This window comes from Macaca fascicularis, chromosome 9 (assembly GCF_037993035.2).
Source record: "Macaca fascicularis isolate 582-1 chromosome 9, T2T-MFA8v1.1".
NCBI classification, from domain to species: Eukaryota; Metazoa; Chordata; class Mammalia; order Primates; family Cercopithecidae; genus Macaca; species Macaca fascicularis.
Window position 1 is genome coordinate 4665863 of NC_088383.1, and position 71853 is coordinate 4737715.

The following is a 71853-nucleotide window of genomic DNA, read 5'->3' on the forward strand; positions in this document are numbered from 1 at the left end:
ATATGCCTAGACAATTCTCAGAAATACCCGAGAAACAGCATGTGTTCTCGTACCTCTCAGACCTGTTGAAGGTGAGAGGGAGATGGTTAATGAAAGGCTGTGAGAGCGCGATGCACAGTCCAGAGAACTTTTGAGATCATCATCCCCACCTCTGAGCTCCCAGCACTTTTTTTTTCCAACCATTTTATGCTTAACTAAGGAATCTGTGCTTAATTATTAGCATTAAGGAGAATAGTGGAGGCTAATACTGGCCAGCATTTTATTCTTCAAGGTGCAGAAAAACATACATTTCCTTCCTTCCTTCCTTCCTTCCTTCCTTCCTTCCTTCCTTCCTTCCTTCCTTCCTTCCTTCCTCTCTCTCTCTTTCTCTCTCTTTCTTGCTTTCTTTAGCCTGTGCAGGAGTCAGACTCTGACTTCCCTCCCTCCCTTCCTCCTTCCTTCCTTCCCTCCTTCCTCCCGCCTTCCCTCCCTCCCTCCCCCACTTCTTCCTTCCTTCCTTCCTTCCTTCCTTCCTTCCTTCCTTCCTTCCTTCCTTCCTTCCTTCCTTCCATCCTTCCTCTCTCTCTCTTTCTTGCTTTCTTTAGCCTGTGCAGGAGTCAGACTCTGTATTGCATTTAGAATGAAGAGAAGTTGAATTTTTAATCCCTGAGCCAAACCCATCGGGTAACTTTCAAGTTCCCCAGAATCTTCTGATTTTCACTTGGGTTCAAAACCACAGTTCCATATGCAGTTGAAGTGGCATTTTCTTCCATTGGCAACTTCTGCATTTGGTATCAAACCTTTGGTTATGCACAGAGCTGAGGGAGAGCAACCCGATTCCTCACGCATGTTCCACCCTTGGAGCACTCACCCCTACCTCTAAGAGAGCCCTTTAAAATGAGCTTGAGTCCTCCATCCAGAAACCATCCCACACTTCTCACACAGAAGATGGCAGGGCCTCGTGCATCAGAACCCCAGCCAACCAGGACTACAAATAAATACCCAGAAGCTGGCCTCAGTGATGCACTTGGTATAGGAAATGAAAGACGGAACCAATGGTTGCAACCAAATGAGAGCAGAAGTGAAAGTCTGCAAATAAAAATTATAGGTCCTTCATCACAGCTTTCCCTCCACACAGGCAGTAAGACAACCATGCGGTTCTCTAAGAGATGGTTTTTTTTTTTTTTTTCAAGAGTTATTGAGTCATCTTGGTTTCTATCTCTTGATGTAGAATTGACTCTAAAAGCAAAAAACACCTCATTCCTCTGCTTTGCATGTAATGGACTCACCAGGAAGATATTCCTGTACAAAATATCCCACTTCCGGGGCTCTTCACCTGACATCACCTTAGTTTGAAGTTACTTAGCTTGATATTCTGGCACATTTTAGAAAGCAAAAAGCACCTTAAACCTTAACATTTTGTGCCATTTCTAGGCCAAACACTTTGGGGCTTTTAAAAAAAAAGTACACCAAGATAAAGTCATCATTGACTCTGTTGAAAGAAATGGTAGGAAAAAAAAATTTTGACAAGTGCATTAAAAATTCAAGGCTAAATGGGTTGAACAAAAGATTGGAAGCCGAGGTAATCTGTGAGAGATCCCTGCCCAGCTGGCTAAGCTTTTTATCCTTCGGTTCTTACCCCTGACTTGCTGAGCCAGCGTGGTTAGAAAATGCAGGACACACACACAAACAACGTTGAAATTCCTTGGATGTCGACCTTTTGATTCACACCCATTCTCTAAAGCATTAGGAGGTCAAAGGTGTATGCTTTTGTGCAGTTTGGAAAAGAAGGAGCTGACCATTTCCAGCCTTCAGTGCTCTCTTTCACGCTAATAATTGAGCTGGAATTCCTGAAGAATGACTCTGGGCCCTGAGGTTAGTCCTGCAAAGTAGGGGTGGGGTTTGTACCTGCAGTTTGCATAGGATCCTCCCACCGACCTGCCTGTTAGAAAGGACAGTGGCTTCACGATCTGTTTGTTGTTCATTTGTTTTTCTCCCTGTAGAGAACAAGGTGAGTGGAGGTATTTTCAATGAGAAGAAAGGCCTGAGCTCCCGTTCTCCTGTTACAAACACACCACGTCAAATATTTCTTGAGTCAGTATGTTTTAATAAGCGCTCTTTATTTATTGGGCCTACAATACTACAGTTGAAATTGTTTGCAGACCTCGTTGATTTTGACTGGAGGTCACTGGAAAGCCGGTGGTTCCTGCCTCAGCAGAAGCTTGTGTGGCAATAGGAGTGGAGGCCGGAGAGTCCTTAGGTCCGTCTCAAATTCTCTGGGGTAAAAAAGGGCTAACAGTTCCTTCATTGAATTAACTGTGGAGATAGAACATTTGTGAATATTATGTACACACATACAAAATTGGCCCTAAACAAATTATTCCAGAAATACATTATTCTAGCAAATGGTCATTCGTAGGGCGCACACAGCACGGCTGTCCTTCGGGTCTGTGCAATTCGGAAGGTCCAGCTGAATCGTGACAGCAGGTTCATGAGTGGCCCCGAGCTTGTTCCTCATTATTTCCAGCAAACCCCGTCTCTGTCTACTTACCTCCTTCCTTAACAACCTTTTCCCAACCAATTCTTTCTGCACCCCTAGAAAAACTGAATTCTGCAAATGAGAAAGGAAAGGAAATGGGTATCTGCTCAGTGCTGATTTCAGAGAATGTCCACAAAGGTTTTCTCTTTTTCACAGATACTGCACTGAAGACTCGGATGGTTTGAGCCGCTGGAGCCCCGCAAATTCAGGCACCTCCTCCACCCCAGGCCACTCTACTCCCCAGTGCTGCCTCCCACACCCATCCGGTTGTGCGGGACACTCCCCGCGTTTCTTCGGCAAGTCTCATCGGGCTCCCTCCTTGTTCGATAAAGGTGAAGGGTGTGGGGTTTTCTGTGCTTGCTCAGGAAGTTGAGTCCTGGTGAAACGTGTCAGGCTGCCATTTCCCAGGCTGGAAGATTTTCCCAGGACGAGGATGAATAGGCCATGAAAGTGCACACTCTTACCCGACAGCCCGACCCAGGTGCCAGGCTTCTGACTCAGGACCATCTGTGGGTGCCAGTGCAGGGAGGTGAGTCACTGCAGCCTTGCTCAATCCCCCTGCAGAGGTCAGCTCCTGGGCCCCAAAAGTTGCTCCAGGATGAAAGCAACTCCACTGCTTTCAGTGAGACTAAAATCCTGGTCATCTGCGATCTGCAGAGTCACAGACATGTAACCCAAATAAAGATCTGGATGATGGTCTGGCTCCTAGTTTGGTGATACTAGCATGTTTGAGCACTGGGGAACTCTATCTTAACATGCGGCCAATAGTTACTGCCCTCACAGGATTTGGGAAGGAAAAAGCAAGACAGTATTTGATATGTAGAGATGGTCAATGAAGTAGCATGACCAAGAACCAGAAACACTAGAAATGAACCATCTGGGCAGCCTGTGGAACAGTGAGGTTAGCTTTCACTGCTGTTGTTTGTTTATCTGATGTTATTCAGAGTTGATTTCTTTTGTTTTAAACCATTAACCACTCAGGATCCTCTTAACATCTTCCCATCCCCTCTTCAAAACCTCTATTAGGAGCCCAGGAGCGTGGGCTCCGTGCACCTTGGCATGCTTCGTAAAAACATGTTAACCCGAGAAGGGGCTCCTTGGATTTGCCCACTGGGGACAAAAAGGCACAGATGTCACTGACATCTTCAAGGTTTTTGTTTCACGAGACAAGAATGTTTGCTAAACCCACCCCACGACCACTTGCTTCTCTTTTGCTGGCTTTTTGAAATTCACTCGGGTGGCTAGTGGGTGGGTCTCTGGGGACCTTGCCATTGTACCGTCACGGTGGCATTTCTTTTCGCTAACGTGAATATGGCGAGCCCAACAATATGATGGCCCAGCAAAAAATAGAGCCTGTAATCTTATCCCGAAAGAGAAATCTCACGGCTTGGTGCCTCTGGAGGGTGAGGCAGAAAGCACTACCTCAAGCCATTGTCTGGGCAGCTTGTGGGCCCAGTTCTTCACCTTCGGGAGCTGAAACTGATGACCGTTTTCAATGGTGCGGTAGGCACCGGCAGAAAGAAGCTTCCAGCACTGTTCCTGGCCACCGAAAGCTAAAAATCTGCCTCTGATTATAGATTATAAAGAGAAATCAGAGATTATAAAGATAAATCAAAATTGCTGTTTGGACAAAGAGGTGTAGCAGCAGATACCCAAACCCTAATGTAGAAAAACAACTAAGCAAATGACTATTTTTTCTGTTCATGCCCCAGTACCTGAAGGAGAATTGCTGCTTCTCTTCGCGGTGCCTGCCACTGCACCCAATAGTTAGCACGTGAACGTCTTGCTTGAAGTCAGCTTCTCGGTGTAAAAAGAAATTTAAACATAGAAAATTCAAGTAACACCCATTCATTTATTGAAGATCTCAAATGTTCTATGATCAAGTCAAAAATCTAGTAGCCGAACAGAGGATTCCCTAGTTAGTTTGAAAGCCACGCAGAAGGATGGTTTGTACACAGCCACTATTTTTCTAGAAGCCAGGCTAGCTTATGTTTGGGATATACATAAAATACAAGGTAAAGGCTCTTTGATTTGGGAAGGGATGATGGTAGGGGAAATAAAGGTATAAACATGAAGTAACAATGAAAGTCAAAAATTCAGGTAGATAAGGTAAGAGCTGACATTGTTGCAATCGGTTCTTCATTCCCCATACATGAGTTGCCTGAGGTTTCTGAGGTCACAGAAACTGTGATGAACATGATTCAGTAGGAAGCAAGCAGAACTGGGAGCCAGAATCCTGAGTTCTCCTCTCAGCTCTGATGCTGACACTGTGATCTTATTACATAAGATTAAATAACAATCGTATTTTAGATGAGTAGCCAGAGAAAAAGTCACCATGCTGAAATTGGCCAAGGGACTGAACAGAACCTGTTGTGTAGGATCTCTTTATGATTCTAAGTTCTACAGGAGTTAGACACAATATCTGAACAGTCTCAGGTCTCTGTCTTTAAGATACTAGAACTCAAGATTGAACTGGAAACTGAAGCAGAATACTATGTTCGCTGAGTGCTGAGTCTGCCAAGAGGTAAACTTTTCTCCGGCCTCTGCAGACAGAGGTACCCTGAGCTCCTGGGATCTGGGGCAGCAGCCTCGGGGCTGTCCTGGATTTGAACGGCAAGTACAGAATTGCATCCACCCTCTCAGTAGACCTGAGCAGTAGACATCCCCATGCCCACTTTAGAAACAGGAAGGTTAAAGCTCCCATGTGTTAATCAGTTCTCATGGTTAGAAACTTCTGGAGCTGGCATTTGAGAGAAGGTCTGTTGGACTCTGAAGCACATCTGTCTTCTCATTTAAGCCCTGTGCTAGGCACTTCCCCATACAGGGTGTAAGACTGGGCTTGTCGGTAACGTCCCTGTGCTTGTAGAAAGAGGACAGAAGAGGCTGCTGGCGTGGGCCACCACACAGGTAGTGGGTTAAGAAAGAACAGTCGGAATGCAAGAGAGAAATTTCTCCAAATTCGTAACCGGCTGATTGTGCAGCTGCAAACTTTCTGATCTGTGCACACCAAAGATCATTTCCGTATTTGCCTTGTAGCTGCCACTGTTGTTGTCATTGGCTAGGGAAAGGCGACAGTGTCTTTGAAAAACTGTTCTGTTGCCCTGAAGCCACTTGATATCCAAAGTTTTCTTCATCCCTCAACCACAGCAAGCATGGACCCTCACAGTGACAGCGTGTGGGCAATTCACTGTGCACTCCTGAGTGACACAAATAAGGATTGATTTGGTCATTTCAAAACAAGGAGGTCACTGCAAAATTCAACTAATGCTTAGTAATGCCATTTTCTTCGCTGAGAGCTCCTCCTCTGCCAGCAGTACCTGTCCCTCTCTAAGAAAAGGGTTTTCAGAAGTAGGCAGATCGTAAGAGCTATGACTGATGATGAAGCAAAGATGAAAATCGTCTTCATGCCTTGCATGTGCAGCAGAGGAAACCACAAGTTATTCCCTGCGAGCCGGAAGCGGGCGGATGTTTTCATGGCCAAAGGCAGCAGTCCTCGTTTCTGCCTGTCATATTTTTCGGGTAACTTGCTGGAAGAGACGGAGCAGGTGGCAGGGACGGCAAAGCACAGGCACCTTCTAGAAACAGTGAAGGGCTCAAGACATCCTGAGAATGCCAACAGCGTGCATGTGTCTGCTTCCCACCCACCCAAAGTCTTTCTGTTTTTGAGTCCTGTACACCTGCAACAAGGGTAGGAGGGTAGTTTTTTAAATCATTTTCCGTGTTTTACAAAGAAGAATTTACCATTATAATCTGGATCTCATGGGGCTGTGACATACATCACCCACCTTTGTGCCAGGACCGGGGCTAAGCTCCTTGCAGATACAGTTTCTAATTCTGGCAACTATCCAGCACATTTGCTATCCTCAACCCCAGTTTTAGAAATGAGAAAACTGAAGCAGAGGGAGATGATGAAGCAGCCGCGTCTTATTTGAACACAATTCTCGCCATTAAAGGTGCTTTTCCATGCATTTGCTCTTGAGAGCTCCACACCAACTTGGGAATTTAGGAAGATGAGAATTTCTCCTTCAGATAACTAGTGTGTTGGCCCACATCAGAGAGCTAGGAGGGAGCTGGGGTCTGGGACCCAGGCCTCCGAGCTTCGGTGCATTTAATTTGTTGCTGAGATCTGAATGAATATTTCCTTGTGACTGATTACAAAAGCTTGATGAAATGGAAAAGAGTTACTAAAAGGAATGGTGGACATGGGACTTCAAACAAAACAACGTGCCTCTAAGTTAGCCATTGGGGTAAAAGTGGAGTGAGGTCAGGGGCTCGTCAGGGCTGTATTGGACACGGCCCTGCCCTCCTCACTCACTACCCACAGCCCCTCCCAGGGAACCGCACTGGCGGAGGAGGAGCAGACCCAGCCTGCGCTGGGATGGGATGCAGATCACCCGAAAGGGATTCAACGTCCCTTTTTCCGTCTCCGACCCTGACTGCATCACACATTACCTCTAACTGGAAAAATACAACATGCACTTTGCAATGTTCTGCGTTAAGACGGATACATGATGAACAGTGACAGCTTAACTGTCTGCTTGACCTTGAAGAAAAAAAAGACGACCATTCTGTTTTAATGTAGTCAAATAAACATCAAGTGGCTTGCAAGTAAAAAGCAGGGAAAGGCAGCACTTTGTGAAAAAGGAGGTTTGGGATTTGTAGACGTTTTAATGAGTCATCTGGGAAAACCCAACGGGTGTCTTGTGTGTAAAAGACTCACATCCGGAATTTCAAAGGTTTTGCATTTAGCGTAGAAGTGATGTATTGAAACACCCAATTGTTTAAAATTTAATGACAAACAAGAAACCTACTTTAATAAGATTTCACTTTCATTTCCCTGAGCAGCTGTGTTCAGGGGCCTGTGAATCTTCTAGGAGCATTAAATGCATTTGTCGGTTTGAGGGGTATCCTTTCAATTAATATGAAGTCAAAATAAAGGACGCTCAAAGGTCCTTTCTCTCCCAGGTGGGGGTTCTTGCTGGTGTTGTACTATTGAGAACGCAATTGACAGGTGTGTGGACGTCCCTGGTCATTTTCTTCTGATGTCTAACCACGTCGTCTTTCCCACAGCCTTTCCATCTAGAAAGGGGAGAAGGAAGACAATGAAATGGAAAATGTGTGATTGGTCTTATGTAAACCCTTCTAGGCAAAACAGGAACCAGAGGAGGTCTAATATTTTGGATCAAATGAGTTGCTGGGTTTTACTTAGAGATCCAGCTTAGAATTTATGTCTCCATGCTGTTGGAGAAGAGAGCAAAGTAGTGACAACATCAGGCTCATTGTTCATTCATTCATTCATTCTTTGAGCATTTCTAGGGGCTGAGGAGTCAAGAGGCATTAAATTTTATCCAGTAATCCTCTCTTATCTGTGGATTTGCCTTCAGCAGTTCCAGTTGCCTGTGGTCAACTGATGTCCCAAAATAGGTGAGGTCTCAAAATAGGTGAGTACAAGAAGAAATTGAGAGAGAGAGAGAGAGAGAAAGATAGAGACCGCATCACAGGTATTATGTATAGGAAGAAAACATAGTATATATATAGGATTTCGTGCTGTCCATGCTTTCAGGCATCCACCGGGGGTCTTGAAACATGTTCCCCTGGGATAAGGGGGACAACCGTATGCACAATTCCTTGTCCAAAGGACTCATCCTCCAGGTAGGAAGGGAGAAGGGTGAAGATGCTCAGAGCAGAGGTGGCCACCGGCTCTCCCAGGACATTCCGTCCATTTCTGGAATGTCATTATGCTTCAGTGAGATTGTGCCAGACACTCACTACTGCTCAACGGCCACGCAGCAGAAACGAAAACAAGTGCTCTTTGTACCTTGTTCAGCTCTACCCTGAGTATTCTGTGGGAGAAACTTCAACCCTTGCCCAGAAGTGTGGACATTGCGCTGCCTCTTTCTCTCGCAGGTGTCATTCCTGAGCAGGGAAGTTGTGATCTGGGGCCAGAATGAATGGCCCTGGTGACTTCTCACTCAACTGATCCCACACCAGTCAGAAGGGCCAGTGAAGGCAGCGGCGAAGGAACCACAGACGGACATGGAATGGGCACACTGACCATCATGGTCACCACTGTGAGAAAGCAGCTACTGAGCCCAGTTCTGTATGAAGACTGTGATGTTGGGCTGAGGCCACACACACACAGCATTTGCTTCAAAACGACCAGGTCCTTCGTCATGCATTGTCAACAATACATAAAAGCCGAAAGGCGTCTCACACTTGGGCTCACGCTCCACAGGTAGCCAATGTGCAAGAAGAGACAGAGGGGCTCCCAGCATGGTGCCTGACACATGGAGACAACCAATACTTACTGCACGGGTGAATGAAGGAAATGCGTACTTGGCTCCAGAATCGTCCATCGCTGGCTGGCACAGTGTTCCGTTGCTCAGAGGTGAAAGAGTGAGTATGGGCTCCACTGGAAGACAGTACGACATAGATGTGGTTCGGCCACATATTTTATCAAGGTGTACCTGTGACTTCTGTAGCACATAATTTGAGAAATTGATAAAATGGCTAAACAGCGTATATTATGGCAGTTGAAAAGGTGAGTTGGTTATAACTCCAACTCTTTCTTGCAGGGTTGTGTGGGTTAATTGGCTGTGTCTCGGGTTCACCCCTGCACAAGGAGAAAAATGATGACTGCCCTGTGCAACCCTGGGTCATCTCAGGCGAGAGCTATTCCCAGGTTCATAGCAAGCACTCTTGTTACTCAGATGGGCCGCCTGCATCAAGCCCCGAGGAAGCACTTATTAGTCCAAAAAAACCAAAAAACAAAAAGCCAGAAGACAGCCAGTGAGACTATTTTACAAACAAGTGAAGAATAGCAACTGAAAGCAACAATAACTACAACATAAATCCCTCCACAAATACTTGGGATTTCATTTCCACTAAGGATAATGATGGCGTAGAAGGCATGTTTGTGGGAGTTATGTACACAGGGAAAAAGGTGATGAAAATAATAAACCAACAAATAAACAAAATTCAATTAATCAAAACAGGAAAAAATTAAATGAGCCAACCAGCGTATCTGAATGTAAGCGTAATAATTGTCATTGGACAAACCTTTGCCAAATCAAATTGGCTTCTAGCACACAGACTGATACTTTGTGATGTAAGCGGTGTTCTACCCACATAATTCATTTAGTTGCAAAGAATGTAACAAATAATGCAATTATTACAGAGGATCATGGTGAGACATCTATTTGGCAGTGACTTAAGCAGAATGCCCTGATTCAGAAGAATTAGACCAGTCTCTGGATTTACGGCCACTCATGAAAACTGCAGTGAATCTCTGGATTTACAGCCACTCATGAAAACTGCACTAACTCTTGGGACATCTGGGTTCCTTGTCTTTTGTCAAAATCACAGGGAATTCAACTCACTGAATCTGTTGATCAATTCAATTCCGCCATTGGTCAGTATGACTCGGCTTTTGACAGAGAGTTTTACTCAAAGACTTGCAGAACTTCCTTCCTGCAAGATTTCAGAAGCGCAGCAAGCATTGCAAAAGGAAACTACCTTATAAATCATACAAACCCAGCATCGTGTTCTTTGCTTGTCCTTCCCTGAATTTACTGGAAAATTATGTTGTGAAACGTAAATGCAAATGAATCTTTCGTATTGCAAATTAAAAACAAAATCCATTTTCATCTGAATTCAATGGGAAAACAAAAATTATTTTCTTAAGAAGTAAATATCCACCACTCCATAATAATTGTGATCCGCTACGGCTTATTTATCACGTCTGGGGCCATGGACTCAGTCCTCTGCGTACCTTACCTCTCATCCTGCAATAATCCTGGACAGGTTCCCATTACCCCCATTTTAGAGGTAAGAAAAACACAGCTCTAAGGTTCTGAGTAACAATCCCAAAGCCAGAAATTGTTGCAATCTTTACTTGTAGGTTCCATGAAGGAAGACTCCTCATTGCTTGCTCAGAACACAACAGGGTAAATGTCAACTCTTTGCAAATGTCATTCTTAGCAATTCCTTAAAAACAGTAACTCCTAGATTGCAGTACTGCTGAAAGGTTTTAAGGAAACTCACAAGCTTAAAGAAATGGCCGTGGGGTACCTGGGTAAGAGCTTCCCCCACTTTCTTATCCAGGAGCCTCTCTTCCAGGTGTTACCCTAGGCTGGTCATGAAGATACATCCACCCTTTTTTTTTTTTTTTTTCAAGTTACAGAGTTGCAAATATTGTAATATTTTAAATGGATAAACCCAAGTTATTTGAATGTCATCTTTAAAGTTTTTGATTTGTTTTGTTTGTTTATGCCTTGTCTTGGTTTTAGAAGTTTTATTTTCGGCTCCGGGGCACATGAGCAGGTTTGTTACACAGGTACACTCCTGTCTCGGGGGTTTGTTGTATGGATTATTTCATGATCCAGTTGCTAAGCCTAGGCCTCCTTAAAAGGCAAGGTTTCTGATTCCCTAAGTGCAGGGAGCTCAGTGGGTACAATTGATTAACGGTGACCTAGGAGCTGCAGGCATGCCTTCCCCTCTTAAACCGCATAAACCTTTCTCATAGGGTGGAGAATGGGACTGGCCCTGTTCCCACAGCTCCCTCCCCTTGCCATCCTTGAGCCTTGAGAAGGAGCTGCTTACACAGCGAAGAAGTCCGGAAGGTCTGTGCCACATTCTTTGGTACCATCTGTGGACGTTACTGTTCTATGCAGCGGAGGCTCTGTTCAGCATCCGTTGATCTTACTGTACCTCCCATCAGCTCTAGGGGCACTTGTTGGGAGCCGCCTCAGAAATGGGGGACTTTCTAGTGGTCTCTTGCCCTACGCATCCTGGGGCAGCTCCTGTCTCCTGTCTCTGCTGTATGACAGGGCACGATGACCTTTGAATGCACGGCTTTGAAGTTTGGATCCTAAGCTGACTGTTTTAAATCAGTAGCTAACCCTTAAGTTCTCTTTAATTTACATGAACGCAATTATTTATATATTTGAATGTTGCTCAAAGGCAATTTACCATGAGGAGTTAGATTTAAAACAAAATAAATAAAACCCAGCAAACACACATATGTGTCATGGTGAGCCCACTTGCTCTAGCTTCTGAACTTGTGAATAAATCACCTGTTTGGGGAGGATAGTACGTTGCACAGGGAGGGCGGGGGTGGCAGTGAAGGATTCTCCCATTTCCATCTGAAAGAGGATTTGGAAGGCTGCATTCCACTGCAGCCCCAACCACCCCGCTTTCTTGTCTCCTCAGCAACAGAAAAATGCCACCTGGGTCACGCTGCCTGGCTCTAGAGTGAGTTAACTGATGTCGGCGCATGTCATTAACTATCTCGCACATCTGGAAGCAGATCTTGCACAACCAAATGACATGTGGTAAAGCGAAACTTAAGAAATCAAGGGGAACAGAGCTGCACTTGGCTGAGACATGCAAGTCACCCATAAATGTGCTTGTCGTCAACAAAGGGCAAATCTTGGAAAAATGGCGTGCAACCCTGTGTTCCGTTACCCGTTAGCCAAGCCCTGGAGCTTTGAAAGAAGCTCATTGTTTGTTCATAGCGGATCTGAATCAGGGGCTCTTAGTTTAAAAAATAATTCTAGAGATTATGTGATGATTGAGGTGTACATATATATACATTTTTGTATATGTATATATAAAATGCACATGCATACACACAAATACACATGTGTGTATGTACATTTTATATCTACACATACACATATATTTAAATACAAATACACACACACACTTACAGTTTTTTGTACAGATCATGCAAAGGAAAGTAATTAGTTTAAAAAATAATTCTAGAGATCATGTGATGATTGAGGTATATATATATTTTTTGTATATGTATATATAAAATGTACATGCATACACAAATACACGTGTGTATGTACATTTTATGTATACATGTACACATATATTTAAATACAAATACACACACACTTACAGTTTTTTGTACAGATCATGTAATGGAAAGTAGTTTAAAAAATAATTCTAGAGATCATGTGATGATTGAGGTGTATATATATATATTTTTTGTGTATGTATATATAAAATGTACATGCATACACACAAATACACATGTGGGTATGTATGTACATTTTATATATACACATACACATATATTTAAATACAAATACACACACAGTTTTTTGTACAGATCATGTAAAGGAAAGTAAATGCAACTTAGCAACTGGAGCTGAAAGGGACTTGTAGGACAATGGGCATTCTGGTTAAATCTGTCTTTTAAGATTCTGTGGTGACCGTGCTGCCCAGTGTGGCTTCTCTCAGGACATGTGGAACCCATATTTGCTCTCCTCTTTGTCTCTTTTCATCCACAGACGTTTAGAGAATTCTCGTTAAAATTACTTAGAAACAGAAAGACCTTGTTATAAAATAAATCTAGTTAAACACACTTTGTTGTGTTGCCTCATTTGCGTGATGCATGGGCCTCATTTTCGTCTCTCTGTATCTTAACTGTGTGCATTAGGTGATTCATGCCAATTAATGCAGGATGTCACATCTCCAATTGCTTTCTCTATCTTCTTAAACATTAAAAATAAATACGTGCCATCTGTCTCATATTTTGAAAGCAATTCAAAATGGATACTTTTGTTTTCTCAGGATTACAGCACAATTTGTAGCTGGAGTGCTTCTGAATTGTGAGAAAGCCCTGTCTGCATTTCATGCATGTAATGTCATATTATGGTGGCTCCTGCAGATCGAACAGCAAGGGTTGGGCGACACCGCAGTGTGAGATGGTGACAATAAGCACGGTCTTTGGCATCTAAGAGACCTGCACCAGTATGCTGAGCCTGCTGCTTCCTAGCTGTGACCTCAGGAAAGTTGTGTTGTCTCTTAGGGCCTCAGTTTTCCTCATCTGTGAAATGGATATAACATCTACTGCAGCAGTCCCCAGCCCTTTTGGCACAAGGAATTGGTTTCATGGAAGACAGTTTTTCCTCCAACCAGGGATGGTGGGATGTGGGGGTGGAGAAGGGTAGGGATAGATGGGGGTGGGAGACAGTTTGGGAATAAAACTGTTTCACCTTAGATCATCAGGCATTAGGCCGTTAAATTCCCAGAAGGAGCATGCAACCTAGATGCCTCACATGCACAGTTCACAGTAGGGTTCATGCTCCTTTAAGAAGCTAATGCCACCAATGATTTGGAACAGTATCGATCCTTGGCCTGGCAGTTGGGGATCCGCAATCTACAGCACAAGAAGTAGGACGCAGATATCATTATCTGCATCATCATGAAATTTTGCTAGGAAAGTAATTCCGTTTGGCAAGGATGGTTGTTTAAAAGTAGCTCCTGGTGGCATAATATTAACAGAAAAGAGGGGAGTTAGGTGTGAAAGCTGTGTTCTTTCTCCATAGCAATTACAGCACAAAAGGAAGGCACTCTCCTCCAAGTGCCTCTGCTGTCCTTTGAGCACTCAGGTCAGCTTGGATAGGGAATGGAGCTGGTAAAGTGGGGAAACGCGAGACTTTGGGTTCATTTATGGCTACAATAGCACTTTTCAAAAATGGTGATTTTAATTTAAAAAATGGTATGCTGTAACGCAACGACTGTCTGAATAACTTAACTGTAATTAGAGGGGCAAAGGGCAATTTGAGAAAGTCCTATTTTCCATGTGAGCACAGTTTTCCTCAACAGTTCTTTCATGTAGCACAAGAGAAAGCTTTCTCGAGCTGAGGCCAGCACTCTGAAGATGGCGAACGTGTAATTTGAAGTGCACCCTGTACTTACAGACCACAGAATTGTAGTGCTGTAGAGAATGCTGGATACATGTGACCTAGCCCTAACTATTTTAGCAATAAGCAAACTGAGGGTCGGTGTAGCTCAGCAAATTGTCCAAAGCACACAGCTCGTTCAAGCTAGAACATTTCCTTTCTTTTAGCTAGGTTTCAAAAAATTTGTTAAGCAGACTGAAATTTTTTATACTTCTATAAATACCCTAGGGTTGCAGCCGACTCCTTGCATGGCAGCGCTCCTAACAGCCTTATTTGAACATAACCTAGCTGTCCCGCATAGTCTTTCCATGACAAAGTGGTCAAGTCTTAATAGTAGCCGAGAATGACTATCAGGACTTTATTTAGACTGTACAGTCGGGGCACTCCAACGGTGAGTCATGTTAACATGTGCTTCAGGGTAGAACACACCCATGAATCCTGGCAATACTGTCGTCTGCTCCCCACGTCCTGCCCTACCACAGCTCCCTCCAAACTGCTGACATTTTTACCACAGTTATAGAAAGAGAATTAATTAAAATTCCTAATCTGGGCACACATCTTAACATCCCCTAATTATAAAATTAAAAGCAACCACTGTAAACTCCCCGCGTTTAGCAAAATGAAGAGCTATGAAGAGGAGTGAGCACTTAAGCCACCCAGAGTATCCTTGTTGTCACACTAAGAAGCTGGTTCCCACGGAAACACATTGATTTACCCCATTGCTACTGGCTGGCTTGGTGTAATCTGAAAATGGACTCCTACAAGGATCGAATTGTCCTGGTCCACACAGTAAAGCAAAGCTGAGGCTACTTGCTAAACATTGCTCTACATAACTAAAGGCTGCCTATTTTCAAACAAACTCTACATTTAATATATCTCATTGGCCTAAAAAAAAAAAAAAAAAAAAAGAGATGAACTCATTTGGCAACGATACCATCTTTTACTTTCTGCCTTCCTTCACTGCCAGTGGGCTGAGGTCGTGAGAACGGCCCTCTGGCCTGGAGTCCCTGTCTCCTCCACCCGTCCCAGACATGCCTCAGCCAGGTGCGCGGCAGGTCTGGCTGGGGAAGGCAGGCCCAGCTCTAGCTGCAGAACCCGAGCAGGCTGTGGGGGCACAGAAGTGGCAGGGAACCACTCAAGTTTGTCATCGCGCAGATGCCTCTGCAATGCATTCCCTGGCTTGAGCAATGGAAGATAAAACCCGGCCTGTTTCTCTACAGTGCCCACAGCCTGGGGGCTGTTTTTGTCAGTCCTTGGAGAACAGTCTTCGATGCATTCAGGGAGGGCAACGTCAGGCTCGCCCGACATCCTCTCCAGCTCCCAGGGCAGGCTTTGGAAAGTGAGACGAAGGGGCTGAGGTAGGTGAGTGGTTCTCAGGGTTGCACGATGGAGATTTGAGGAGGAACCCAGGGTGATTAATGCAGCAGGAATCTGTTCCAACAACCCCCTTCCCCCAAAAAACAACCAGACTCAAGATGCTGATAAGAATTCTTTTATGTTATTCCAATAAAAAATACATTCATACAGAAATATAACAATCTTGCAAAAAACAATTTCAAATAAAATCTTGTAAAACAAAATTTTACAAAAATCTTACAAAGATTCTTTAGATAACAGGGTGCTTCCAAAAAAAAAAAAAAAAAAGAAATTTCACTAATAGAAATTTTTTTTTTTTTAATTTCAAGCAAAAAGTTTCTGCTTGATTGAGGCTCAGTTATCACCTGAACAGAATGTACTTCTTTATGTACGTGCTAATTATGAAAATCACAGGCATTGACAGGTACGGTACCCAGCCCCACCCAGGCAAACGGCTCCGACGTGTTTCATAAGTGAGACAAGCCAGTGCAAGTTTTTTTTTTTTGTCTTTTGTTTACCTTCTTGCTTAATGGAATTGTTATGGCTAAGCACACAGAAGGCCAAAAAAGGAGTTTTCCAAACCCAGCAAATCAAGTGCTTGGATTCCGAACTGCTGAAAGAAAACTGCACTTCCCCTCTAAGCAAAATGAAATGAGTTCCTTAGGTAAATGTATTCATCAGCTCAGATTTAAAAAAACAAAAAACAAAAAAAACCAGTTATGTGAGCGTTAGTCATTGCTCATTTCCAGGAAGATCAAACAAAATACCAGCCCAGCCAGACTCACATGTGTGTATATATATATAAAGCAAAGAGTCACACCCACAAGCCTGCAGCTGGGTGAAATATCAGCTGTCCACGCTGTGGTATGCCAATTCGGGGAAATTACCCCTCGGAAAAACTGGAAGAATCTACATGCTGGAAAAAATAGCTTCCTCTGCATAAAAAGTGTTCTACAAAAGAATCCCTGTGGTTAGCTCACTCTTAGGTTAGATCATCTAGTAAGGCTGAAATTCAAAATCAAAACCTTAGTGTGTCCGAGTCCAGCCTGGGTTCCAGCATTCTGTTCAGGCCCCTTCTGAACGGCCAAAGGTGCCCCATTCCAGACCTGCCCATTTGATGGACAGAGCGGACAGCCCGGAACAGATTCAAGCAAGAAAGTCCTCCGTACATTGTTAAATTAAAGATAAAGCCTCTATAAAAGTTAGGTTATAGTTTTCATTTTTACCTCCTTTATGGCCATTTTGAAATACTTCTTCACAGGCTGTGGAATTTTCTAGCTAAACATTCTAGTTTCTCCTTAAAAAAAATATTTATATATTATCTATATATATAATATATATATATACACACACATACACATACTATACACACAAATATACATACACAAGAATTCTGCCCACTTTTAAAAAAAGTAGTATACTTTCTGTATTACCAACAGATAGCTAGACAGATATGTGAAACTTGTGCCTTTTAAGCAAATACATTAACATTGGGTTTATTTTTTTATACTTCTGTATCTTTAATATGTGTGAAAATGTTACATATTAAACACAGCCGGTGTGTGATCTATACAATTGTTGTGCAAGGTCTATATGAAAGTCTCAAGGTGGCAGAATTGGTCAGATTTTTCCATTTTCATGTTTTCCATTTGAACACTGACAGTCAAGTTGTCTAAAGTATTGAACAAATACTGACATGTAAAGGGAGTTTCACTCTATGTTTTTGTGAAGGAGGACCTTAAAGAGATTTTTTTTTTCTGTGTTATATGTTGATACAGTACACTGCCAGGTGAAAAAAGAGCCTTAATTAAGCATGCATCGCCCACACCCCTGTATGAGACCCCCACATAAGGGATCGCTTGCGTAAGGCACCATTATGAAGGTCAACAGTGCATTAACAGCTAGAAAACCAGAAATTAGTCCTCAAGGCATAAATAAGAGAAACATAGCTGCATGAGAAAACAGTTTCTAAGCGTTAGTGGTTTTATCCACCCAACTGAGAAAAATTTTAGGTTCTTAGCCTAATGAAACATTAGACCAATTCCCGGCCCCAGCTTTGTGACACTTAATACGTGTCCAATTTCTTCAAAGGGCATCACACAATTCTCCAAAAAGTTACTTCAAATTCAGAAGCATTTAAAAATAATCCTGTGTTGCACAATGCCTTTCTGGAAGGGGAGTGTTACAAACTCGGAGGGGAAAAAAATTGTAGATTGCCAGGCCCGGATGGCTAGGGGTCACTGTATTAGACAGACTGGATCTTAGCTGCTCATTAACTGGAATCAGTATTGCAGTCCTGACTTAAAAATGGAAAAGCATATAGTTCCCCAGACCATGCATGACTTTTTGTATTCTAAGGAAAAGTTAAATGGTTGTGTTATATTTGTAAATACACAGCTTATACAATGGGTTACAAATGAGCTATGTTGTAGCGTGTAGAACAAGCTACTTGACACATTGCACATTTAATAGCTGCACCAGACACTAAGAGCTCCTCTCACGCAGAAAACGGGGAGAGAGGCTCTCCCTCCCCACACCACTCGCCACTCTGGGGTCCTGAGTTCCCACGCCCACCCTCCAAGATTTTCCTTTTTTTGTTTTTGTTTTTTTGTTTTTTTGATTTTTGTTTTTTTCTAAGGTGCAGACACCCCCTCCCCCCACCCCCGGAAATGATTGGTGGTCATCTCATCTCATGGTATACTCCTTACACACAAAACATTCAAACTACTTTTTTTCCATCTCTTGCAGTCTTGCTAACCACAAGGAAAAAAAGTTGGCCTCATCATACAGTCAGTAATAGATCCTCAACATACAATCAACCCAACCATTAACATTCTCAGTGCGCATGCTCACGGCAAAGGCTTAGGCGCCACTTGGAAGGTCGGGTACCAGTGGCGAGTCCAGGATCACCCACATACCATGCACCACGGGTGCTATGCCGCTTCTTACAGGACTGTTTTAGCCCTCAAAAGACCTTCCAAGGAGAGGCCCTGGAGGCAACTGGGTAGGGTGCAGAACGGCATGCTTTGGCTGGAACACGCATCCCTCCTTCCACGGCCGGCTCTCAGCCTGGAAGCCTTTTAGCCTACAGGATCCACCTCTCTGCTCCCTCAGAGGTGCCTCTTCATGTGCAGGGCCAGGTGGTCAGACCTGGAAAAACACCTGCAAGGGCAAATCAGAAGCACAGAAGTTAGGTTTCCAACCCTCGCCAGTGTTCCGGACCAGCGCCCTCACCTCCCTGCCCTGCCCAGCCTAACCCCCTGCAGGGAAAGATGTGACTCTCCTCCCAAGCCTCATCAGTGTCTTCAGGGACAGGAGACACCAACTGATAGGAATGTGAATTAAGAATGTCTCCCTGCCCAGCCTAACCCCCTGCAGGGAAAGATGTGACTCTCCTCCCAAGCCTCATCAGTGTCTTCAGGGACAGGAGACACCAACTGATAGGAATGTGAATTAAGAATGTCTCCCATCAGTGGCCGGAGGTTCTCTGGAGAATCTGAACGGACTTCATTTCTAATTCTTCAAATACGAAAACTGTTGAAAGGCCAATTTCCAAACACTATCAATAAACAGACTCCAGTGTCAGGTGTACCTGGAACAGCTCTTCCTAACCACGGCCAACGAGCACACCAGAAACTTTCTAAAAAGTCCCAGGCTTGAAAAGAAACGTTCACACATGGGAAACCGTGTGCCTTCCTTCCCACGTGCCCTGCACGCCTACATAACCCTGGTCATCACATTCCCAAGGCCCCACGCTCCCTGCCCAGCGCCGTCCTCAGGCACGTACCTGTCACAGTGGGAGCATTTAAAAGGCTTGGCCCCGGTGTGCTTTCGGAAGTGCCTGGTTAACTCATCACTTCTTGCAAAACGCCACTCACACCCTTCCCACGAGCATCTGTAAGGCTTTTCTCCTGCGGAGAGAGCACAGGACAAGCGGCCCGTGACTTCACTGACCCGCAGACAGAAGGGGGAAATTCAACCCCACACGCAGTGACGGGATGCGAGGTCAGGGACCCAGTGGCTTCTGGCATTGGTAACACACTTCAAGGAAGGACTACAACTGGCAGCCTCGGAGAGACAACAGCAGCTCTGTCCTGACCCAGTCTCAGGCCTCCCACTGCTGTCCAAGGGACACGGCTTCGGCAAGGCCTGTGGTGCTGTAATCAAAGTTAACGTGAAGAATGACCACAACTCAGACCAGCAAAATGCTTGCGGGACAAGGTGTCAGCCTGCCGGACCCACGGCCCCCGCAAAGGCAGAGCTATTGCTTTCTCTATGGTAACTGTTTCTCCCAAACACACTTCTGTTTCGTACTCACTTCCCTATGGAATGAGTCTCTGCAGTTTCCTCAGGGACAGTCACCTTTCTACAAAGCTGCAGTGAGGAGCTTCTGGAAAGCCCCAGCGCAACGCCCTGGAATCATTCTCTAAATGGCAATCCAACAACCGGGTTCACTTCATTCCTTGGTCAAATCATAAATATGAATTTACTACAAGTGCTACCTGAGAAAACAAAGTTGCCAAGCCAATCCTAGGGTATGCTGAGACAGGCCTGGGCCTGGATTTCAGGCCACTTGGATCTCAATCTCAGCTGTCACCAAGCCTGTCTGGGACTGACTCGCAGCAATTTGCTCTCCTACTGATAAGAGAAGAGTCTGCATCACGTGATCGTTAAGACCTTTCCCAGCTCTAAATTTTCTGATTCCTCACCAATTATCCTAGAAATATGTCAAGGTATTTTCAAAATAGTACTTTCACCTAAGGTACGGCATTTCATTAAGAAATTGTTTCAAGCGGTATCAGAAACAAAGGCTGCATGAGACACACAGAGGTTCTCAGGAAACACCCGCTGATCAATGCTGCTGCTAACAGAGCAGGCCGGTCCCACCTGGGCCTCGGGTCATCAGCATCAAACCCACACACTCCATGCTGCCCAGCAACCCTCTGTCCTGACCCGAGTTCCATTTAGGAAACCCAAGGGCAACTCGAGGTAGCCTCGCGCGTGTGCACCGGTGAAGGGGCAGTGGCCTCGGAACCCGGGCACTGCTACGGGGGGTGGAGGTTTGGGTGTCCATGGAGAAAAGGATCTAGTCTCTTGTTTGTTTAATCTGAAAACTGTTACGCATTTATCCAACTCAAAAGTCCAGTCTTTAGGATTCTACTCTGAGCTCCACAAAGACCCAATGCTTTGGTGGAAAACATCTGAGGAAGTGAGGATTTGTCTGCTCTGACCACATCCCGTGGAGCCAGCCCTGGCTCCCTCCAGGGCTGGTGCAGTGCAGTGGCGCCCACCAGCGGCCGCCCTCCGGGGCCCGCGTGGGCACTGACCTGTGTGCGTCCGCTGATGTGCTTTCAAGTGGGAGCTTTTGGTGTAAACTTTCCTGCAGCCGTTGAAGTGGCACCGGTGCACCCTCCTCCTGCCGTCGGGGGAAGCATCGCCACTTCCCTTGTCACCTGGCTTCCCCGAAGTCCCGCTGCGCACCTTCCCTGGCGAGGGCAGCTCCCCAGGCACACAACCCCACAGTTGAGAAGGTTCCCTGCTCAGTTCCGGAGAAGATGGAGGAGTGGAGGTGACAGAGGAGCTCAATTTTCCCGAGCTGACCAAAACTTCGCCAATGGGGTCAGAGGTAAACTTGGCCGTGGGAGAAAGTTCCTCGGAGCTGTCAGAGGATTCGCTGCTGACATCTGAGTTCAGGCTGTTGGTCTCTAAGTTGTAACAAAAGCTCGGGCTGATGAGAGTGTCCTCTGGAGGACTGGAAGATATCTTCAGTTCGGATTCCTCCTTTTTCTCCCGAGCCAGAATGATTTTGGTCCACAGATCTTCCTGGCTGTCAAATTTGATTTCTGAGGCTGAAACATAGCAGGGCTCACTCTGGAGGTAACGTTCCAGCTCCAGGCAGGTCTGTGCAAAATGAACCAGAGAAGGCACGTGATTGCTATGGCAACCAAAAGTAAAAGCAAAAGCAATTTCCAAAAACATGCAAGAATGAAGGACAGATACATTGCTGCCCGATCACTACAGGGGCAAAACCTTTCATAATTAAGCATCCATGTCCTTACGGAAGTTAGAGGAAATCTGTTTCTAGAATGGTAAGAATTCAGAGGAAAAGTCAGAGGGCGAAACCTCTCCTGGCTTTCCCAATGTTGGGTCAACGGCCACAATGAGTGATGATTACTAAGCCGGTTTTTTTTTGTTGTAGTTACCAGTGTTGATGTTTCTCATGAAACCACAGGAAGAGAACCGGCCCCACACACATACCCCCCCAACAGGTTCAACCAGATTATCTGACATTGTCAAGAACCATGTGTTTTAAGGAAAGCCCCAGCCATTCACCCTTCACACCCCACAGATACCCACACAACAGGACAAAAAAGACTGCACGGCACACAGCGTGTTCTGAGGGACCCCCTTGGGGACACGTCTGACAACGCAGGGCCACACTCGGGGGAGAGGAGACAGCAGCTGTCTGTATTCAGGGGCATCGAATGGAGCTGCAGAAAAACCACCCATTTCCCGTGCAACCCAGACCGCCTATGTTTTCACAGAATGCCGTTCCCAAGTGCAGGCCCTTGCATGACACAGAACTTTAATTACTTCTACAGTGGTCAGAGAAAAACAAGGAACTTCAACAACAGGAGTGCAGAAATAATTCCAGCATGGCCATCTGCTATTGTGAAGGATGCAAGGGGAAATTACTCCACGGCCCTGCTGGGAGTCCCACAATGAACAAGAACTTTATCTACTGGCCAAGAGTACAACTGCATGAGTCATCACTCTGATTTCTTTCACGCAATGCCAAAGGAGACTTCCTTTTGAAATTCTGATCAGCAGCCCAATAAGGACCCAGTTCAAATGGACATGCAGTGTGGCATGGACAGCGCCCCTTCCCCAGCCCCGCAACCAACCTTTCAAGAAGCTACAACTGCCGAGATCAGCATCCCCTCTCCCCACCATTTCAAACTTTCTAGCCACTGGAAAAGAAAAATGGTAGGAAACATTTTAGGATTAAATTATGTCTGCCCTGATTTTCACGAGGATCAGTTGCCTGCATGTCCATATAAGGTTGTCTATACTACTGGCAATTCTACAAATTTCAGTTTCTACACCACTCTGCTCTGGTGAGCACATCATTTTTCCGGGCAGGGACTATACTGAGCACAGCCCACCCCGGGGGCTCAGGCTGACTTAGCTGTGTGCCTCTCTCCTGCCACAGGCAATCCCTCCCCCTCCCCAGGCTCGCACACAGCCAGTGTGAGCAAGCACACGGGAAAATCATGGTTTCCCCTTTCCCCCGAAACTAGGCGTCTGAGTTACAATGCACACTACAGCGTTCTGAAGAGGGGCAGCAGCGATATATCTAATTGATTTTCCAAAGAAAAAAGAAAAGCACATTTATGGAGATCTTGTTAAACTTTAATAATCCGGCTAATTTAAAATCTCCATTACGCTGATGAGCACCCGGGACCTGAACGAAGCTCTGGGAGAGTTTAAAAGCCTCCGAAGGCGACCAGGAGCCAGGTCTGGCCGTTTGCCCAAATCCCAAATGCCCGAAGGAAACTACTTAGATCAATTTCAATCACGTCCCAGGGAGCAGCTTCTTTGAGGAGAAAAAAAACAAGAGGGGGAGGGGGAAAAAGGCAGGCGAGGATTGTGAACAATTAAGCAGGCGTGTGAAGGTTGCAACACCCTGCATTTCATCCTCCTTAAAGCTTTCGAGGCTTGGAAACCCACAGCCTCTATTTGATCTGGCAATTCACTTTGTGACGAAAAACAAACAGCACAGCAGGGCAGGGAGACAACAGTAAACCCTCCTGCGATCGCTGGAGAGACAATGGGACGAGTGTCAGTCTCTCTCCCCTCGGGCGATGCTACCGATAAGCACAGGGACATGGTAAGTTTCTTAAAATTTCCAATGCCCCCAAATTCCAGTTCTACGACAACGTCGGAAACCGAGGTCCTTTTTCCCAAGCTAAGACTTGAAGCAGTTTGGACGGGCTCATTGTCACAAGACTGACAAGTCACTGGAGTGTACACAGTTTTGTTTATTTTTATTTTTCTTGGTCAACAAGAGAAGCACGTAAGACAAATAAGGCAGATCTAGGGGAAATGTTAGGCATTCCAAAGAGGGGAAAACACATTGGAAATGGTCTAGAGTTTTAAAAAACGAAAAAAATTAAAAATAAATGAGAGAGCTGGTCTACGTTCTGCTGGCAAAATGTGATATTTTAAAAAAAGCCGTTATGTACAAGCACCAAAAAGCAAAACAAAAACAAAATCTTAAAAAAAACAAAAAACAAAAAACAAAAACTTTGGCAGGCAGAGCAAGTTGGTCCCCATGACAAGCTCCAGCTGTGGCGTCTGGAGCAGGGACAGGCTCCGAACTCGTGCCAGGGGCTTGGCCGGGCTGCGCCGGGAGTTGGGGCTTCCCTGGGCGGACGCTGCTCGCGGGCTGAAGAATCGATCGGAGGGGGCGCTGCGCCCGATCCCCCGGTGACAGCGCGGGGCCCGGGCCCAGCGGACCGCAGGGAGCACCGGGTCTGAACCCCAAACAGCCGCCCCGGCCCGCGCCCCCTGCCCCGGCGCCCGCAGGGAACCGCGGCCGGCTGCGTTTACCTGTTGCCAGTACTCCTCCAGAGACGGCAGCGCCGAGAAGTAGCCGGTCTCGTGCACGATCTGGAGCTCCTGGAAGATGCTGCACATGGGGAGCACGTCCATGTCGGGCCGGGTCGGACTGAGCCCGCGGTCGCGAGGGCGGCGAGGCGCGCGGTGGGAGCCGGAGCCGAAAGTCTCCCCGGAGCGCAGGTGAAAGTTTCATGCAAACTCCAGGCTCGCAGAGACGCCCGGCCGGACCCTCCCGCAGCCCGCAGCGCGCGGAGCCCACACAATATTTGCAAACACCGGACTGACTGCAAACGTAACCCCTGCAAAACTTCCCTATTCAAAGCTCCGCTGCCAGCCTCCCCCTCCGCCCCCGCCTGGCTCCCCCCACTCCCCCTCCCCCCACGTGACTCGCCCCGTGCCCGCCCCGCGCGCGGCCCAATCCCGTGGCTCCCGGCCCGGGGGCTGCGCGCCGATGATGTCAGCTCCGGCCAATCGCGGGCGGCGACACACAGCGGCCCCGCCTGGCGTGACCGAGACTCTCCATCACGGCCCGCACCATTGGTTCAATTCGAACTCTGCTCGTTCTGATTGGAGAGTGGCCTCGCAGGCTATTTTTAGCAGGGTATATAAGGCGCGGGCGGCGGCGCGCCGGAGGAGTCCGCGCTGTGAGGTGCGCGGCCGAGCGCTGTGCTGCGCCTGCGGCCGGGGCTGAGGGATCCGGGGCTGGGAGAGCCCGGGCGGGCCGCGTCGCCCGTCCCCAGTCCCAGTCCCCCTTCCCTGCTGCCCGGTCCCGCCACCCCGCGCCCGTCCGGGTCACCAAGCCGGGCCCCGTCGCCGCGCGAGTCCCGGTTCCGGCAGCGCACCCAGCGGGCGGCCGCCCCGTCCTGCTTCTCTCGGCCGTCAGGTCCCGGGGCCGCCCCGTTCCCCCGTCCCCCTCTGTGCCCGAGGCCGCCCCGTCCCCAGCTGTTCCCTTCTACGCCCGGGGCCGCCCGGTCCCCAACTGTCCCCTTCTACGTCCGGAGCCGCCCGGTCCCCAACTGTCCCCTTCTACGCGTGGGGCCGCCCCGTCCCCTACTGTCCCCTTCTACGCCGCTCTGTTCCCCTACATCCCCCGGTCCCCCTCTCTTCTCTAACCTTGGGGTTCCCCTCTCTGTCCCCCTCCATCCCTGAGCCCCTCTCTGTCCCCATCGATTCCTGCGTCCCTTCTCTCCCCTCTGTCCTCAGGTCCACCAGAGTGGGGGAGGGGAGCACGCAGGCTCCCCTTGGAATTGGGAGAAACGTGTTTATCTTGTAGAGGGCGATCTCAGCCCTCACCAAGGTTAACAGCTACGTTTTCCCATGAATGTGTAAACAATTTAAATTAGGTGGAAGCCGACATTTAGTGTGTGTGTGTTTTTCCATATAAATTATCTCCGAAAATATACCGTCATGTTGATTTTTAAGAAAAATGTCGAGAACGCTAACCAGAGCATTTTTAAATCCAAAATGGGAAACTGAATTGTAACTGTATTATAGTTTTTGTTTCAAAATAAGAGTTTAACGGACACTAAACATTTTGAAAGAATGGACTAGGAAAAAAAAAAAAAGGGTTTTGTATGTTTAATTTTAGAGAGTCCGGCAGAAGCCTGTGGCTTAAGACTAGGTGGGGACCTTAGTGAGTCTGGAGTGGAGAAGGCTGGTTTGTCTTGTACCTGTGGTATGTGGGCTGTGAAGATTGTGCAGAGTGCATTGACAGTGTTCTTGGCCAGTGTTCATCACATTTACCCCAGCAACCGACAGCCAGGACCAGCCCTCCTTGGGGACCTGTACCTTAACTGTTTCCAGGAATGCAAATGGCTTTGTTTTGAACCATCTACAGATTTACCCAAGTGCCCACTGACCGGGCCCCAGTAACTGGCAGCCAAGAGCGTTTGGGCAGCCGTTGTGTTGGGGGCAGGGTTCGCTCAGTAATTAGCGCTTGTGACCTTGGCCCCACTAGTTCCAAAGTAAGCAGGAGTGTGGAGCAAGTCCCCCGCTGAGGGCCAGGCACCCTGGATCAGGGGGAGCCGGAGATGAAGGGGAAGGCTCTGTGTGGGCCAGAGAGGCCAGGATGGCTGCCTCTGCAAGGTGTGTGGGCGTCCTGGTGAGCGGGTGTCCCAGCTTATCTTTGGGACAATTAATTATTAATTGTCAATGTTTTTTAATAAATCCACATTCGTATAAAATTTAAATTCATCCTTGTCTCTTAACATACCTTGTCCGGCAGTATGAAGATTATATCGTTTATTTTTACAAGAGGGAACCTGATTAGTCATAATGCAGATACAGTACAATAGGCATTGTCGTTTTCAAAAAAAAAAAAAAAAGATTTAAAAACATGGTACGTATGAACACTAAATTTCAAATAGAATAGATCCCATGGCATCGTGCTGCACTCATTAACCATTTAACACATATTAGTCACACCCTATGACTGGCCAGGTATTGGTACACAGAAATTTACAAAACAGGCACAGGTAGGCTGCCAGGAGAGTGCAGATGTTTGAAAACAAAAGTCCTTATTGCTAGTACCTTACATCCACAACTGGATGTAACCAGTTGGTGAAAAAATATTTTCTTTGATGTGACAAAGAATATATGCATTGCATATATTTTTTTTAAGAAGAGCAACAAAGAATCACAGAGGACCAGATTAATTCAGAAGGGGGAAGTATGGCAGGATATAAAAAGATGATGAACTTTACCCTCTAGTTATCCACCTGTGCGCATGTCCCTGGTCACGTTATTTAAATAGGAGATTAAAATGGCCGTTAGAATGAGTTTGGTGTAATCAGAAGAATTAATGGATTAAAATCCCTGCTTGGTAGCAAATAATAGTCATTCAATAAATTGAAGGCAATGTTTACTTGATCAACATTTAGCCATTTCTAAGTTTGCTCTTGATAATTATTTGATAATCCCTCGCCCCTTTTTTAACAGATGAGTGAATGCAGACAGAAAAATGAAATCAACTTTGCAGGCCACAAAGCAAATCAGAGACAGAGTTGGACCTCGAGTTGTCCAGTAACCCCCCAGGTGCTTCCTCCTCCTGCTCCTCGCTGAAGATCCTTGCTCTGTTTTCACTCTCGCAGTCTTGGAGAGAACATAGTCAGCTCCATTTCTTGGGCGTGACCCTCGTTCTCTGCTCACCTTGAGCCGCTCCAGTCTCTGCCACTGTCTTCAAAAGGTAAAGATTCTTCTGGGTGACAGTCGGTGGCTCCTTTACACATTCCTGGGGGCCATTTCACCCCCCTTGCACCCCGGTGTTACTTCCTCAGTCCCCGCTTACACGTCCCTGCTCTCCTCCACTGTCTTTCCCTTTCCTCCTAGGCCTCCGGGCTGCACTCATTTATTTCATACCAGGAAGCTCTCTTTGCTGCCTCTCAAAAATAAAAGTATACATTTGAAACCTAATTTTAAATGTAATTTAAAAATTAATGGGATGACATGTTGGTATTGAGTACATTTGATTTTCCTGCTCTAGGTCATTCAAGATGGACTCTTAGGGGAAGTCTTACAAATCTGTTCTGAGGATAATTCCAAATAATGCCCCCTAATTATACTGACAGAGAATGTTCCAACTTTGGGGCAAGAAGCCAGTTTTGTTGGTTTTTTTTTTGTTTTGGTTTTGGTGTCTGTCTGTACCAGTATATTGCCTATTCTGGAGCAAACTAACCTTTTATTTCATCTGTTTATTTTGGGTGTGCAAAATACAATTGTTAAGAAAGTATTTCTGTTTACATGATAGGTCCTATGTAAGTGTAAAATGTTCCTTTTTTATTAAGATGGAGTCTCCCTCTGTTGCCCAGGCTAGAGTGTAGTGGCACAATTTTGGCTCACTGCAAGCTCTGCCTCCTGGGTTCAAGTAATTCTCCTTCCTCAGCCTCCCAAGTAGCTGGGATTCCAGGAATGCACCACCACGCCCAGCTAATTTTTGTATTTTTAGTGGAGATGGGGTTTTACCATGTTGGCCATGCTGGTCTTGAACTCCTGACCTCAAGTGATCTGCTGCCTCGGCCTCTCAAAGTGCTGGGTTACAGTCATGAGCCACTGTACCTGGCCCCATGATGTTCATTTCTTAATTGTCTCATTTGCAGGTAGCTCTGTTTAAATAGTGAGTTGCCTTTTCTCTCTGTAGCATTTTTTAGGAGGTAGATGAATTTTTTACTTAAAAAAAAAAGGGTTACTACATAACGTGTAAGGTGTAGTGGATTCACTCTTTAACAATTTGTGCTGAGAATAATGAAGGAAAATGCCCTATTGATAGTTTTCAAAAGATGTTGAACTTTACTATCAACATATGCAAGATAATAAATACAAGGACAGGATACCTCTAGGGCATTGTTCGGGGAGAACTTCTATCTAAGACCTTAGTTTTAGTAGCCCTCTCTAAAAATATAATTGTAAAATGGGAGAGCTGTAAAGTTCACCTCACAATAGTGGCTCCAGAAGGAGCTCCCTGTGAAATATCCACAGGTACAAGCTATACCACGTGTGTGGTTAAGATATCCATTCTTTACAAGTTGGTCTGTGCATTCCACACACTTCCCATCAAAATCCCAGCAGGCTTTTTTGTTGAAGTTGTCCTGCTGATTTAAAAATGTATAGAAAATGCTGAAGAGAGCTATATCTAAACCAGTCCTGAAGGCTGAAGGTTTTATATTATGTGTTTCGAGACTTAAAGCAAAATTGAACATGATTGTGTGACACTGGCGTAGATACAGTTAAATCAATATAACAGAATATGGAGCTCAGAAATACCATCATTCTTACACACTTTAAAAAAAAAATTCAAAAAGGTACTAAAGCAATCCCTGTGTGGTTTACTGAGGTCTTGTATCTGTGGTTTGTTGTATTTCATTAAATCTTGGAAAGTTCTTGATCACTGCAACTTCAAATATGTCTTCTGTCCCATTCTGCTTCTCTTCTCTTTCTGGAACTCCAGTTGCACATGTGCTTAACAGTTGGATATATTGTGCCACAGATTTCAGATGCTCCATTTCATTTTTTCATTTTTTTTCCTGAATATGTTTCTTTTTTATAATTTCTATTGACCTGCCTTCAAATTCACTGATTGTTTCCTATGCTGAATCCTGTCTGCTGATGAGACCGTTGAAGGGATTCCTTAGATGCGATAGTATTTTGTTATATTGCTTATATTTCCATTTTATTCTTTCTCATAGTTTCTTTCTGCTGCAGTTCCCCATCTTTTTATTGTCTACATTTTCCCCACTAGATTATTTTAATCTTTTAATCATAGCCATTTTAAAGTCCTCGTTGATAGTTTCGGTATCTTGTTAATCTCTGGGCCGAATTTTATTGATTGTCTCTTAACAATGTGTTGTTTGCCTTGCTTTTTGTGTGGCTCTTAACATTTGATTAAATTGAACATATGTTGAGCAGAATAGTAGAGACTTACGTAAGTAGAAATTTCTCCTGAAAATGGGCACATCCCTTCTCTCTAGCTGTCTTTATAGGGTAGGAACTGGCAAACTTTTGTCTGTAAAGGGCCACATAAGTAAATACTTCAGGCTTTGTGGCCCACAGGGTCTCTGTTGTAACTTGTTGATTCTGCCAATGTAGCCCTAAGCTGGTCACAGACAACAAGTAAGTGAATAGCCATGGTTGTCTGCCGTTAAAACTTTATTTACAAAAACAAGTGACAAGCCAAATGTGGCTGGCTGATTATAATTTGCCAATCCCTGGTGTAGGGATCGGGTCCACCTGGTCAGTCAGTAGTTGAGCTAGGTTTTGGTTTTGTCATTGTAGTTCCTTTCCATGCGTGAGAGACTTGCTAAAACTCTCCAGCACTGGGCTGCTGCTGCCTTGCGATTAACATGGAGACTGGGGTGCCTGGGTGCCCCTCAGTGCTCCTGTTGCACACCTGCTTTGGCCATTGCTGCACACCTGTTGTGATGGAAGTGTGTGGGGAAGGAGATGGGTTCCTGGAGAGGGCAGGGTGGGTTTTCAGTTCTGATCTGAGGATGGCCCTGTGCCTTTGTGCTTTGGGGCTAGAGCTTTCTCAGTGTCCCTGCCTCCTCTCCTTCACCAAGCCAAACTGTCTGTATCTGTCCGAGGACAGGCGGTAGGTGGGAGGGAGTTTCCTGCCCCTCTCCTGGGAAGAGAAGACCCTTGCTTCTTGGCATGTAGGACCTGGGCCTGAGGGAGCATCCTGCTGTTCTGCACTGAGAGGCTTGTCTTCGTTAGAGGAGGGTTCTAGAGATGCAGGTGGGGGCTCTGGGGCCTACTGCCTTACCTGCTGATCTTCCCCGTGAGCACCTGGTAGAAGCCTGTGGAGAAGAACTTATAGGTGAGAATGGGATCCCATTTATTCCAAACTGTGGTCCAGCCCAGGCTTACCCATTAACAGATTATTAGAATGGAAGCTGCTTCCTCCTCCTACTTTTCCAAAGGCAAAACAATCTGTGGCACCATTTCCCTTCACATGTTTTGGGTGCCTGTGGCCTTGACTCTTTAATAGGCTAAAGAAAAATAAGATTTTGTAGAGTAGCTGAGTTTTTCTTGTTAATGAGGTGGAAGCAATGTTCTCTTGTGGCTTTTTTCCATACATCAGAAGTGGAGTTCCAGAGAAATCCAATGGGGAGAGGAAAGTCTTCAACAAATGATGCTGGGACACCTGGGAAAGAAGGAGGCATACAGACACGCAGAAAGGAAGGAAGGAAAGAGAGAGAAAAGAAAGAAGAAAACAGAAAAGAAAGGGGGAAAGAGGGAGGGAGAAAGGGAGGGAGGAAGGAAAGGAAGAAAGGAAGGGAAGGAGAAAGGAAGGGAGGGAGGGAAAGAGAGAGAGAAACTCAGCCCTACCCCCTCACATTATACATACAAGTAAGTAAAGACAGATGATAGAGTACATAAAAAAGCAGAACTACAAAAGTTTCAGAAAAGAAAAAAAGGGAGAAAATAATGACGGGGGGTTCTTGGGAAACACAAAGCAAAAATTTTTAAAAAGTGATTAATTAGATTTCATCAAATTTAAAACTTTATCAAAAGGCAACACTAAGAACATGAATAAATAAGTCACAGACTGAGAGAAAATTTCAAAAAACATCCATCTAGTATTGAACAAGTATCCAGAATATATAAATGACATATAGAAGTCAATAATAAACATATTTTGAAAAAATTCAAAATAAGCAAAGTATTTGAACAGACACGTCACAAAAAAAGATATGCAGATGACTCATAAGCACTTAAAACTGTTCAACATTTGTTGTCCTCAGGGACATGTGAAATAAAAGTCACTGGAGTGGCTAAAATTAAGAACTTCGACAATACCAAGTGTTGACAAGGACATGTCATGAGCCAGCAGAACTTTCCTCAACTGTTGGTCGGAGGGCAAAATGCCACCAGCTCTGGAAAAAAGTCTGGCTGTTTTTAATAAAACTAAACATTCACCTATCCTCTGACTCAGTTCTTCCATTTTCCAGGCATTTAACTAAAAGAATTAAAAGAATATGGCCATAAAGAGATTTGGTCAACCTCATTCATAGCAGTTTATCCGCAATAGTCAAAAACTGGAGCCTGTCCAGGAGTCAATGACCGGAAGATGTGGTGAATTGTACGATGTGTGGCTGCTCATCAACAGAAGAGCCTGCAGCAACACGAGTGTGTCTCAGACGCATTTGGCCTCACATGCAAGAATGCCTACTGCAAGATTCATTTTGATTACATTTTAGAAGATGCACAACTGATGTTTAGAGAAAAGAACCAGCATGTCAGTTGCCATGGTGAGCAGGGGTGGAGATTGACTTGAAAGGGCATGAGGGGGCTCTCTTGACCTGGTGGGCATGTTTAATGTCTGGATAAAGGTTTGGGTTACACAGGAGATTACATTTTTCCCAAACTGATTGGCTGATACTTAAGATTTGTGCATTTAACTTTCTGCAAATTTACCTCCCTCTTCCCCACCAAAAAGAAGAGAGCCATAGACAAATATTGAACTCACAGTAATAACATGCAAGCTGCAGTGTTCAGAGGGGAAGCATGCTAAGGCATACTGTATGCTTTGAAACTTCAAGAAATTGAGAGAGAGAGAGAAAAAGGGGAAGGAAGAGGAGGAGGAGGAGGGAGGGGCAGATGGCTTGAAGGATGGATCCGTGATTGATGCATGGGTGGATGGATTTATATGCCACAAAGCAAATATAGTAAAATGGTAATTTTCGAATCCCAGTGGAGGGTGTTTGGGTGTTCACTGATCCTTTAAACTTCTCTTTATATTTGAAAACGTTTCTGATAAAAAGTTGGGGGGAAATATGCTAGAGCAGGGAACATTAGGTGCCCTGCTGCAGTGCACCTTGGTTAATGAGATCTGGCTCCAAATTCTGAAACGTAATAGCCATGGGACTTGGGTAAGTTATCCAGCACATCTAAACCTCAGTTTCCTAGCCTATAAGATAGGCTAAAAATTATGCCTGCTGCCTGTACCTGCTCTCTAGGCACTCTACAGGCCCTTCTTTGGTACTAAGTTATTCCTCCTAACAGCATACCATGGAGGCCATTTCTATTGAACACCCTGCTGTACAGATGAGACTGAAGCTGAAAGGGAGATGAAGAGAGGAGCCAGGATTTGTCTGGGGTACCTTTGGTTCCAGGCTTGGCATTTTTGCTCACCATGCTCAGGGCCTCATAATTTCGACTGAACCATTTTGTTGAAACCTATGTTGATGTTGAGAGGAAGACTTAAAGCCAGGTTATTTTGGAGTTAACTTTAGAATCCCTGTCTTTGTAATTAATTATAGCTATAGCATGCAGATTTAAGGCATCTAATGAGTCAGAGTAGAAAGTTTGTACTTGAATAGAGTGTATTAGTCTCATGTGGCTGCTGTAACAAACACCACAAACTTAGTGGCTCAAAACAACTGAAATGAATTCTCTCAGAGTCTGGGGGCCAGAAATCTACACTGAGTCATGGGCAGGACCATGCTCTTTCTGGAGGCTCCAGAGGAGAATCGGTTCCTTGCCACTTTCAGCTTCTCGTGGCCGCATTACTGCAGTCTCTCCTCTGGTCATGTTGCTGCCTCCCCTTCTATAGGTGTCAAATGTATCTCTCACTTCCCTTATAAGAACACTTGTCATCGGACATAAGGCCACTTGGATAATGCAGGATACGCCCCTGTCAACCTGCTGAATTTAATTACATCTGCAAAGATCTGTTTTCCAAGTCAAGCCACGTCCACAGATTCCAGTGACTTAACATGGATATCTTCGGGGAGGCCATCTCTTTGTTCTGCCACACTCAGCAAAACCATATAAATTAACGTGTGTTCAATAGTGCTTAGCAGTAGAATAATGGATTAAATATTGCAAGATATTATAGGCAAGAGGTAAGAAGACTGTGGACAATCACAGTAAATCTTAAGCTGATATCATAAAGCCAGACTCAGTGGAAACAAGTGTGAAGACTACAGCATTTCCCAGTAACTTGATATGGATTATTTAATGTAATCCTCAGGATGGCCCCACCACCTCCATTGTAAGTAACGAGGAAACCGAGGCACAGGAAGTATTTATCTGGCTCAGCCACCCAGCCTTGTTAAGGAAAGGTCATAAGGAAAGGTGACACTCAGTGGGTGTTCCACATTGCAACCCTCTGAGATAAATGCCACCATAATCTCTGCTGTATAGACCTGGAAACTGAGGTGGGGGAGAGGAACTAACATGCCAGAGGTCACTGACTGTCAGGTCACTGACTGTCACTGACCGGCCGGTAGAGGAGGAGGGAGTCCAGGAGCTCACAGGGCAGCTCTGCAGCCTTGGACAGAGTAACGGGCAGGGATTTGAACCTGGGATTCTGAGCCCAGAGGCTGAGGCACAGCCACTGCTGTGTAATAGTAACCAAGAAAATTGAAAGAGAAGGTTGCAGACTTGTTTCCAAGGATTATCATTAGAACTTGGTACCAGGGAGATGAGGTAAGCCATGGTCCTGTCTCCAAGGAGGCCGCAGTGGGCTGCAAGTCCTGCAGAGGACACTTTAGTGCTTCACTGTGCTCTCGGGCCAGATGCCCTTGGCACTAGGAAGTGCTGTGGTACCCCTATGGGGATGGTCACTCATCTGAATGCCGCTGCTTCCTCCATGCCCTTCTAAGTTAGCCAGGAGTGTGTCTTCCCTTGTATTCACTGAGAGCCTGTGCACCTGTCCCTTGGACTTCCCCAGTGCCCTGAGCATCACCCCCCTTGCTGTCCTCCCTCACTTTCTGCAGCAACCACGTGGTGCTCTCATTGCGGATCCTGAGGATTCTGCACTGGTCTCCCTGGGCGCTATGGATCCTGCAGTCTTGGTGGATTGCTCTGCCTTCCTCCTAGGTCTGTGAGCTTCTAAGGGAAGGGATTGACTTCCATCTCCACATCCCATTGCCACTATGGGACGTGCAGAAGTGGACAGAGTTGATAGCTTGAGTCGGAAATGCAACTCATTTAACTTCCTGCAGAACGGTGCTTGGGAGGTAAACTCCCTGAGTTTTTGCCTGTCTATAGGGGTACTGTTGTCTTTTATGTCTTGTATTACAGCTGTTTGTGAATATTTCTCTTCCCTCCTAGACTCAGTTGCTAGGAAATAGTAATTGAGTCTTCAGCATCTTTCTTCCCTTTGCAAATGTCAGCAAGCACTCACCTTAAGAGTTTTAAAAAGTACTAGTGTTATCTATTAGTCTATAAAGCAGCCTTTAGAAATTAAGATTCAGAACTGTTAGACTTTATGGGCAAAAAGAAAAGGGAAGATTGCCAAAGATTGGTGATTGATACATTTGGTATAAATCTAAAACCCGTCATTGAGTATTAAGTTGTTAAAAAAAAAAAAAAAGTAGGGAACATGAAAAAAATTACAGCTGGGTTAAAAGAATTGAAGCTGACAATTGCAAGTAAGATTACAGTTTACCCCTGTAAATTAAATAAGTTATGGTTATATTTGCTTCTGAATACTTTTAATCTTACTTTGGTCAACTGTATTCTAAATAAAATGAGCTACCAGTAATGCCTTCTAAAAACTTAGCAATCACTAAAAATTTTCCAAGGACATTTCACAAGGACGGGAAACTGGTAGATGGTCTTCAGGTTTGAAGCACCTGCAAGTATGTAATACACTATTTAAATAAACAAATGAACCCTACTCATATTTCCATGGTGTGTCTACCTTCTTGCAGTTCTGGCTTTAGTTATTGCTTTATGTCCTTGTCTCTTCTGTCAGCCTGAACACAAGAGGGTACGTATTCCTTCTTAAAACCAGTGTTTAGTATAATGTCTGGACTCTCCCAGCTATTCAATAAATACTTAACTGAGTGAGTGAATCCTTGAATGACGATATGCATGAATACAGAATTTATCCATGAGTTAAAAATGGAACTTCAAAGTATTGTCTAATTATTGTCGGTTGTGACACAATTTTTTTAATCCATTAATGATTTTGCTTCATTTTCATTCTCTTTTGTTCCCATACAAAAATTTAAATAAACATTGACTCTTTTATCCTTCATAAGTCACAGCTGATTTAATTTCACATTCTAAATGTCTGTACTTAGGAAACTCAGCATGTGTGATGTGGTCCTGAGTAAATACATATCCATGGGATAAATTATATGCCAACTCAGAAATGTCAGATATTTTGTATTTCATTGCATGTGAAGAAGTTGAAGGAAAATCTACTGGACTGTTGAACAGAGGCCTCTAGACTACAAATAACCAGTCAAAGCTTGCTTAGCTCATGTGTCAAGGTTGACCCTAGGTGCCCCACTTTTTGTGGATTTCATTTTCATATTTTCTAGATTTATTTCTTCGTTTTTCTGGAATATATCCTGTAGCAACTTCCTGAGGAATGTGTGGAAGGTCGCCTTTCTGAGTCTTTGACTCTCAGTTTTTTTTTAATCTTCTCATACGCTTGATTAATAATTTCACTGAATATAGAAATTTTGGTATAAATTTCTCTTGGGCCTTTGAAGATAATTCCACTGTGATCAGATTCAGTTTTGTGTTTCACTTGGCTTTCTGGTTAGTTTTTCTCATTTCTGGTTCTTTTATGCTGGTGATACCTGGGTGTCTATGGTTTCCTAGGCTTTGTCCTGACTGATCTCTTCATGGTAGGAATTCTATCCAGGACTCTGTAAAGGGCAAATCATTTAGAGTATGTGTGCAGGTAGCTGGCCACAGGCTGCAAATTTAACCAATGAAAGATATTGTCTCCAACATTTTCTCTAGTTTCTTTGGGGGAGAGTGTTTTTGGGAGGAGTGTTTTGCTGGAACATAAATGCCTGAGCATCATGAGTGATGGGTAGAAAATGGGAAAGAGGGTGAGGTTTTGACAGGTACAATTGCCCCACAGATAGAATTTCAATTGCCCTTCTGTCTTCAGCCCTTTCCACCTCCTATACTCCAGTCTGTGTGCTGATCTGAGCACAGAAATTTCTGGGCTTCCTGGGTGGACTGAGGCCTACCTCTTCTGAAAGCCACTTACGGTGTCCCCCAGGCTGCAGACTTCTTGGCCTGCTAACCTTGTGTAACCCTCTGCCACCCACCTTCTGTTTTCTAGAACCTTGTTGAATTCTTGTATATGGTAGTGACTCCCTATTCAATTCCTGTTATATGGTTCTTCTTGTAATGCTATATTTTTATTTCAGTGGGATCTGGAGAGAATGGGGACACAATTATAGTCCTGGTTCTTTAACTTAAACCAGAGGCCCTGAATGTCATCAACAACTAAGTTCAAGAACTCCAAAATGATCTAATTAAACTTGTGTTCATGGTTATGCTTTTATCTTAGCATATAAAATAGATATATATATATTTTATTTCCATTTTAATGTACTGAGTTTTACAAAGCCTGATAAGCCTAAGACATTTAAACACAGAGGGATGAGAGAAAGAGTGAGAGAAAGAAAGGATGAAATGAGAAGGCAAAGTTCTAACCTTTCTTAGTATTTCAAGAGGAACCCTAAATGAGAATCCTTTCACCAGAGGACCCACATAGAGATTCTGACAAATTTGTACAGGGCCCCAATTTCTGTGGTGCTTTTCTTGAAAACTGAAATCCCCTCCTGAATAAAAGAGATATCCCACTTAGATCAATTCAGAAGATCTCATCTTCTTCCATGCAACTTTCTCATTTCCATCAGCACACCCAGATGAGTCAGAAATCTCTATCTGTCATCTGGTAGCACTTTTCGGCCAGTCAATACTTTGCTCTTCTTCTACAAAGACTTCAATGTGTTTAAAGAAATGCATATTTTGTTTTGAGCACTTACTATGCATTGGCCATTGTCTGTGTCTTCCGGAAGCAGCAGTGATCAAAACAAAGTCCCTCCTCACACACAGTTCATGTTCTGGTGGAGGGAAAAATAAGGAACAGGTAAGCACATAATGTCTCAGGTGAGGACAAATGCTATGAAGGGGATGGGATGGAAAGTGGTGGGTAAGGGGACTTAGCAAATACGATGGTTATGGAGGGCCTCCCTGATAAGGTGACATTTGTCTAGAAAGAAGAATTAATATCCAGTTTTCTCAGCACCATTTATTGAAGAGACTCTCCTTTCCCCAATGAGTGTTCTTGACAGTTTTGTAAAATCTAAGTTAGCTATAGATACTTGGATTAATTTCTAGATTCTCTGTTTTCTTCCATTGGTCTGTGTGTCTTTTTTCATGCCAGTATCATGCTGATTTGATTACTGTAACTTTGTAGTCTATTTTGAAGTCTGGTAGTGTGATACCTCGAGCTTTGTGTTCTTTTGTTCATTTGTTTGTTTTAGTTCCTCAAGATGGTTTTGGTTATATGGCATCTTTCATGGTTCCATACAGATTTTAGAATTTTTTTCCTACTTCGGTGAAGAAGGTCATTGGTATTTTTTGATAGGGAGCACATTGAATCTGATTGCTTGAGTAATATGGGCATTTTAACAATATTAATTCTTCTCATCCACGAGCATAAGATGTCTTTCCATTTGTTTGTATTCTCTTCAATTTCTTTCAGCAGTGTTTTATAAATCTCCTTGTAGAGGTCTTTTACCTCCTTGGTTAAATTTATTCATAGGTATTTTTTTTGGTAGCTATTGCAAATGATACTGCCTTTTTAATTTCTTTTTCAGCTAGTCTATTTTTCCTATATAGAAATACTGCAGATTTTTGTGTATTAATTTTGTATCCTGCAACATTATTTAATTTGTCAGTTCTAACAGTTTTATTTTTGTGACATCTTTAGGTTTTTCTCTGTGTAAGATTATATCGTCTGCAGACAGAAACGATTTTAACTTTCCTCTTTCCAATTTGAATTTGCTTTATTAATTTCTCTTGCCTGATTGATCTGGCTAGGACTTCCAGGACTATGGTCAATAAGAGTGTGAGAGTGGGTATCCTTGTCATTTCCCAGCTCTTAGAGGAAAAGCTTTCATCTCTTTCTTGTTCAGTGTGATATTAGCTGTGGGTCTGACATATATGGTTTTTGTTATGTTGAGGTACTGTCCTTCAATTAATTTATTGAGAGTTTTTATCATGAAGAGGTGTTGGAGAATGAAACTATATCCCCACCTCTCACCCTGTACAAAAATCAGCTCAAAGTGAATCAAAGACCTAAATGTAAGACCCAAACCTATAAAACTAATAGAAGAAAACAGAGGAAATGCTTCAAGACATTGTTCTAGGGAAAGATCTTATAAATTTTTATGATTGTAAGATTTTTATGAATCTCAAAAGCATTGACAACAAAAGCAAAAATAAACAACTGGGATTACATCAAACCACAAAGCTTCCACACAGCAAAGAAAACAATCAGCAGAGTGAAAAAACAACCTAAAGAAAATGGGAAAACAATTGCAAACTATTCATCTGCTAGGGGCGTAATATCCAGCATATACAAGGAACTCAACAGCAAAAGAGTAAACAATCCAGTTAAAAAATGAGCAAATGACCTGAACAGACATTTCTCAAAGGAAAACACATATATGAACAAGAAATATATTTAAAAAATGCTCATCACTAATAATCAGGAAAAGGCGAATCAAAACCACAGTGACATACCATCTCACCCTGGTTAGGATGGCTATTATCAAAAAGACAAAAATCACAAATACTGGCTAGGATGCAGAGAAAAGGGAACTCTAGTACACTACTGATGAGAATGTAAACTAGTACAGCCACTGTGGAGAACAGTATGAAGGTTCCTCAGAAACACAAATAGAAATATGACCCAATACTGGGCATTTATCTAAAGGAAAGAAAATCAGCATGTCTAAGAGACACCTGAATCTTCCATGTTTGTTGTAGCAGTATTCATAACAGCCAAGATATGGAATCAACTGAGGTATCTGACAACAGATGAGTGGATAAAGAAAATGTAGTACATATGCACAAAGGAATATTATGCAACCATAAAAAAGAATTAAATCCTGTCATTCATGGCAGCATGGATGGAACTAGAGGACATTATGTTAAGTGAAATAAGCCAGAAACAGAAAGTTAAACACCGCATAGTCTCCTTCATATGTGGAAGCTAAATAAAAGTTGGTCTCATTGAAGTAAGAAGAAAAGAGAATGTTAGAAGCTGAGAAGGGAGGGGGAGGGGAAGGACAAGGAAGGGTTTGTTAAAAGATATGAAATTACAGCTAGATAAGTTTTAGTGTTCTGTCCTAGATGACTATAGTTAATCACATATGATATAGTTATTGTTATATAATAACTATACATAGTTAACTATATAAGTACACATTAGTTTCAAATAGCTAGAAGGAGGATTTGAAACTATACAGCTATATATTCTAAAGTTTCAAATAGCTAGGAGGAGGACAGTGAATATTCTCAACACAAATACATGATAAAAGTCTGAGATGATGGCTATGCGAATTATCCTGATACGCTCACCTTACATCATATGTATGAAAACATCACTGTGTGCCCCACAAATATATGCAATTATTAGGTGTCAATCAGATTTTATTTATTTATTCTTTTGAGATGGAGTCTTACTCTGTTGCCCAGGCTGGAGTGCAGTGGCGCAATCTCGGCTCACTGCAAGCTCCGCCTCCCGGGTTCATGCCATTCTCCTGCCTCAACCTCCCGAATAGTTGGGACTACAGGCGCCCGCCACCACACCCAACTAATTTTTTTGTATTTTTAGTAGAAAATGGGGTTTCACCATGTTAGCCAGGATGGTCTCGATCTCCTGACCTCGTGATCCACCCGCCTCGGCCTCCCAAAGTGCTGGGATTACAGGCATGAGACACGGCGCCCGGCCCGATCAGATTTTTTTTTTTAGTTAAAAATGAAAAGTGAAAAGTGAAGCCATGGCTGAAAGTGAGGTGTAGTGTTATCTGCCAGGAAGCGTGTGGAGGATGTAGTTATCAACATGATAAACAGTTTCTTTTTTAGTCTTAATTTTAAAAGATATTTAGAGATTTTATAACCATTGAGGTATTTCTTTATGTACACATCGCAATTTTTTTATTGGGTAACATTTGTTTGTAGGTAACCTCAAATATAAACTGCAGGAGGTCATGAGGACCTATGTAGAACTTCTTGGAAGAAATAAGTTTTCTAAAACACAGCATTCGTGCGTGCATGGGAAGGGCCTTCTATTCCAGTGCTTTGAAAGAGTACTTGACTCTGATGGAGGAGAGCGGGTCAGCCACTGCTCAGAGCAGTTTCTACCACTTCAAAAGCCCCTTCAGCTCTCGTATACTTTACAATCCTACAGCCACTACAACATCCCCGTTTTACAGTTTTGTTGATCAGATAAAGAGCCTAGAACACCCCAAGTCCTGTTGGAAGCTCTCCTAGAAACAGAATTCCAGAGAGGCCAGTACCTCCTCCCAGAACTTCCCCCAGGGTTTGCCTCTGTGGCGCCAAAGCTCTGGTGCTTGGACCAAACACAAGCTAGGCTGGTGCAGGTTTTGTGGAAGTGTATGCTCGGGTCTTTTCTGATTCACTCGTGATCCTCCCTTGTCTCATTGTGACTGGACACAAACACGGAAACCCTCACAGTTTGGAGTCCAGTGGGTCTCACAAAAGCCCAGAACACCCTGATGTCCACATGGTCATTTCCAAATCTCAAAGCGACATTTGAGTTGCAAAGTTGAAGCTGATGGGGAATCATGTGTCTCCTTCCCACCTCCAGGATCCCTTGACATGTTTGAAGGGCTCTGGAGGAAAGATGGCCTGAGATGAGAGTTGCAGGCATCATGGCCCAGAAATATAATTGACAGTAAAGGGCTTGAGGAGTTTTCGCTATTCCCTATTGACTGTTATAGAACTTGGAAGCTCGCCTATGGGGCCTGGGATCCATCACCTCTCATAACAGGCATTAAACTGATGTCATTATTCAGTGTCATTCAGTGCCATCAAAACAGGACCTGCTTTTGAAGACCAGCCCGGCCTTGAGCCTGATCTTTGCCATTTGACCAGCCGCCCAAGGGCAGACATGCTTCCCAACTCTTGAATTTCTTCTAAGGACACGCTGACCTGACAGGATTGGTTTAGGATTAAGTGAGATGATGTATGGTCAGATCATAATAGAAGCTCTACTAAATACAAATGCTGCTTTTTTGCTGCTTTCTTACAGCATGGTGACAAATTCTCCTCTGGAAGATCCTGCAGATGTGAAACTGGGTGGAGGTGTCACCCGCTGACAGCGGTGGGTTTTTCTTCCCTTGGGTGGCATAAGGGTGAAGAGCTGGGGTGAGTACTTGGAGGACGGGCACTTGGTTTGGTTCTGTTTTCTGTATTTCTATCTCTACTGGATTATTGATCCACCGGGTCACATATTGTCCTTGAGATGCCCACAAGCCCCAGGGATCTACCAAAATGTCCCTCTCAACAGCAGTGACTTCCTGGTCTTGGGTTGGGGTCAGTTAGCAGGATCGTGTCCCCGAAGTTCCACTCAATGCCTCCTTCTGACTCGGCACTTGTTCTTCCCACCTGGTCTCAAACATAGGCTATCTTCACAGACTTCTGTGCTTGGTTTCCCCCTCCCCTAGAACACGTCTTGGTTGGGAGTGGAGACACACACTCACACAGACCCACAACAGACACAACACACAATCACACAAAGACACACACACTGACACACACAGAGACAAACATATACATGTTTACACAGATACACAGACACAACACACACAAACTTACACAGACACACACAGAAACATACACTAACACACAGAGAGGCATACGTACGCATGTTCATATACATGGACACAACACACAACAGACACAACACATACAACATACACAGACTTACACAGAGAGACACAGACACGCTGACACAGAGGCACACATGTACATGTTCACACACATAGACACAACACACACAACAGACACAACACACACAAACTTACCCACACAGAGACACACTAACACATACACATAGTGGCACACATACACATGTTCACATATATACATAGACACACACACATTGACACAGAGACACACAGACACACACACACTAACATACAGAGTCACAGACACAGACACAGGCACAAACACAAGCACACTTGTTCACACCCAAGAGGGCCTCGTGGCTACTGTGGCCACTGGTTCATGAGACGCTGGAGTTTTTCAGCTGGATGAAGGCAAATTACATCCTGAGTGAGTTATCAGGTTGGTACAAAAGTAACTGCGGTTTTTGCCATTACTTTTAACGCAAAAACCTGAAATACTTTTGCGCCAACCTGATAGCTTTAGACTTATTTTCAAATAAAGTATTGTTGTCATTAACAGATTAATAAAAACATGCCAGGTCTTAAGTTTTAACGATTAACTTTCAGGACTGAGTAGACAGTAAACATTTGGCTAGAATTTCCTGTCCTCAGATACCGTGCGATTGAAAGAAAATCCGCTTGGTGATGTGCTATTTATAACACTATTTTAAAAGGTTATCTTGTTCAAATGCAGCGTGTGCTTAGGAGTTAAATCCCAGAACTGCCTGACCAAGGGAGAAAAAAAAGGTGCTTTAAAGTAGCATGTTGTCATAGTACCGTGAAAATGTTAAGGTGTGACTGGCCCTATATGAAATAAGCACATTCCCACAATGACTCCAGCCTCCGTGGTGAGAAATCCCGAGTCACTGTCATGAGTCGAGAAGCCCTCCCGAGATGGCAGGGCAGATAGCTGCTTTCTCAGTGCTTTCAGGTAAAATCTTACATGACAGAGCACAAGAAAACATGTTACTCCAAAAAGCAAATTGACGGAACCTGTCATTTCACAAAACTAAAATTATACAAGACTCTTCATGTCTCAAGGGAAATAATGGAGAAGAAATGTCAGGCGCTGTGGTTTTTCTGAATAGATTTGAGCACATATGCACCACAAGCCATTTTTTAGGAAAGTCAGATTTTCACACATTTACAGAAATAATTTGCTTCAGATCTGCAACGGAGGCTTGAAGCCACATGTGTTTTCTGAACTGCCAATCCAGGATAATGTCTGGAGTATCTCTTTTTTTTTTTTAATACCTAAATTAGATCTATGCAGAGTGTGGAAACAGCAGATAACTAGCAATACAGAGTTAGTAGAGGAAAAAAAAGGGAACTTTCTTGAAGCGTCTCCCCTCCCCCCAGACAAAGTAAAATGACTGTATTGTGCTGTTATCGACAGAGTTGCACGCAGCAAATGCTCGAATCATTTCAGAGATAATGAGACATTATGTTTCTTAGTTCACTATTTAAAAATATAAAACCAACAATTACAGATGGAAACTATTCATTCTGAGATTTATGGAGGGAAAAGCAGGAAAAAAAAAAGGCCATGTCTTTCTAATGGCTGCAGATAACTGAGCCACAGAAAGGGAGCTGGTGTTTACAGAGAGAAGCCGGCGGGCAAGGAAGATGTGCCGTGGGTTTGGGCCTGGTTCTGACCCAGTCTAGCCTCAGGGAGGCCTCTTGGCTTCTGTGCGTAGAGGTCACAGCCATCACCTCCCTGGGTCTCTGATCTTTTGTGGTCTTGCAGTAGTTTCCAGCAGTGGGAGACCCCCTTACAAAATAAATGGTACGTCAGGCAGAGACTTATCTCACCAGGGAAGCCCATGATTTGCAAGAAATGTCACACGTCTCACTGCGGAGACAGGAAAGCTTTTCTGTTTGAATCATTTAAGTCTGGGTGGGTGTACTAGCGAACATCTACTCATAGAATTTAAAGAATCTTTTTCTATTTATTTTCAGCAGTTTTCAGCAGCAGAGGCATTGTTCTGGAGTAGCCCGTGAACTGTAAACAGAGTCTCAGTATTCACCAGGCAGATTGCCTTCGGTGTATACCGAAAAATTTCAGTGTTTTAAGCACTTGTCCTGAGATACGTTTTTTAGATTATCAGTTTGCACTGTGTAGATGTCAAGGCTTAATGGAAAAACTTCAGCCCAGCCCTGGTCATAATGAACAAAATTTCTGAAGTTAATAAAATCTTTAAAATTTATAATGTGTTTAAAAAATCCATTTTTAGTTAATAGCAATACTACTACTATTCAGTGTTATAAAAGGTTCTACAGTCAGATTCAAACACTAGAATCTATGTCCTTCAAAAACATTAAACATGTATTTACTTTCATTGAAAAATACTCATTTGATTTTATTATATTTGTGAAAACATATTTTGCAGTATTTAAATATTGACGTATTAACTGAGAAATTATCTCCTGGTTCCTCGAAAACATTAATTAAAATCTCAAAGGCTTTATCTCTCTTTTACATGTTTCTCTGAAGAAAATGTATTATTTAGAAAACAAACAGTGTTGCCATGTGATAGGTTTTTTTTCAAATGAGACAACACAACGGAATAAAATATATGATCTGTAGCTGCTGAGGCTGAGTCAGTTCCTGTTTCAATAACAAGAGTGTCATCTGCTAAACTCTAACCAGCACAGTTTGTCATTGTGGATGTGGCTTTATTTGTACATGTTGCCAGAAAGTTCTTAGGGAAAATACACTCATAGTTTTCATACCAAAAAAGAAACTTTCGGTGAGCAGTTCTGGCTATGGCTGTGGCCTCGTTGATTATTTATGCTGTAACCGATGCTTCTCCAGTGGCAGGGTAATGCTTGCCTGGCTACATAAAATAATGCCTCAGTTTTCTCTGGGGAATTCATAATTTGCTCATGTCACCCCAAAGCTCTCACACGCTTGTGCAGTGGTTTTCCAAAGCATGAGCAGTGCGCCCCAATGGCATGGCAGAGAGAACACCCAAGCCGAGAATCAGAAGACCGGCAGTGTTGTCGGGCTTTGCTAAGTGACTTTTGGATCTTGGACTTCTGTTTTCACATCTACAGAATTATGCCATTGAATAATAACATGTTCTCTATGCTTTCTTCTAGCGAAAAACTCTCTTAATTCTTGTTGTAGGATTATGAAATTGAGTTGGCAGTCTTCACTTGGTCAGAGCCTGATGTTTCCTGAATTTAGAACTTGGTTCCCCTGAGACCCACTGGACTAATTTAAAATGATTCATCCGTGTGAGTCATTGCCCTGCTGCTTTCAGGACAAGATGTCTATCTATTGTCTTGTTGCTACCATTTTTTACAAATAGCTCCAGCTCAGCAGCTGCAGACTCCAGACCCTGCACCTGGTAACAGCGGCCGGAAGACATCAGCTGGCTCTCTGCAGACACACCTGGAGGGAGAGCTTGGGAGGAAGGGGGCTGGGGCCTCCGGTCTGACCACCTCTGAAACACCATCCCACGCTGTCTCTGAGGTGTGTGTGGTTTGGGTCAGATTCTCAGTAGAACCAGAGGCATTTCAGGGATCTTCCGGGTCCTGAAGGAAGCCACTGGGCGAATAATTGGGTGTCACATTCCCTTTAGAGCCAGAAGGAAACAACATCCTATCAGAAGGAAGGGGAATTTCCTGCCGTGAAAAGGAATCTTAGAGCAAAACCAAGTCATGGTTTTGCCCTAATTTTAAAATCCTGTTGCTTATATGGAAGCATATGGGTCCCAACAATTTCTCTTTGAAAATCCTCATAATGAATGACATTATGGCCATGTTTCTCCCTCAAGTGTATCTTAAAAATGCATCTAGAGTCTTAACGATAAAGGCATCATTCAGTTGTAATAATTAACATCTTATTTGCATTCAGTACAATTCTAAGTTCTATATAAGTGTCTAATCTGGTGATGGGCGTCATATGATTGCTAAGTAAATATTTGCCGTTGGTTATAAAGAATGAATAAGATGGGCACGGCCCTGTTTTCCTGTTGTCGTAGCCCAGGGTTGCCTTCTCTATAAACTATGTGTGACTGCAGCTGAATCAGTGAAGCCATCGCCACCGGCCTCATGCATCACGGTCCTGTGGACCTGTGAGTAGTTCCAACACTCCCGCCTGGTCACCTTGCTTTACTTGAAACTCAATTACATAAACCTGTTGAAGATAATCCTGCTATGTGACCACTGACAGCTTTCCAAATGCCCTGTTTGCTGCTCAAGCTGATGTTCCCAAGGAGAGAGTTGCAAGTATTGGAGGAAGCACCTGCCTCAGGGAATGAGCCTGCACTCTGCTTCTCCACAACCACGGGTCAGTCCCAATGCGAGGATGCCGGAGAGGACCCAAGCTGACGTCGGGGTTTCCATCAGTTCAGAATGACTTGATCCTTCCTACCAATTAGGGTCTTCATCCTTCCCTACCAATTAGAACCAATTAGGGTCTCTGGGTCCCATGAAGACCGCAAGAAATGCAGCGTCTACTCCTGAATTGCTTGGTTTCATGAAGTGTCTGTGGCTAGATATCAACTAGGGTTGGCCATTTCCTGCTTCAGTTCAAATCAGACCGATAATTGAGTTTCGCAGTTGTCTCCAGCTGCTCCTCCTTTCCAGGCCCCCTTTCTGCCAGTCTGCTCTGTGTTTCAGGAGAATAATCCTCCTTCCATAGATTGATCGATGCCTGCACACTGCTTTCACTTCCCATTTTAAGATCTCATCCCTCCAGGCAGCATCCCTTGGTTCGGAATCTTGGTTGTGAATTGCCAAACCTCAAGCCCCCTCCAGGCTCACTTAGCTCTGCCTCCCTATAGCATCCCATAGCTCCAGCCATATCGGTCTGCATCCGAGCCCTCAGCGTGGTCAAGAGCTGTAAACGCACTTCTGTCCTTCTGGCTTGTTTGTTATGTGGACTGACTGTCCTGCTGGCTGCCTTTGCTGAGGGTGCTCCCTTCCACAGAGCTCAGGCCACCAGGGAGAGCCACTTCCGTCCACCCGTCCCTGAGGGGATGCATCTCTGTCCCTTCTACTTGCCTCCTGCACTCCGTGGCTGTGCTCTTGAAGAGTTACCCTGCGATCTGCATTTTCGGCTGCACCACCCTCCGCAGTTAAGAGTGTCTAAGGTGACTGTTTCCCTACCGCACAGAACACTCGAGATCCGTGATGTGACAGAAAGAGCTTTCCAGCTGTGTGGCCTTGGGCCGTCCTACTCTCTGGGCCTCAGTTTCCTCATTGGTAGCATGGAGCACTGAAAGCTCCCAACGGGAGCTGTGAGGGTGAATGGAGGATTCATACCAGAGCATGGTGGGATGCCCCTGCAGAGCGGATGCTCAGGAAACCCTCCCGCCAGCTTCTGGGGATCACGGGAGGCGCTGGCTCCTTAGTTCTCTATGGAAGGACGGTTCTGCACCAGATATTATTATTAGAGTCTCATATTTGGAATTCTGGACTTGTGTGCTCAACAGGGGCCTCAAGTCCCCAGTGTCGCTCAATAGTGACAAATCCAAATAAAAGATCCTGGCAAGTGATTAGCTGCCTTTCCTGCTGCTGTGCTCATAAACCCTGTTGCTATTTTTGGGCCGGCATTGTTCAACCTGGATTTAGTTCTCCTTTGCTGTCTATTTCGGCGCTGACCTGCTCTGAAAGGGCAGGCTCCAAGCCGGGTGTCACGCCCAATGGCTTGTCCACAGTCTTTGTCCAAATGGACTCCGTGAGGATATCACTAGCGGAAAAGTAAAAGATGAGAGGACTTGAAAAAAAAAAATCTTCCATTCAGAATCTTTTTAAAAATATACTTTCAAACAAAGAGGTATAATAGAAAGCATTTTGCTTTTCATTTAAAGCTAAAGAAAATCAGTCACCTAGAAATGTGAATTATTGGAGGAAGAGAGGAATTGTTAAGATCATTCTACAGTGTCTATATGTACTTATATATCCCAGTGTCTGTGTGTACATGTGTTTATGGCTGTGTATGTTATGTGTGTGTGTGTCTCCGTGTGTCTGCCTGTATGTCTGCATGTAAGTATGTATATCTGTGTATGTACATGTGTATATATGTGTATGTCTGTGTATCTGTGTGTCTGTGTGCACGTATGTCTATATGTGTGTCGGTATGTATACATGTGTGTCTGTGAGTCTGTGTGACTGCCTGCGTATCTGCGTGTGTGTGTGTATGCTCTGTGTGTGTTTGTATATGTTTGTGTGTCTCTGAGTGTCTCTGTAGGCATCTCTCTGTGTGTCTGCTGCATATCTGCGTGTGTGTATGGTCTGTGTGTGTATGGTCTGTGTGTGTATGTGTGTCTGTGTGTCTGTGTGTATGCATGTGTGTGAGTCTCTCTGTAGGTGTCTCTGTGTCTGTTGCATATCTGCGTGTGTGTATGTGTGTATGGTCTGTGTGTGTGTGTATGTGTGTATGGTCTGTGTGTGTGTGTATGTGTGTATGGTCTGTGTGTGTGTGTATGTGTGTATGGTCTGTGTGTGTGTATGTGTGTCTTGTGTCTGTGTGTCATTCTTTATCTACTCCTCTGTTTTCTGAGCAGGCTGGTCCTTTGAAGCCCAGGGGAGAATTTTTCCTTATACTTACTAAAGAAGTTTGTCAATACAGTATAAGCACAATGTAAATGTGGGGATTAACACCTTGAGATAATTTTAATCCACTGTCGTTCACCCTTTCTGAAATGCACTGCCTTGCGGGCATCTACTCTCCTGCTACGGGACAGAAAAAAAAAAAACACAGTCATTTTATTTCCATTTCTTCGTTATCACACTGTGTCCGCTGCCTGAACTGCACAAGGAGGCATTTTGTCGTGTCACTGCAGGGGTCTCCTGTGGCCCCGAATCTCATGTGTGTGTGTCCCTAGGAGCTGCAACCCCAACCATGTCACGAAGAGGGGCTGGCGCGGGGGCTTCTGGCTGCGGCACGCACATGTTAACCTACAAGGCTCACTTCCCACCCACAAGGATCAGTGTGTTTATTGATCATTCGGTGATTCTGAAGGGAAAACAGCTCTACTCTCACTGCCAGTGACAGGACAGCCCAGGAGAGCAAGGGCAGGCTTCTCTCCAGGTGTGGCTGCCCTCCATGGCCTCGGTCATAGTCTGGAGATGATTGAAGAGTTAGTCTTGGGGCTGTTGCTTGTGAGAACTGGAGAGGTGTGTGTCACTATCGGAATCGGCCAGGCCCACGCCGGGGTGAACTGGGCTTACAGGAAATGCACTCACAGGTGAGACAACCTTTGGCACCAGCTCCCAACTTTCAGTTCAGAGAACGGTGAGTTCCCGGTACAGGGAGTGGAAGCTGATGTCATCGAAAAGATATTGCCTTGCTTTGAAATCAGCAAGCGTGGTCAAAGTTCTCCAGTACATACACACAGATGAATAATGTGACTCTGAATCACGACGGGCAGCTTTTTGATAAACAGATATTCCCCAAAAAACAAAAAAAACAAAAAAAACCAGCTCCGTGTGTGGTTTTTCTGAGAATGCTACACAGCTTTCATATGTGCATTTTGACCCTATTTTCACTTACAACTTTCTCATAAGATATTGTTAGGACTGAAAAGCCACAATTAGCTCTAGGCCAAGAGTGAATAATTTCAACAGCCGCTCTAAGACGGTTTATATTTTTGGAGCAATATATGGGTGAAAGTAACAATTTCCACAGGAGGACAAAGAAAAGGAGATTTTTGCACACAACAGGAAAAAAAAAAGGGTTTAAACTTTTGTATGTGAAAAAGTTCAAATTCCCAAGGCTTGCTGAACACAACTCCAGGTAGTTTGAAAATTTGCTTTCAATAAAAATTTATTTGAAATGAAATGCTGTACTAACTTTCAGGGCGAAATCAGGAAATACTGCTTTCACTAATTAATATTAAACAGTTGGTGAGCACAGCACTTCTGGATGTGTTCTTTCTTCATAACTAAAACCTAGTGAAATTTTAATTGAATTCTGATGACAAGCTTAATAGCATCATTCTCTACGTTGACTCTTTAAAGCAATTGTATATTTGCAAATTGTCTTTGCATTCCTCTTAGCTTAGTTACATAACTTGCTTTGCTCAAAGAGTAAAATTAAAGTCTTACTAATGTCAAATGGTTTTGCTTTTCCTGTGTAATCGTAAATATGTTAAGAAATGTATAGCAAGTTGTCTCATTTTAATGGAGACTCGTCAATGCTGTTTAGTGCCTCTCAGTAGTATTTCTGGCAAACTGCACATGGCCTTCCTCATAGAATGAGGAGTGGGCATTGACAGGAATTTCTAAACTGTGGCATTTTCTGGCATGCTGTCAGTTGGCTTAGTCATCTAAACTGTCAGCTCACACCCTTGACAGCCAGTTCAGGAGCTGGGGAAGAGTCCAAGTTTGGTGTTTTGAAGGAGCTTCCAGGGGTCTCTGGTACTTAATGATCACCTTGAAAGTCATCGATTTCAAAAAGAACATTCCACTGTGGAAGAGCAGCCAAGAGAAGCAAACCTCAGGCACACGCGGTCTGTAACAGAAACCGAAACTCCTAGCAGGAAATTACCATGACCAGCAGTGACAGAGCCAGACAATGTCAGTGAACTCGGCGTGCAGAGCTGTGCGGAGAACGGCCCCATGGCGGAGTTATTATTATTATTATTATTATTATTATTATTATTGTTGTTGTTAAGAAGTGAAAAACATTCTCTAAAATGGTGCTGAGTCACGGTTAGTTTCCAGATGGCTTGCTAACCTGCAGGGGCTGGGGTAGAAAGTCGTGCTATAAAAGGCATAGGTGCAGCCGTGACGTCGAACGTTTCCCTGCGGATGAGATGCCCACACATTTCGGGACTCATATACTGTGACATTTTGGGTGCAGAGAAACACTGCACCATTCAGCACTCAGCTGCTGTCTCTCTGCCATCAATTTTGTCAAATGTCAAAAATCATCTGTTCAGAGATGCCTATGTGGAAGAGAGGAGTGGACTCTGAGTATTTAGAAGTCAATTTCCTAACTCAGCTCAACACCCTCTCACTCAGGACAACCTCCGCTTGCCTAGTGGGGAGAAGCTTCCAAGTGCAGTGCGGGCAGCATTGTGAGGCACTGGAGGAAATGGCTCGGCCATAGTTCCTATGGAAATCTCGGGGATTTAAGTCTTTAGCCAAGCCCCCCAAAGACCACAGCCTTCCCTCCGCCATCCACCAACAGCTTTCTTGGCTCCCCCCTAGCTGTTCTCCACTGAGTCCTCAACTCATGTTCTCTGCTGACATTTCCCCTAGTTGTGGTGGTCATGCCTGCCAGGGAGCTGCTCCCTCTAAAGGTGATTTTCCCCCATCTCCAGGATTCACAGGCATGGCTGCTCCAAAGACCACCATGAATTTCCTACTCTAAATCACGTGGGATGCATCCAAGGGCTCCTTGAGGCTCAGCCCTTGTTGAAAGAATGCAGCTTGCACACCACACGCTTCCTTGTAAAAAAAGAAAGAAAGAAAGAAAGAAACTCTCGTTGTATACTTCAAATTCTAGAAGGAGGCAGGACTTAATTCAAGTTTTTCTCCTTAATGTAGAAATGTAGAAATAACCCGTGCTGAAATTCTAGTCACAAAGGCCATTGACTTGGGCCTTCTTAGTCAATATCTATGACAGACTTTTGAGAGCGTCATTCACCTGTCTATGATAATAATTAGAAGATAGTATAGATTAAGCATCTCAAATCCAAAACTATGAAGTAAAAAATACTCCAAAGTCTGAAACGTTTTGAGTTCCAACATGATGCTCAAAAGAAATGCTCATTGGAGCATTTTGGGTTTTGAATTTTCAGATTTGGCATGTTTGAATGGTATGTTTATGATGTAAATATTCCAAAATCCAATAAAATCTGAAATCTGAGACACTTGGGTGCCAAACATTTCAGATAAGCAATGCTCAACCTATATACACCTATCAATTTGTTCCCAGCTGGAAAGGAAAGAAAAAGTCAGCCACACTGATATATCAGCAAATATGTACCAAGCATTTCTGAGTAAGTACAAGTTGTAGAAAGTCAGAGAGACCAAGAAAGGATATCAACAATTCTGAAGTACCCTCAAAATGCAGATAACTGGTTTTTGTTTTGTTTTGTTTTGTTTTGTTTTCCGAGACTGGGTCTTGCCATGTTGCCCAGGCTGGACTTGAACCCCTGGGATCAAGTGATTCTCCTGTCTCGGCTTCTCAAAATGCTAGGATTAAAGGCATGAGCCACCACACCTGGCTTGGTAACTGATTGTTTAAAGACAGTAAATATGGAAGTATTTATGATGTGCACAGTATCTTGATAAATATTGTTAATATGAATGAAGGTACATTGACTCCTCTTCTTGGGGAAATTGCAGATTAAGGTAATGGCATAATCTTAGCTCCCAAAAGACACTTGATTCCTCTTGTAAATGCTCTGATTCTCTTGGGTGGTCACATGGCCTTTGTGTTACTACCAGGAAATTTATCAATGGAATCTTCTAGATCAGTGGTTCTGTGTTCATTTTATTCACTCATGCCTCATATCTTCGTTAGTAACACTTCTCATTCCTGCAATAATTCTTCACCAAGGCCAAGGACCACTTCATGGGGCAGAACGACATGAACTTCTTTCTCGCTGGAGAGGAAAGAAAGAGTTCATCTGAGAAAACAGCCCTCCCCGAGTTCTGGCCTCGTTGGGACACCACTTGCAATGTAGATTACTTCAGACTCCTCGAACACGAAGTACTGTTGCACATAATGATAACATACTTGTGCAAATTAATTTTTAAAAACCCTTTTCCCATAAATCTAAAACTTATAGATAGTAAGAACTAACATTTCCTTCCATTTCATAGAAGTTGTAAGAACTGGACCTCTTCATTTACAGAAGGGGCCCTGTGTTGATACATCTTGCCCAGAGACGTTTTGTGTGCTGACCTGTCATCTGGGCCCCTGAGTTCGTTTGCCCCCTCCTCGCAGTTACGCTGAGCACTACAGAAAGCCAATTGATTCACTGTTGTAGATGAGAATGATAGTTTCATAAGCACTCAGGATCCCATGTGCTGGGTTGGTTTTCATTCTGTGGCTCTTCACCCTTATTCTTGGATTGGTGCTGTGTATTAGTCCATTTTCACACGGCTATAAAGAACTACCTGAGACTGGGTCATTTATAAAGAGAAGTTTAATTGATGTGCCACACATTTAAATCATCAGATTGCGTGAGAACTCGTTCACTATCAGAACAGCATGGGGAAAAACCATGATTCCATCACCTCCCTCCAGATACATAAGGATTACAGCTTGACTTGAGATTTGGGGCAGAAACGGAACCAAACCGTATCATGCTGCCATCAGAATAGTACCCCCCAAACACATCTATCTCCTGTTGCTGCCTTTTATAATTCCCAGGTTTCAACTGTGCTGGCAATCATGATGTCTCTAGATGTCTAAAAAGAACAAGCACTGCCTAAGAGGAGTCCGTCACTCTGCACACGGGAAGCTTCTTTTTGATCATTGTTTCTGGCCTCTCTTTCAGGGGTCTGCTGTCACTGAGCACTACAGGCCTGCTCTACACAACCCATCCACCTGTGTTTATAGCCTCCCCAGCCCTCGAAGCCCATGTACGAGAGAAAAGGAGGATGATATCAGAGTGATAAAATGAGTTTATGTTGCTTTTAAATGTAGCCACTGCATCTTCTCACAAGTCCTTACATAGTCCGTCTTTCTGAACTGGCTTTAACTCTTCCTGGCGTGTTTCTTGGTAGAGGGCGAACATCCGGGATGGTGGCCACAGATTGTCACAGATAATTGACAGCAGGAAGCATACACTCAGTTGCGACCATGGTTTGGCTCTGTGACCCAGCTTTCTTTCCGTGTGTGTGTTTTGGAGCAGATTGAAATTCACTTGCTTTCCGAAAAATATCTGAGGTCCAGACAGTTCAAATGAGTACGCTTACGTTGTTAAAGGCTCTAAAAAAGGTTGTACTCTCTTCAGTTAAATAGGAGAAAAATATACTTGCATATCGATTCCTGAACCACAGAAACTGCCAGATAATAAATATTTGTTGTTTTAAGTCATTAAGTGAATTGAGGGATAATTTGTTATGCAGTCGTAGCTATGCCAGATGAAAAGGGCTGATGCCATCACAATACGGAACCATAGATGGAAATCCCAGGAATTTGCTATCTCATTGATTTGACGGTGAATTCTTGCACATGAGTTGATCTCATATTAATTAACATTAGCATTTCGTGGAAAGCTGAGAGTGTCACCCTCATGACACTGCTCTTCCACCTCGTCTCTCTATGCAGAATCTTATCTTGTCACTTTACATGTGTACATTTCCAGCGGGATAGGCATATTTGTGGTCTAGGTAATTTCCCCAGACACTGTTTCCCGTGTAGCTGAAGACAAAAAGACTATTTATTAATATCTTGTTAGCCATACACCCAGGCAAGAAACAAAATTGTATTGTTTTTGCTTGAAAGAATTTGGAGGAAGACAGAGCCACCTCCTTTAGATCCAGATCAGCCCATGCTCCTGGTCAATAAGAAATGGACTTGTCCTGTACATTCCTGACTTGCTTTTCTCATTGCTTGCAGCCGCCCATTGGTGATTTCCACCCAGCTCGCGATTCTGTGCTGTTCAGGTCACGTTAACAGACAGCAACCGACTTGCCAGACAGGTCCCACAGTAGCAACACATGACTGCGATCACATAGGGGACCTTGCCAAGCCCTCTCAACCCCAGACTTAACATCACAACTCTGATTCTGTGGGATAGTGAGGCAGTGCTGATGGGGGTTGACAAATAGCACAAGGGCATTTCAGGGCCCAATTAAAAAAAAAACTAGGTCGTGATATTTATTTGGTATAGAAAAATTAGAGAATATACCTGAACAAAGAGAAGATCCTACAAATTAACCTCTAATCACAACCTAAATGTAACTGGTCGCTGAGAAAAGCGCCTGGCCGAGGGGATGAGAGCCAGAACGAACTCCTGTGAAGCCGAGGCTCCCTGGGGGTGGGGGGCGGGGGCGGGGGAGACAAACATTATGCTTTTCCCTAATGGACAACGTGATCTGCAGAACCCGCGGATGCAATGACCGCTGTGAGTGCTCAGAGCACGTGGCCTTGCAGGTGTCCATTCTCTTATTTCAGGTTGTGGATTTTCAGGCTTGGGTTGCTCACACGGCCTTTTTATAATGCACATATTCCAAAATTTGATAAAATCTGAAATTCAAAACCCTTTGGTCCGCAGCATTTCAGATAAGCAATATTCAGCCTGTGTGAGCCTATCAGTTTCTTCCTAGCTGGAGAGGAAAGAAAAAGTCAGTCATACTGGTGTATCAGTGAATACGTACGGAGGATTTTTGAGTGAGTATCAGTCGTGGAAAGTCAGGGAGACCAAGAAAGGACGTGAACAATTCTGAAGCAACTTCAAAATGCAGGCGACTGATTTTGTTTTTTAGACAATAAATATATAAGTATTTACAATGTGCAAAGTATCTTGATGAATGCTATTAATACAAATGAAGGTACATTGACTCCTCTTCTAAGGGAAATTGCAGGTTAAGGTAACAGCATAACCTTAGATCCCAAAGGACACTGGTATCTGGGTTCTGCTTGTTAACACTCTGGTTCTCTTGTGTGGTCACATGGCCATTGTGTAGGTCACTATCCGGAGAGTTTTCAACAGAGGCTTCTAGATCAGTGGTTTTGTGTCCATTTTATTCACTCATGCCTCATACCTTCATTATAGACACTGAAGGTTGGAGAGAAATGAGGTTGGATCACTGCTGTTGAAATTAAAATATGTTCCTCTCTAATCTGTTGTTATTTCCGATTTATATGTGAGGGAAACCAACACTTAAGAGAAGTTAGGAAATCTTCCCCAAGTCACGTAGCTGGTAAAGTCCAAAATCAGAATTCAAGCTCCAGGGAGTTGACTCCCAAGGCCAAAGGCCTGGTTTCCACAGCCCGTCGTCTCTGTCTCTGATGGTTTCCTCCCCTCCCCTCCAGCTCCACCAGGACATAAGGGGTGCATCTTGAGGGGGAGCCTTGGTCACCTTCTTTTTCTTAAATAACACAAGCTCTGACCGCTTGACTTTGTCCCATTGGCCAGATTCACTTAAGCACTTAAAACACAATGACTAGATTCATTTTTAATGCTCAGAACATTAGAGGCTCCTGCATGCAAACAGTCTTGGATGATCCAGAAATAGCTCAATCCATAGGATATACATATTCTTTTCATTCTTTTTTTTTTTTTTTTGGAGATGGAGTCTCGCTCTGTTGCCCTGGCTGGAGTGCAGCAAAGTTATCTCGGCTCACTGCAACCCCTGCCTCCTGGGTTCAGGTGGTTCTCCTGCCTCAGCTTCCCAAGTAGCTGGGATTATAGGCATCTGCCACCATGCCAGGATAATTTTTGTATTTTTAGTAGAGAGAGGGTTTCACCCTGTTGACCAGGCTGGTCTCAAACTTCTGACCTCAAGTGATCCACCTGCCTCGGCCTCCCAAAGTGCTGAGAGTGAGCCACTGCACCCAGCCCATAGGATATTTTTTGATGTGGTTTTTGGTGTAGAATATTTTAGCATACTGGGATGTGCTCTGAGAAGTCCCTTATACATCTTTACTATTGTTGCAATATAGTCACACGTGCAACCGGTGAATAGAAGTGTTTCTTTTGCTTTATTTTTTGGCTATGCAAATACACAGAGCAAAAACAAAACAAAACAAAACAAAACAAAACAAAGCTATTTGAAAAGAATCTACTACTCTGTTGTTTTTTTTTTTTAAGAGATGGAGTCCATTTCTGTCGCCCAGGCTGGAGTGCAGTGGCACGATCTCAACTCCCTGAAACCAACTACTCTGTGTTTTGAGTTCTTGCTGCTTCACATCAGCACAGTGCGAGATGCATGGTGAAAGGCACAGCTGTGTGAGTGACATGGCATCTGCTCCTACACACTCAGACAGTTTAAAGGGCTTAGTGTTATTCCACCTTCATCAGGATGCAGCCCAAAACTAACAGAGTGACAAGAAGGAAAACCCAACCCCTCAACAGATCACCTTGACGGGTGATCTCTAAGGTGATCCAGAAGTAGTTCAATTCATAAGATATATATATTTTTTATTCTATTTTTTTTTCAGGGCATCATCATCCAAGGTGATGCTCTAAGACATGTGGATATGGAATTAAAGCCGGGGGTATAGCAACACGTTCTAGGAATAGCACTGAATCTGTTACCTTTAATTTTTTTCTTCCACATTTCCACATTTCCTTTAAAAGGAATCCCAAGAAGTTGGATAGTATCTGTACCCGTCTCCCACTGGCATCTGGAAAAACCTAAGTTAAGGAAAGATGTTTGCTGCACTCCTGTGGTTTTTTATGTTTATGATGCTAACCCATACTAGTCACTATTGCTTTGAGGTATGGCCTGAGTGTCTACGTCCCCTCCAAAATTCTTATGTTGAAATCCTAACCTCCAAGGTGATAGTATTAGGAGGTGGGGCCTTTGGAAGGTGATGAGGACTTGAGGGTGGAGTGCTTGTGAATGGAATAAGTGCCCTTCTGAAACATTGGTCACGGGGACAGCCTCACCCCTTCCACCATATGAGGACACAGTGAGAAGGAACCATCTATGAACCAGAAATTCGGCCCTCACCACACAGAACCTGCCAGTGTCTTCATCTTGGACTCCTCAGCCTCTGGAACTGGGATAAATACATTTCTGCTGCCTATCAGCTACCTGGTTTATGATATTTTGTTATAGCAGACCAAACGAAGACACCGTATGACAAGTTATCCCTTAATTTTAGTAACTTAAAGCAACAATTCTATTTTTTCTTACGATTTTGTGGGTCAGAACCATGGGAAAGACTCAAGTGCATAGTTCTTAGCTGGGGTCTCTCAGGGCTGTTGTCATCCGAAGGCTGGACAGTGGCTCAGACACAGGCTGAGCATCTGATGCAGCCTGTTGGCCGGAGCTCGGCTGGGACTGTTGACTGGAGCACCTACAGCAGCCTCCCAGAAAGGTGGTCTCAAGGTCATTGGACTTATTATATACTGCTAGCTTTTGCCAGAGCAAACATCTCAAGCATATCATGTGCGGGATAAGGGCTGCACAGCTTTTTCTGACCTCATATTGGAAGTCCTACGGTGTCACATCCAACATAGTCTGTTGTTTGAAGCAGTCACACATCCAGCCAGGGTCAAAGCAAAAAAAAATCATAGACCCCTATATGCCAGTGGGAGAATTATCAAATAATTTGGTACTTTTTAAGCAGTTGTGAAGAAAATTATGTTGTGCACTTTCCAAAGTAAACTACGTGTTTTTTTAAGTGACCAACTTGACATTAGTGTGTGGAGATGTGTTCTCATGTCAGCCCACCCACCGAAATTCTGCTCACAGAATAATGAGACATTGATATCACTTCACTGATTACAAAGAACGCGAAAAGTATGTTATCTCTGTGATTCTCACTCCAACTCAGGGTTGTACAGACTATTCTGTTTCCAACGAACAGACACTGAAGCTCAAAAAGTGCAATGACCTGCCCAGTGCTCCATGATGCCTGGTCTCTCTTGTCTGCGAACCAACTTCCACTTCTACTCAGCTGAATTCCTTGCACACTTTTGACCTAAGCTTTTGTCAAACGCTTGCTGTACAGAAACTGACTATAAGGACTGCATACCAAAACTGAAATAATCAGAGCCTGTTGTTATGAGCCATGGCAATTGTCCACTCGGGGCTGTTGGACTGGTAGGTACTGCTTCTTGATATGACACATGTGTCAGGTTGGGGGGGGTCAGTATTTGCTAATTACAATTCAGTTTTATGTAGGAGGCGTTTGACGGTAAACATAAATTACTTGTCTCATGGATTCGCTTTAGAGAACATTTCCGTGACAGCCCTAGAGTCACTTTTCTACTGGGAGATGAACATTGAAGTAGAATTTACTAGCCTCACTCCTTTTTGCGCATACATCCACATGTATTTTATTCCTGAAGCCTCAGGTACTTGTCCAGGTTTTGACTTGAGTTTCTGGGGTTTTTTTTTTTAAAAGCTTTTTTTTTTTTAAATAAAAAATACTATATTTTATTGTGGTAACATACACCTGACACAAAATGTACGATCTTATCGTTTTTAAGTGTACAGTTCAGGGGTATTTAATACATTCACAGTGTTGTGTAACCACCACCACCCTCCATCTGCTGAACTCTTTTCACCTTGAAAAATTGAAATTCCATATCATTAAACAGTAATGCCCCGTTTCCTCTCCCCTGGCAACCACCATCCTGCTTTCTGTCTCTATGATTTGACTATTCTAGGTACCTCATATAAGCAGAATCATACAGCGTTTGTCTTTTTGTGATGGGTTTATTTTACTTACTGGAATGTCCCCAAGGTTCATCCATGTTGTTGCATATGTCAGAATTTCCTTTCTTTTTTCATGGCTAAATAATATTCCACTGTGTATATGTACCACATGTTGTTTATCCATTCATCTCTTGAAGGGCATTTGGCTTGCTTCTACCTCTCTGCTCTTGTGAATAATTCTGCTGTAGACTTATGTGCACCAATATATCTTCGAGACCCTACTTTCGATTTTTTTGGATATATACCCAGAAGTGGAATTGCTGCATCATATGATAAATCTATTTTTAATTTTTTGAGGAACCTCCGTGCTGTTTTCTACATTGGCTCTACTGTGTTCCATTTCCAGCAACAGTGCACAGAGATCCAGTTTCACGCCATCCCCTCTATAGACTTGAGTTTTAAGGAAAGATTGAAGCATAAGGCAGCTGTTGCCTGTTCCTTGTCTTTCCTGACATCTTCTTTGTTGTTGTTGGTTTTTTGTTTTGTTTTGTTTTGTTTTTTGAGATGGAGTCTCGCTCTGTCACCCAGGCTGGAGTGCAGTGGCACGATCTCTGGTCACTGCAACCTCTGACTCCCGGGTTCAAGCTATTCTCCTATGTATTTATGGGTTACATGAGAAAATTTGATACAGGCATGTGATGAGGACTAATCACCTCAGGGGAAATGGGGTGGGTGGACTTTTGACACATAGAAAGTGTTCATTCAGGATGGCCGCGGTGGCTCACGCCTGTAATCCTAGCACTTTGGGAGGCCAAGGCAGGTGGATTGCCTAAGCTCAGGAGTTCTCGACCTATCTGGCCAACATAGTGAAACCCCATCTCTACTAAAACACAAAAAATTAAGCTGGGCGTGGCAGCATGTACCTGTAATCCCAGCTACTTGAGAGGCTGAGGCAGGAGAAATGCTTGAACCTGGGACGTAGAGGTTGCAGTGAGCTGAGATCACACCACTGCACTCCAGATTGGGCGACAGAGCAAGACTCTGTCTCAAAAAAAAAGTGTTCATTCATTTCTTCTTTTCTTTTTCTTTTTTTTGTATTAAGCACAGTCCCACTCCCACTCTAAGGTTTCTGATCATTAGATCCTCAAGCTGTCCGGCCGCTGTGACATCGTTTCTCACTCTGAAGTCCTCCATTCTCCCACAGGACAAGGAGGAGAAAGTGTGATTCCGCCGTAATCCATGAGGACCTTGATGCTGAAAAATACACTCAGGGATTCCACTGTTTGCCATCCCCATGTGCCTGTGGTCACAAAGTTTCTAGACATAAAAAGTCACAGCTCCCCACGGAAATTTGGGGACATCTGTAAACATACAGCAAAATAACAGATTCCAGCCAGGGGCAGTGGCTCATGCCTGTAATCCCAGCACTTTGGAAGACCGAGGCTGGCAGGTCACCTGAGGTCAGGAGTTCGAGACCAGCCTGGCCAACATGGTAAAACCCCATCTCTACTAAAAGTACAAAAATTAGCCAAGCATGGTAGCATGTTCCTGGAATCCCAGTTACTCAGGAGGCTGAGGCAGGAGAATCACTTGAGTCTGGAGGGTGGAGGTTGCAGTGAGCCAAGATCGCACCACTGCACTCCAACCTGGGTGACAGAGGGACTCCATCTCAAAAAATAAAAAATAAAAACAACAGACTGTACTGCTCAGCAAGAGAATGAAGACTAATGGAAATTACAATGGTTAGGAAAATAGCCATCCACCATCCATTCGGATCACACTTTCATGCTCTCAGGGGTATACACCATCTCATTCCAAAGAGCCCCACCTAAGAACATTCTAGAATACCTCACATCCTTATCTCATGTCATGGCTTCATAACATCTTCACAGGGAGCGCCTATGCTCCTTTTGGAGTGAAGTGGGATTTCCAGCACATTTATCTCCATAATAAATATAGTCTAGAGCTCATTATGACTCTTTAGCAATATTGACTGCATATTTTGAAGCTACATCTGTGGAGTGTCACAGGGCCTGGCTGGGCTGGTTGTCTCTGGCAGGCCTACTGCATGGAGGCCTGATGGAAGGTTCAAAGAAAGTTTTCAATCAGACTTAAGGCAAACACTTAAATTCACTCCATACTGGTGAACACGCTGCCCTCACGCTCATTGGAAGGCTGCCTGGATCTATCACTATTACTTCCTAATTGACTGGAATCTATTGAACTTACAGCTTTGTTGACAGTGCACTAAGAAGTACTATTAATCACAACTACCTCCATTGGTGAACACCATTTATCTCTGTCATCGTGTGTGTTTAAGAACTATCTTTGCACTGAGATGATCCCAGGTCCAATCACAATGATCATTATCTGATGTCACCTTCAAAACGTGGCTCAGCCAGAGCAAAATCTGTAAGGACAACACCATGGTGACCCGTGGTCCAACCCACAATGGGAGAAGTAGAGAGCTGGACAAAAATGATTTCAAGCTTTCAGAGGTGATAGCAGTTAGGTAAGTGGGTTTATGATGCAAGACCCTTGAATGCTCCTTTAATCTTTAGAGCGGGGGCTGCTGAGCTTTGTTAATTTTGCACAGAATTATCTGCAGTGCTGCATTCTTCTTGGATTACTCAAAAAAGCCTTCCAAGTGGTGACGGCCTGGCATCAGAGACCACACCCTCAACAGGAGCTCCAATCCCACAGCATCGGCACCTTTCTGTCAGGGAGAGAGTGTGACCGTGATGAGAACAACAGTGGTTCCCCACAGTCTTCCCTTGCAGAAGGGAAGAAATTCCATTTTATCAGCTGAGCATGTGACTTGGTGTGGGATATTTGGTTGCAAAACAAAACAAAATCTGCTCAAATCATGTTAAAACAAGCAAACAAACTCGCTGACAAGTTTAGATTGGAAGATGCTGAATGTAAGGGCAGAAAGCAATGCTAACCCCAGGAGAGATCAGTGCCTGAGCCTGAGAAGTCATCCAGAGGGAGGCAGGGCCCTTCCTCAGATCCCGTGGGGTCTGGGATCCTGCTGTCTTCTGCCTCCATGGGCAAAGCCTACGATTTCTGTAATCCAGGATCCCAGCTAGTGCTGATGAGGGAGGTCCCCTCGTGGAATAGTTACTGGTAAATTCATTGAGAGGAGCCTGGATTTAGTCCACCCAGGTGTGTGCGTGTGCATACATGCATGCACGGGTGTATGTGCACATAAACACACATACGCATACACTGGGCTTCCAGATTAGAATTTATTTTGTTGCTGACATTTATTTGACCATGATGCTCTGCCACTGTAATCAGGTTATTTTCCTGAGTGAGGCTCCATTCTCCTCACTGCAAATGGAAATAAAAGCAGCACCTTTCCCGCTGGGAGCCCACACACCGCCTTCCACCCTGGGTCAGGCCGTGCTGACGGCCGCCGCCATCATTATTTCCTTCCTGTGAGCTCGAGGTTGTTTCATTCCACATACTTGCATTTCTAAAAAGAAAAAAAAGCATATATTTTATGTGTTTTCATCTTAGGCTTTCTTTGAGCTGAATAAGAAGGGGGCAGAGTTGTATGTGATCTGAAACTTCAGTCTTTCAGCAAGTATTATATGGTTAAGATTTAGATGGTTATTTCTGACGTTAAATGTTATATTTCTAATATTCCATCATTTGCAAAATGATTGCTAGATGATTACCCATTTAGTAAGTTAAACTGGAAGTTTTCACCCCAGTGTCTACTATGTTAAATAGTTTTGTTTTCTTAAGTCACGAATGGAATTTCAGTGTAATTAAAATGTTCAGAATCTACTTGATGAAACAGCAGTATCTGGTGGGAAAATTACCCAATGCATACCAGTGGCTCTTGAATCTCGGTCTCACACTGAGTAGAAAAAGCCAGACACCAAAGAGAGGTGGGGTCTGAGTTCACTGCCTGAACAGCCAGAGCAGGCCAAACTCATCTTTAGAGATAGAAACCCCATCAGGGCTTGCTGGAGGCAGAGCAGGAAGAGTCTGCATGCAGAGGCCCCGTGTTAGCAGAAGTGTTGGCTGCACATTTGGGGATGGCTGTGCAGGGGTAGGGGCATGCATTTCTTAAAATTCATCACACTGACTTTGGGAGGCTGAGGTGGGCGGATCACCTGAGGTCAGGAGTTTGAGACCAGCCTGACCAATATGGTGAAACCCCGTCTCTACTAAAAATACAAAATTAGCCGGGTGTGGTGGCAGGCGCCTGTAATCCAAGCTACTTGGGAGGCTGAGGCCCGAGAATCACTTGAACCTGAGAGGCGGAGGTTGCCATGAGACGAGATCACGCCATTGCACTGCAGCCTGGGCGACATGAGCGAAACTCCATCTAGAAGAAGAAAAAGAAAAAAAAAAATTCATCACACCATGCCCTGAAGATAAATGCACTTGAGAGTAAACAAATTACACTTCCACAGTACTGGTCGCAAAAGTCATACCGGCTTGATAAGCGCACGGTGGTGACTGAAGGAAGGAGAAGATGCCCCGGCCGCTCAGGTGCAGCATGGCTGGCGGTGCTGAGCCGTTCAGCACGTGCTCTCCTCTCTGCTACGCCCAGGCCAGTTCAGCTAAAGGGAGGCGGATGTTAAAGGCATGGGTTCTGTCCCGCGGAAGGGCTGGGGTCTAATCGTGGAGGCTGTGGGTAGCTATGAAGGCTTCTCAAGTGACGCTGTTATGAGGAGAAATTTCATATCCTCGAGGAGTGTTGGATAGGGAGATGGAAGGTCCTGCCTCACATAAGCCAATCTCACTTCTGCTGCCAAGGTTCAGATCATTCAAACCCATCTTTGAAAATGCAAATCTGGCCTGGCACAGTGGCTCACGCCTGTAATCCCAGCACTCTGGGAGGCCAAGGTGGGTGGATCACTTGAGGGGTGGAGTTTGAGACCATCCTGGCCAACATGGAGAAAGCCCATCTTTACTAAAAAATACAAAAAGTAGCCGGCATGGTGGCACATGCCTGTAATCCCAGCTACTTGGGAGGCTGAGGCAGGAGAATCACTTGAACCCAGGAGGCAGAGGTTACAGTGAGCCAGATGTCACCACTGCAATCCAGCCTGGGTGACAGAGGGAGATTCTGTAAAAAAAAAAAAGGAAAGAAAAAGCACATTTGCAAGATCCATTCTGATGCAGTCAGAGGTGGGGAATGTCATGGGAAGTCATCGGTCAGTGCCTTCAGGGGTCCTGTGGCCACCTCTGTCTCTTCTCTGTGTAGACGAGTGCCTGGTAGATTGTGCTTGCTGAATTAATCCATGACTGAGTACAAACTTCACTTATTTTGAAACCTAGTTTCTAAGCAAAATGAAAAAGTTACTTTCTCTCCTTGTGTGCTAGGCACATACATTCTAATAATCTTTATCTCTGGAAAGACAGGTTTCCAGTATTGGCCATTTCAATTTATATTATTCATAGATGTTGGCCCTTAGCATTCCCACTTACAATAACCACGAATCCAGACACCACGCCTGCAAACTTATATTATGGCAGAAGAGATCTTTTTAAGATAAAGACCAGACAACCGGACAACCATAACAAAGCGAATTCCAAGCTAAGGAATTGATGATTCTGGTTAACTGTGGACAGAGCCCAGCAGGAAGCTGACTTGAGTTCATGTTCTCCATAGATCTGGGGTCAACATGAGAATCCCTTTCCCATGAAATGGTGTAATAATTCCCTTTGAAATGTATTCTCTTAAATGCCACTGAGGGGAAATGTATTAAAATTTTATAGTATATATTAAATCAATAAAATGAAGATATTTTTTCTCATGGCTATTCTTTAGGTAGACTCAACGTGACGTTGAAATGCTGTGCTAGATGGATGCGAACGTAATAGTTTTGTAAGTCAACTTCCTTCTTGAAGGGTCACAAGGCAGTGTCCATGCACACCCCAAGTCAGGAGACACACAGTCAGAGGCAGATTTAGTAACAGGACAGGAGAATGCATGCTGACATGCAGATAACCTACTGCAGGGCCTTCCATTTCACAGCATGATATAACCCCATGTATTTAGGAAGACAACCAGCTCTGTGATGTTGTGATGCCTTCAGTATTTTTGTATTTTATGCAAATGTGTGTTTTTTTCAAAATTCCATGGAAAGTATCCAAGGACGATATCTATTCCTGAAGAATACCTGGACATCATTTAATTGTCAGCTTCAGAGAATGGCCTCCCTGACTCTCTCTTTCTGGGATTTGCAGTCAGAGAAGGTGGAGATGTAAACTGCTAAAATTACATGAACATATATGGGTCTTTTTCCCTCCCCACCTCATCAAAAAAAAAAAAAAAAAAAGAGAAAGAAAAAAAGCCATCTTTCTCTGAACACATCAAGTTATCACCACTTTTGATGTGAAGGGATCTGAACCACTTCTGTATATATCCACACTCCTGGCATGACGTAATTGGAATTACTTCTTCATCTCCCATTTGACTAGCAGTTCTGTTTGTTGATCTACATTTGACCAATTAAAATATGCACAATGTTTGGTGTGAATTAAAAATTACAAGATCCTTCATCGTGCCGTTACTGAGACTTTAACAGAAAAACACTGGCATTTCAATAGTCATACCATGTTGTAGGAATCACAACGTCAAATATGGCTTTTCTTCTTGCAGTCAGGCATAGCGTTACTTCTCTTGGTATCAACACCATTTCTTTTGCTTGGGCCTTTGTTTAAAGAGGAGGAATGTGACACATTTTTATTTTAATTAGACTTGGTTTCTGGGAAATGCAGCTATTCTTTTCTCCTCTTTATCAAGGTGATGATGTAAACATTATCAGACTCACTGATTAGATAGTTGGCCAAACCTGTAGATCAAGCTAAAGTCACAGCCCTGTGATCTTCAAAGAGAAACAGTCTAGATGAAGAGAAAGGTGTTCTGGTGATAAAACACTGCCATGTAATTGGAGGCAAAATTAGATCACAATGGAGGCTCCCAACAGAGATGAAGATTAATCTTGCGTCTGTGACCCACCTGAATTCTTCTTAATACCAACCTATATTAAGAAAGTCTTAACATCAGTTGAAATCTCAAAGCACAGAGCTTTGGTTCATCTTTCCAACATTGATTTCATTTTTCTAGGTTAGACATGAAGATTTTTAGGAATGAATGTGGGATGTGACAGGGTCTTTATGTTTCCTGGGTGATGTTTTCAAGGTGCTCTCAACCTCTTTATCTCACTAAGACTCCCAAGAGCAGCGCAGATGTCTAAGCAGACAATTTACCTGTGAGACAGCAGAGAATACAGTGAGCCCGAGAAATTTAGTGACTTCCTTGGGGCCACTTGGCTGGTGAAGTGCAGAATTTGAAGTTGGATCAATTAGATCTGCTAATTCTCCTTCTCTAAGTGGCACATAGTCCAAATATTTAAAAAAATAGATTCTATTTGTAGCTGTGTATGAATAGAAGGAAAGGTGATTCCATTGTTGCTTTTGTATATCGAAGGAGGAACTTTCTAAAAGGTGTGCCTAATGATGTCTCACACAGCAGTCTTTATTGACTACAAATCTATCCTGTGGTTCTGGAATCCAGGTTATAATTTTGTATTATTTAAATCTGTTATATAAGAACAATATTCAAAATGGCCACCCTTTTTAATATTTACATATTTTTGTATTTAGATATTTGCAAGTTTTTATATTTCGGTTTTTTTTTTTTTTTTTTTGTAAATTTTACAATTCTGGACACTTACAGAAACTGTCATTGTTCACCTAAGCTGAAAATGTTTTAAGAAGGAGTTTGAAATGCAGTTCCACAGACCTCATTCTTCTCCCCCAGTAATATTTTCACTAGACAGTTCTAGTCTTTCAGAAGACAGTTTGGTTAAAACGTCAATTATTTTTGTTTATACTTTTGTTTAGGTACAAGCTGAGTATTTTATTCTTATCTGCATGACAAGAATCTAGTAGAAATGGAGGATGAGACTTATTTAAGGTAAGAAATTTTAGTTAAAAAACATGTTGATGACTGGCATATGTGTGTAATATTGATATTGGCGAGCTATAAAATAATTAAAATAGGCTGTATTATTTTATGCCTTTATGGCTGGATTCTATTACCATGTTGGTGTTCGATCTCTACCCAACAGACAATCACTAGAGAAAGGGAATTTGATTCCGAGGCCCTCGAAACAGGGCCACTCCCTGCTTGCACAGTTGCCCCATGTCTGCAAGGATTTGAGCAAAGCCCAGGAGCGGATGCCCCAGCCGTGAGGTCATGAGGAAGCCTCTTGCCCGAGGGAGAGATAAAGTTGCAGGGCGTGTGGCAAAGGATTAGGAGAAACCTTGGAATTTGGACTGAGCAATTTGACTTCAGCAGACTTAACCTGAGGCGGCAGTGGGAGAATCAATTTGCCTTAAATGAAGTGTTTGAAGAATGCAGAGTGGATATGGTAGAAAAGGTACAAATCACAGCGCCTTCTGGAATGGAATCAAGAAATTCCGTAAGGTGGGGAAATGGGGGCTGTTACAAAATGTAAAGGCATAAAATAGAATCATGCAATGATAGGAAAATTATACCAAGTCACCACCCCTGAACCCGATCAACCTATGTAAGTGGCTTTGTGCTAAAAGAAGTTTCGGAGAAGGCTACACTCCCAAACCTTTGCTTAAGACCACCTTGGTGATGAGTGTGGAGTCCACGCGTGGCTCATCACACACGGTCTATAATGTACCCTCTAAGCACAGACACACATGTGTTCTAGTAACTGGACATTTTAATAAATGTGGGATGCTCAGGCCTCGAACTGACCCACAGGGACGCGTCCTCACGGCCTGGGGGGGCCACGGGGATTTGGCTCTGATTCTCATCTTCTCCTTCTTCCTTCCTTCCCCTCCCACTCCTCCATGATGTGGTGGGCACAGCTCTTGCCGGGCAGTGAGGCCGACTGCAGCTGACCATTGGCCGGCATAGCTGGCTCAAAGCTTTGGCTCTGGTTACAAATAAACTGGCCTTGACGTTCTTCCATTTTCCTGTGTGCTCCTCTGTCTCCATGTGTGCGTTTATAGCTGGTTCCCCCAGGACTGCTTATCAACCCCAGCTTCTTCCAGTCTCACAACTGAAGGCAGGCTGTGGACCCTGGTGGGAACAATATGGAGCCTCATGCTGGCATCCTGGCAGTTTGGTGGTAGGAGGTACTTATGTTTCTCAGTTTTCTCAGGTTTAGAAATTTCCAAACCTGAGACAGTGGGATTTCTTGTGAAACTAGAATCTTTTGGAGGGCAGCGAGTGCTTTCTGGGTTGGGGTCCCAGCCACGTGAGACAGGCTCATGATTTCAAGCCATCCTGCAGATGGGCTCCAGGGTCTTCCTTTCACCCTAGATCTGCCTCCAGATAACATTTTCCCAGGCCTCTGGTGTCCAGGAGCCTGTTAAAAACCAGACTAAAACCGTTAGGTCTCATGACAGCACCTCCGGTACCACCAGGACCCTGCGCGACTGATTCAAGAACACTTCAAACTGACTGCCGCCTTCTTAAAACATAGGAAGAGATGGTAACGGGGAGGGAGAAAGGGGAGCTTGTCAGCAATCATATGCAATAAGAGGATATTTTATTTTAAAAATATCTTGAAGCTGGTCATGGTGTGAGTTGACTGCTGGGGGAGTGAGGCTTTCTGTTAGAGAAAACTATCCGTTCCTTAGGAAACGTGAGGATGGGCTTGCTGATTTCCACGTGATGTGAGACTCCTCCCCACTTCACTCCTCCCAACACACACACACACACACACACACACACACACACACACGAACTCACTTTGTGGCCTCCATGGACAAGGTTGCAGTAAAAAAGAGAGAAATTTGTCACAGAAGAGATGGAAGAAGACAGTAGGCTGGAAAGTGGGCCAGCTCTGAGGAGAAGCACCCACGCAATTGGAAACATTCTCGGGGGGCAGAGGGAAGGGGACCGGAAACATTCTCGGGGAGCAGAGGGAAGGGGACCGGAAACATTCTCGGGGTGCAGAGGGAAGGGGACCAGAAACATTCTCGGGGCGCAGAGGGAAGGGGTGAAGGGAAAGGAGCCGGCCTACTCAGGCAATGTAGGTATGTGGCACTATCATCTCCCTTTTATGGATTAAGAAACAGACTTAGGTTCGGAAAGGCAAGTGACCTCCCTGGGGACACAGGGCAGTGATTGGTGGCACAGGAATTCACTCCCGAGTCTGCGTGCCTGTCTATACAGAGGCAGGCGTCAGGGCCACAGGGGCTGCCGTATGGACACAGGTTAACTTACGCTAACTTGCCTTCAGGACTCATCTTTGCTGTTTTTTGCTTACGACAGAGCTGCTTCTATAATTACGACAGTATTCCCTGCCTTAGGAAAGGTGAGTCTGAGAGAGGGGAGACTCTGGCGTTACGCTGGCTCAACAAACCCTCTTTATCTGATTCCTGAATTCCTTGCTCTTCATTCCCGACTAGACTTATCTTCTGTTGGGAAATTCCAGCAACAGGGTCCTTGTTTCAGAGCAACTGGACTGTAACATCTGGTGGCCATCCTGCCAGAGGCATCGGGAGAAGCACTGGTTGGAGAGCTGAGTAGGGGGAGCTCAACACCCCACCTCCAACCCCCAAAGGAAACCTCTGTGTGTGTGTTCCTGTATGTCGTGTGCATGTGTGTCTGTGTGGTTCTCTGTCTCTACGTATGTGTTTAGGTGTGCGTGACCCTGTGTGTGTCCGTGTGTACATGTACATGTGCCTGTGTTCACACATGTTTCTGGGGGTATGTATGTGATCATGTGCATGTGGGTATGTATGTATGTGTGTACAGTACATGTGTGTTTGTGTGTACTTGGTGTGTATGTGTATATATGTACTGCTGTATGTCTCTGTATGTATGTTCATGTATATATGTGTGCATGTGTCTGTGTGTGTATGGCTGTGCATGTGTGTATGTGTGTGTGTCTTTGTGAGTATGTAGGTGTATAGATGTATGTCCATGGGTATGTATAAGGGTGTGCATATGTGTATCTATGTGACTGTGTATCTGCATGTGCACGTGTCTGTGTGAATGTGTGTGTGTATACATGTGTTTGGCCATATGTATATCTGTGTATATTTGTGCCTGTATATGTAGGTGTGTGTCTGTGTGAGACTCTGTGTGTGTACCTGTGTGTGTGTGTGTGTGTGTGTGTGTGTGATCGTGTGGGTCACTACGTGTGTGCATGGGGTGAGGGAGGAGGTAGAAGAAGGCGGCATTTTCTCTGGAAACATGCAAACATCTCACCGCAGGGCACGAGTTCTCTGAGTTCTTGGAATGATTCTGACGTCCATTGTAGTAGATAAGTGAAGCTGTCCTCAACCGGAAACACAGGATTGCTTTGACATAAAGCTACACCACTTTGTGTATAATGTAATGAATGAATTCATAAACATTAACAAAAACCTGTTTTAAAGCAACCTATAAAACAATGACTAGGCAAAGATCTGTAGAATGCTGTTCCTGCTGGAACTCGATGTTAAAATAACAGACATCCCTTAAGAAACTTGGTATGGAAGGAAACTTCTCAGCACCCACCCCGTCTTTTTAAAAAAATGACTAGTGAGTCTTCTGACCTTTCATTTAGTCACATGAAGTTTTTATGGGCAGTTCTTTGTTTCCCTTTAAACTACAATCAGAATTGAAACTGAAATGAAGAAAAACTCAAGGATGTCAGTATTTGTCTTTTAAGCCGTTAAAAAAAAAAAAAACTCTGAAGACTGTTGTCAAAAAACACAATAGTGTTACGATGAAGAAAATATTATATATGCAAAACCTGACATCAAATCTTAGTTTAGTTTATATTGATATGAAATACAAAAAATAAATGTATAGAGATTTTTAAAGGGGGGTTAGCATTTTCATATTCACACCGTAGGCCTAAGGAACATGAATGTATTTTGAAAGAATGTCAAAATGACTTAGATATGAAGCAGACACCCACCTCTGTATATTCCTAGCCGCTAAGCACCATATTTAGAAAGTAGTTATATTCTACTGCGTTTGGCTGGGAACTTCAATAGAAAAGACTCATACAAACAAAACCGTATTCTCTTCTCAAAAAACAAAACAAGAAAGTACAAGAGCTTCCCATGAGGGTGTCTTTCAGTGCCTGAGCTTGGTGTTTGATAGGACCAGGCACACGTGGAAGCTTCTGGAGGGCCTGTCCTGTTGCACTCACTCCCTCTTCACTTCCTCAGCACTGTCTGGGGTCTCTGTGTCCCTGTGGACTGA

The 71853-nt window shown here is 44.0% G+C and overlaps 1 protein-coding gene and 2 long non-coding RNA genes across 7 annotated transcripts in view; 2 read left to right on the forward strand and 1 right to left on the reverse strand.

Annotated features, from left to right (window-relative positions):
* LOC123575504 (uncharacterized) overlaps nucleotides 1-3213 on the forward strand; it is a 4397-nt gene extending 1184 nt beyond the window's left edge. Inside the window, exon 3 of the long non-coding RNA XR_006700751.3 lies at nucleotides 2675-3213. This is a non-coding gene — a long non-coding RNA (uncharacterized lncRNA). The remainder of the gene's footprint in view (nucleotides 1-2674) is intronic.
* Nucleotides 3214-15693: 12480 nt separating this feature from the next.
* KLF6 (KLF transcription factor 6) lies at nucleotides 15694-24483 on the reverse strand. Of its 2 annotated transcripts, XM_005564526.3 has the most exons (4): nucleotides 24187-24483; nucleotides 20901-21474; nucleotides 19361-19484; nucleotides 15694-18735 (listed from the first exon to the last, which is right to left on the reverse strand). In XM_005564526.3, exons 1-4 carry the CDS (start codon nucleotides 24286-24288, stop codon nucleotides 18684-18686), a joined length of 852 nt encoding a protein of 283 aa, XP_005564583.1. In that variant the 5' UTR covers nucleotides 24289-24483; the 3' UTR covers nucleotides 15694-18683. The 2 variants fall into 2 exon arrangements, with proteins under 2 accessions (XP_005564583.1, XP_045255411.1); XM_045399476.2 differs by lacking the exon at nucleotides 19361-19484.
* Nucleotides 24484-24827: 344 nt separating this feature from the next.
* Nucleotides 24828-47885, forward strand: LOC107130746 (uncharacterized). 4 transcript variants are annotated; one of them, XR_010577793.2, is made up of 5 exons: nucleotides 24828-26280; nucleotides 27133-27379; nucleotides 31638-31937; nucleotides 41741-41856; nucleotides 45508-47885. It is a non-coding gene; the product is annotated as an uncharacterized lncRNA (long non-coding RNA). The 4 variants fall into 4 exon arrangements; XR_012417381.1 differs by having other exon boundaries at nucleotides 24828-25078; XR_012417382.1 differs by lacking the exon at nucleotides 31638-31937 and having other exon boundaries at nucleotides 24828-25078; nucleotides 45508-46217.
* Nucleotides 47886-71853: the final 23968 nt, after the last annotated feature.

Excerpts from the sequence above, each read along its gene's own strand:
- KLF6 (XM_005564526.3), bottom strand. The coding sequence starts at position 24,288 with ATGGACGTGCTCCCCATGTGCAGCATCTTCCAGGAGCTCCAGATCGTG. Across the intron at positions 21,475-24,186 it reads TGGAGGAGTACTGGCAACAG|ACCTGCCTGGAGCTGGAACG; the intron begins GTAAACGCAGCC and ends CATTTTGCACAG. Across the intron at positions 19,485-20,900 it reads ACATCAGCGGACGCACACAG|GAGAAAAGCCTTACAGATGC; the intron begins GTCAGTGCCCAC and ends CTCTCTCCGCAG.